The sequence below is a fragment of the Crocuta crocuta genome, unplaced genomic scaffold (genome assembly GCF_008692635.1).
Source record: "Crocuta crocuta isolate KB4526 unplaced genomic scaffold, BGI_CrCroc_1.0 scaffold84, whole genome shotgun sequence".
NCBI lineage: Eukaryota > Metazoa > Chordata > Mammalia > Carnivora > Hyaenidae > Crocuta > Crocuta crocuta.
The window spans coordinates 7,474,243-7,546,331 of record NW_027530213.1 but is presented as its reverse complement, the minus strand read 5'-3'; the positions used below and the strand labels follow the sequence as shown (position 1 = coordinate 7,546,331).

Sequence of the window (72,089 nt, the reverse complement as noted above, 5' to 3'; positions counted from 1 at the left end):
CAGATGCTTAATTGACTGAGCCACCCAGGAGCCCCAGTCCAAGAACTCTTAATGCTTCAAATTTTCAATACAAGATTTAGGTACTGATAAGGGGAAACATTTTAAGGAATGTTTGAATTAGCTCGTAACTGCTGCTTGCAGAATTGCCAAAAAGTCCAATTTTTAAAAACTGTCTTGACAGTGCATGGAAATGTGTGATAACGAATTTACGGAAATATGAAAGAATAACCCCTCATATTGTAAGGGGGTTGGACATCCTGGGGATGAGTCTTAAAATCAAGATGTTAGGTCAAGCTTAAATCTGAAAGAATTCTTAGTCTGTTACCTATCTTTGTTTGTTTCTCCTATAAAGGGATAGAACCATATATTATTCTCATCTACTATTCTGCTATAGTTCTAATAAACCAAAGAGTTTTTAAACCCAACCCAGACTAAAATTTACCACCAAACTGAGGATAAATCACCAGATAAAAATATTCACCTGACCTCCTATGAAGCATTCTCTCTCAAAGATTTTGCAAGAATTTAACTAATTCACCAAACAATTCAAACTGCCATTGAAAACATAAAATGGGTTTTAGCTAATTTACACGTAATTGCCTATGAAAAGATTCAGAAATCTAAATGACCCATTTTAAAAGATCAATGCGGTTAGAAGGAGGGAGGGATTATAAGCAGTTTTAAGCAACAGGTACTAACATGAATAGCAATGAAAAGTTTTTGATCTCCCCCCACTCTCTCTGCTCTATCTTTTAAAATCACACGTCTTAAATTAATTCCCTTAGATTTTCAGCTGCCTTCTGAGAAGCAGGGTGCCCCAGCAGAAGAAAATGTTTTCTGCCAAACAATGGTCCTGCTTAATTTGATGCCTTAAGCAAAAACACCACAATATTCCCTGAGGACCGCTACACATCATTTTACCCATTCCTTTTCTTTCTTTCTTTCTTTCTTTCTTTCTTTCTTTCTTTCTTTCTTTCTTTCTTTCTTTCTTTCTTTCTATGTTTCACTTGCAGAAGCGGGGAGGGGAGGGGAAAAGGCTAAAACAAACTAATTTTTGGTCATTTTATTCCTTTCGCAAACAGTTTGAAGACCAACCAATTTGTACTTACAAATCTGGGGCATTAGCAGGCGGGGACCCTAAATCCACATGCACACAGGCAGTAACTGTTTGTGTGCCAAGCTGTTTGTAAGCCTGATGTGACAGGAGAGAGCTATTCATTCTTTTGTAAACTGTCAAGTCTAAAAACGTTAACCTGCCTGGGTCCCGGGGTATGGGAGCGCTAAATCTTCCGTCCTACGACTGTATAATGAACAGACTGTTTCATTAGTGGGACAATTCACTCGACAAATCCAGCCCAAACAACTTATTTCACAATTTGTGAGCAGAATTAAATTTAGGGGGAGCCGCAAGAGGAGGGGGGGGTAGGTGAGCCGCACACAATATACTGAGGGATCAATGTGTTAGAACAAGTGTTCTAGGCAATTTTGCCGGCGGTTGCGGGCTGCGGCTCTCGAGGCCTCAGCATGCAGATCAGCGGATTAGGGGGGGCCGCAGCATTAGGTCAAGTGTCTCGAGGGGGCTCATAAACACCCCAAACCTGACAACAGATTTTCCTTTCTTCCCGCACCACTTGTTAAGTGTCAGAGCAAATCTTTTGAATGGCAGTCGAGTTTACTTAGAGGCCCTTTCTTCGAGAAGACACTCTATCCATTTTCTGAAGCCCATTCCAGGCTGCCCAGGGAATAAATTTACCCCACATCTCACACACAAAAAAACGTCTTTTTCCTCCACATCTTGACTATGAGCCTTTGTCTCAAGGTGTGTGAACCAGAACAAAAATCCGCATCGAGAGCCTCTAAGGTTTCGGAGCCTCTGGATTTAGCTTTAATACAAATTAAACACTTTGAAGATTACACACTTTTTTTTTTTTTTTGGCCACACACACAAAAAAAAATCTGCCTCTCATTTTTAACATTAGCAATGTATAGAAGCTGCTGAATGGGAAAATTTCAAGCAGCAAATGGTCGGAGAATAACTTGATCTTCGTATTAATCTACATATACATTGCTATTGATCCAAACCAAGTAAATATCCCAGCAGGCTACGTTTCTTATGTTTTAAGACTCCCAAATGGGCAAAACCATGCTTATTGCATTAAGTTGCATCTCTGTGTTAACTCAAAGTGCATGATAGAAAATCTGTGGTGTGACATCAAACATTTTCTAACTAGGTTGGAGCAGAGATGCTTGCTTTTTGCTGAGATGTTCTCAAATGTTTAAATGGACCCAATGTTTGAGGATCCTTTGGTGCAGCTTGTCTTTGCTTTATGGTTTTCCTTTTCATTTCTTTTGACAGTTAACTTTTAAAATGATCAAATAAGAAAAAGCCCTCTGGAAATGAGGATGTCACTTCCTGAGGCATTTAACGTGGAACTCTTTGGGGTCACAATTTTGTAGATATTTTCCTTTAAATAAGCACTTTGCTTCTATTTTTAGACTACCTTTTTTTTTTTAATTTAGGTAATAGAAACCATGTTTCTGAAGTCTTGAAAATTCTTTAAAAAGTGAATGGCTTTGATTTCTGTCTCTAGCTCCACCTGCTTTATAAAGAAGATTCAATCAGGCAAACTAGCAATTGGGCCCCCAAATCTTCTCGTGTACCACCCAGAACATTTTATACTATTAAACCAGTCTAGTTTCTAACAGGTAACTACTCACATCTCTGGTTGACGAGGACTTCAAAGCTGAGTACAATAGTCACAGAGATGGTCAACTCTTTTTTAGGAAAGAACAACTTACCCTATCTCCTAGGGCCAAACACGCCACATTCTAGAGAGTTCTCAGCCTCCCATGGACTATGATGGGTTAGTATGTTGCCTGGAATGATCTCTGTCGCACCTCCAAAGGCTGTGGTATTTCTTGAGAAAGTTGACTTGGTACTTCCTGCCTCTGCACAGCGCCCCCCCCCAGGCTCACTGGGGTAAAAAAAAAAAAAATCCCAGTTAGTCCGGCTGTTCCAAGGGCCCACTGAGTTCTATGATGGCAGGAATTCTATGAATAATAATAGGCCACGCAATCCCGCACAGCCTCCTGGAGAACTCAGTCTAATCACCCGGAAATTCTGCCTCGTCACAGTTCTTTCTCTTGCCCGAAATTGCTTTGGCCGCCTCTTCGCTTCCACATCATTTAAGCCTTTCTGCCACCCTCAGATACATCCGCGGGGCCTCCAATGATCGTTATCCTGCAGTTTCCCAGGACTACCCAGAGGCTCTGTCCCAGAAGCCTCCTTCCAGTACCGCACCTACTCTTCTAGAATGTTCGGGCTACTCGGGACAAAACAAGGAGCAAAGTAAACACCTCCTTAAATTCTCCACCCAGAGACATCTACTGCTAATAGACTGGAGATCATCTTCCAGATGTCTTTCTGTCGTTTATACAATTTATTAAATGAAAACGACTCCCGACCACACACCCCATTTTATAAACTGCTTGTTTTTGCTCAATAATAGATCATGGACATTTTTTTCCCCGCATCACTGACTCTAGGTCTGCACATTCCTTTTTATTTATTTTTTTAAGTTTATTTATTTTGAGGCGGGGGAGGGGCAGAGAGAGAGAGAGACTGAGAGAGAGAATCCCAAGCAGGCTCCAGGTCCAGCACAGAGCCGGAAGTGGTGCTCAGTCGCACAAAGCTTGAGATCATGACCTGAGCCGAAATCAAGAGACGCTTAACCCATTCAGCCACCCAGGTGCCCTCTGCACATTCCTTTTTAAAGGTAGAATAAGAGTGTGGTATCCAGATACTTCTGCATTATCTAACTAAGCCTAACTTAGTTAGGCTTAGTTAGGGAGTGTCCATTTTGTTCATATTTTAAGATAACCAAAATGAGCATCTTCCTACAAACATTTTGTGTACTTCTCTGATTAAAGAGGAATTCTTGGGTCAAAGGAAATACAAGTTTTCATACATGTAGTCAAGGTGTCCCCTGGGAATTTATGACCTAATACAAATCCTGCCGGTTGATTTTTTGTGGGCAGGATGTAGTGGCTGGGATGCTATATTGACCTGTATCAATTCTCTCTAGGTTCTCGTTCTCATTAGTGATTTACAGAATAACTCTACTGCCTTCTCCCTCTCTCTTTTTCTTACCAAAATAGCAGGTGACATTTTGGGGACCAACTTCCTCATGCTTACAAAAGTCTCAAATTATTTGGATGGATTGGTGACATAAGGGAGATACTATATTCCACATATTTCATATGTCTTGTGATTTAGTTGGCCCGTGGATAATCTCTAAAAAAAGATAAATCTGCTTTTTCCAGATTTGTCACCTTCCTTTGTCATTTTATGTGAAAGGGTGTACCTCGGCACATGCCACCCACTCTGGTTGTAGCAGAGATTTGCTCTAAATTTTATTTTTAGTAAACACTTTTTTGAAATTATAAAAACGACATTGTCAAATTCTGTAAAGTCAGAAAAAGAGAAAAAAAACCCTCATCACCATTTCTCCAAGTTGTGGCATAATCTTCATTGATCTGTGTGTCTGTATTTCTGTGCCAGTACCGTACTGTTTTGAGTGTCATAATCTTCAAACTGACCTCTAGAACGTTAAGTAAATATTTGCCCCATTTGTGAGGCCACCACGCTCCTGTGGCTTGAATGTGGTATTTCATCTTAAACCGAAGCACTATGGGGATTTATGAACTCTCGGAACACTGGCTTCTCAAAATAAACCCTGTTTCATTTTTTAATAAAATAAGGTTAATTGAGGGTTACAAGATAACCATTTCTACTGGTGCAGTAAACATGAGATTTGGGCTGAAAAAGAAAAAAATGGGGAACCCTGCCTGAGTTTTCATGATTTCGTCACGGAGTAAATGACACACCTTTTGCAGAATGAAGAAAGGGCAGCAGGCTCTGGGCCCTGGTACATGGATTTCTGAATGCCTGGGACAATTTTCCATGGTGGTGCCTCAGGGTTGAACACAGCTGAGGCTGTAGACACGATATCAAGATTTCTGGGTCTTCTGCGTTGCCCAGCACCTCCCTTCCTGCCTCCCCTCTGGTGCTCCAGCCATCATCCGCTTCCTCGCTGGGTGTCCCCTGGAGCTTTCCTTCTTTGATGTGTGTGCATGGATTCTTGCTTTTGGGTATTTTGACATTCTTCATTTCCAACAGCTGTGGGCTAAACACTTGCAGGCAGTGCGTGGTTTCATTCTGCTAGCCGCTAGGACCCGTGCCAGAAGTTTAATGTCTTCTTATCTCGGGTGCAAGCGCTTTCAAAACGCTTAGTTTTCTTTGCTTTTATTTCCCACAGTCTTGCCTGTGTTTCAGGAGATGTGGCTGGTGAATTGAATGTCATGTGGAGCCTTGTATTTTTATTTTTATGGGGTTTCATTTCTCTCTAAAAAAAAATTGCATGTACACTGCCTCCTCTTTGTAATCAGTAGAGTTGACTCATATTTGTAATTCCTACACTTACCGAGTTGTGTCAGTAGAGAATTTGTCCAGCATCTTTGATTCTAATGAGGTGGTTCCTGAAAGTTGTTAAAATAGCAACCTCTGAATGGGAAATAGAACCAGGAATTTAAATTATATTGATTCCCTGGAATGTGCACTCCGTGAATGTACAGTGTTTTGTCTGTTTGCTCACTGCTCTATCTCCGGCAGTGCCCAGTACGTGTGAGGCACTCAGGAAATATTTGTGGAATGAATGAATGAATGAATGAATGATTGAATGAGGAAATCCAATGAAAACAAATAATATAGTTGGAATAAATCGATGTAGTACTGATTCAAATCCCCTTTCTCACTCTCTTATCCATTTTTTTTAAGTGAATAAAAGCTCTGTGACTTTGTCAAGCACCTTGAACTCTCTGAATCCTGGCTTTCTCGTCTGTAAAATCAACCCTTGGTAACTTCTTAAGTTCTTTGCAGGCCTAAACCTTTATCATGACGTGTGATACATGCATCAATGATGGTCCAGCCTGTGCACCTGCTGCCAAGCAGGACTGGTACGGAAAAAGCAAATAGTTCCAATAGAAATGTCCCCCAAATATTTGGGTAAGGAGGTACTGAAGAATGCATGTATGATTTCAGGGTAAGGCTATTGAAGGATAATATTGACTTGGATGCAAAGTTTCTTTACCCCTGTTTCTGCCTCCTTCTGTCCTTTCTCCCTTCCTGTCTCCGGTCTCATTGCTTACTTAGGTGACTCATTGATGGGTTGATACTCTAATGAAATGAATTTGAAAATGTCTCAAACGAGGGGGCACCTGCATGACTCCATTGGTTAAGCATAGCCCTCGGCTCAGGCCATGATCTCACCATTCATGGGTTTAAGCCCTGTGTCGAGCTCTGTGCTGACAGTTGAGAGCTTGGAACCTGCTTTGAATTCTATGTCTCCTTCTCTCTCTGCCCCTTCCCCTTCTCAAAAATACAGCATTCTCCAGTTTTTCCATACTTGAAGTGCAATCTTTTGTACCTTCAAGCCTGGGGAAACAATACATGGCTTAAAGGGTGTAGCTAGCGTTTTCTTGGCCAAATCATCTTAGTGATAACAATGCAATATTCTGAAAAATAAATTTTAAAACAATAGATTGAGTATAATCATATAATCATATTTTATAAGTAGTTGGACATGTCCTGGAATGAATTTACTTTGTCAATTTTTAAATGAGTTAAAGTGCTAGAAATTCTACTAATAAAATGTTCCCAAGCTCTTCTGTACTTTGGTGGCTCTCATCTTTAAATATTTTCTGTTTTTTGGGGTGCCTGGGTGGCTTAGTGGGTTAAGCGTCCGACTTTCGCTTAGGTCATGATCTCGCGGTTTGTGGGTTCGAGCCCCGCGCCGGGCTCTGTGCTGACTGCCAGCTCAGAGCCTGGAGCCTGTTTCAGTCTGTGACTCCATCTCTCCCTGACCCTCCCCTGCTCACGCTGTCTCTCTCTCCTAGAAAGAAATAAAAATATTTTTAAAAAAATAAAAAATAAAAAATAAATAAATATTTTCTGTTTTCTTGGATATTTTCATGTCATTATATTTTTCTCACTAGCTCTTTCTTAATTCATTAAAGACAAACGAGCAGTAAATCTCTTGACTCCGTCATACAATTTGATATAAATTTATAATTTTTATAGCCACTTAACCCTGTAAGTGAAAAATCCAACTATTTGTCTAGTTGCTTTTCTAAAAGTTATATGCCTAGTTCCAATATATTAGTTTGGTTGGTATTATTGCCTTGAAATATAGAGGAGATTCTAAAGACCCGTCCACTTAATGTAAAGTGATACAGCTTGGAGAAGGGACAGAGACTGTATGAAGGAAAAGACCCACTGCTCTCTGTAAAACAATGGTAAAAATATCCTGTGGGCCAAACACAGATGCTTCACTTGAAAATTTATGGATGATTCAATTTGCAAAGGCTGGTCTTTTACTTTTGTTTTAGGGTTTGTTTTTTTTTTTTTTTAAAGGAAAATAGGTATAGAAAGAGAGGATAGAAGTAAGGAGGGAAGGGAGGAAGTTGTAAGAAGGAAAGAAGGAAGGAAAGAAAGTAGGAAAGGAAGGAGGGAAGGAAGGAAGGAAACAAGCCAGCTATTGCTGAGGCCACAGCCCTCACTTGCCCTGGGAGGGAATGCTAACGTGGGAAAAGCTTTCAAATGCTTGGCAACTCATGGAGCCTCACAATCTCTTCCTTCTTGACAGTAGTCTCTCAATTTCCCCTCCCTTCCTACCAGCTTTCTTCTTTCCTTCTCAACTTCCTTTCTCCCTCCTCTCCCTGAATATTTCCCTACTCTTGCCACAATGTGCCCGCCACTGGGGATACGGTAGAGACAACACAGGCATGATAGACTCATGCAGAGCTGGGCGTCTCCTTGGGGAGGACGGGGATGAAGCAGAAAATCACACAGGCTAATGCAATTATGAATTCTGAGAAGCGGTCCATACAGGTGACCGGGAGGGTACAAGTGTGGGACGAATCAGACTGATGGTCAGCGGAGAGCTCTCTAAGGAAGTAAACTATTTCAATGGACACTTGAAGGATGAGCTGAAGTTCTCCAGGAGTCGGGTGTGTGTGCGCGTGTGTGTGTGCATGCGTCTATCTGTCCAGTCAGGTGTTGAACCCGGGCAGAATGAATAGCAGGTGCAAAAGGCCTGAGACAAAGCAGGCTGAATGTGTTAAACGGTGGCCAGAGGAGCCAGTGAGAGGGAAGTCAGTAGAGTGGGGACCAATACAGGCTCTCTAGAACATCCATGGGGATCCATCGAAGGGCATTGAGTTGGAGGTTAACGTGATCTGAGTTTTAAGGAGATTTTAACAGTTTTAGGGTTTTAACTGCACAGAATGGGTTGCACTTATCTGAACTGAGGAAAGCCGCGTGCACCTAAGCAAGGCATCTCCATAGAGCCTAATGATAGGAGCCAACTCTTCAGGTTCGAATCCAGCCCCTCTGTATTATTAGCTGTGTGACCTTGGGCAAGTGAATGAAGCTTTCTGTGCCTTGGTTTCTTTATCTGTGAAAGGAGGGTGCTAACAGATTCAATCTGAGGAGTAACTGAGCCTAATGTCTGGCACATAAGTGCTTGGTGAGCATCAGCCATTTATGACAACTCGTTCCTGAAGTTTGCTCCTGTAAGACGCAGATCTGTCAAAAGGTATAATTAAAGGAAGCTTTGAGAATGAAGGACATTTTATTTTTTATTTTTTAAAAAATGTTTTTATTTATTTTAGAGAGAGAGACAGCGTGAGCAGGGGAGGGTGAGAAAGAGAGATACAGAATCTGAAGACAGGCTCCAGGCTCTGAGCTAGCTGTCAGCACAGAGCCCAACACAGGGCTCAAACCCACGAACCATGAGATCATGACCTGAGCCAAAGCCGGACGCTCAACCGACTGAGCCAACCAGGCGCCCTGAGAATGAAGGACATTTTGAACGTTCTCTAGGATCCTCCCATGGAGGGTCTGTGAATAAAACAAGCAAGCGAGCACACAAAACAAAAACACCCTATTATCTTTCTCTTGGGAAAAAAACCCATTTCATGAGTGAGGTTGCTTGGCATGGGGACAGATGTCACACTGCCTGAGGAGTCCCCTAAGGGCAGCGAACCAGCCCAGCCTCCCGACTTGAATTTAACCCATCAAACATCAGAACGTCTCCTACCTGCAAGGTACTGGTATCGGGTGAGGCTGTTATGGCAGCAGGAACTGAACACTCCTACTCAATCAGTGGAACCCAGGAAGTGCTCTATTTTCGACCTGGCAAAAGATCCCAAGGTAGAGGGGCTCGGGCTCTGGTTCTACCCTTTTGGATTCCTTTGGGTCTGCCACCTGCTGGTGCTGCCTCAATCAGGCTGCTGTCAAGATGACCAACTTTGCTCCACGTGTCTCACCCAGACAGACAACCTCCCTCATAAACAGAGGAACGATCTCTTCCCATGTCTCTTTTGAAAGGCAAGAACTCCCTCCACACCGCATTGATCATGGAATTGGCTCATTACTACGCTGGAATCAGTCACTGGCGAGGGGAGTGGAGCCATCGCGGTTGATTTAGGCTCCTCGTGGTCCATGCTCTAGCATTGTGGCCTCCTCCGAAGCCGAAGGGCAAAACAGAGAAGGAGAGACCCCTGAACAAGATCAGGATTGGGTCAGGATGGGGGAGACAAGAAGTTCTGAAGCCTAGGCAACCAACATCACCTACTCCATTCCCGTGGGGCAAACCACCACCCTCAGAGCCCCACACCCTAGGGAGGGAGACAGAGATACACATGGAATGTGAACATTGATCAGAATGCAAGAATTGTTGGAATCGAGGGTTTTTTTCTCTAAAGTTTATTTATTTTGAGAGAGAGAGAGAAATGAGTGGGGGGGCAGGGAGAGGGAGAGAGAGAATCCCGAGCATGCTCTGTGCTGTCAGCGCAGAGCGTAATGTTGGGCAAGAACTCACCAACTGTGAGATCGTGTCCTGAGCCGAAATCAAGAGTCAGACGCTCAATCGAGTGAGCCCCCCAGGCACCCCTGGAACAGAGTTTCGATCAACGGGCGTGGGAGCATGGAAAAAAAAGTTGATTTATTCTTTCCTGGCTGGTGTCCAGGCTGGTGAAATCCGACCAGCTCACTGAAGAACTGAGGATGAATCTGCTCAAATATAGATTGCTTTGTAGAAGTAAACCTTTTTCACAGTGTCCCTAAAACCAAGGATGATTTTTTTTTCCAATTTATTAAAACAATTTTAAATTGTGGTAAAATACACATAACATAAATCCTGCCATCTTAACCATCTTTAAGTGGGTAGTTCAGTAGCGTAACGTACATTCACATTGTCATAGAATCAGCCTCCAGAACGTTTTCCTCTTTCTATATCTGTTAAGCAGCTCCCCATCCCCTCTTCCCCCCACTCCTCCCTCCAACATTTTATTTCTGTTTCTGTGCATTTGACTAGGTCACTTCCAAGTGGAATCATACAGTATTTATTCTTTTGTGACTGGCTTCCTTCATGTCACAGGATGTCCTAATCCATGTTGCAGTGTGTGTCAGAATTTCCTTTCTTTTTAAGGCTGAATAACATCCCGTGGTACGTACGAGCCACATTTGTTGTTCCGTTCATCCATGGATGGACACGTGTGTGGCTTCTGCTTCTCGGCTATCGAGAATAACGCTGCTGTAAACATTGATGCATAAATAGATGTTCAAGTCCCTGCTCTCAATTCTTTTGCATATATTCCCAGAAGTGGAATTGTCAAGCTTGATGTTTAAATTTACGATGGAAGGATGTGTTCTTTTTTTTTTTTTAATATATATTTGTTTACTTTTGAGAGAGACAGAGACAGAGAGTGCAAGCAGGGGAGGGGCAGAGAGGGAGGGAGACACAGAATCTGAAGCAGACTCCAGGCTCTGAGCTGTCAGCACAGAGCCCAATGCGGGACTTGAACCCACAGATGGTGAGATCGTGACCTGAGCCAAAGTTGGACGGTTAACCGACTGAGCCACCCAAACGCTCCTGGAAAAGTGTGTTTTTACTGTAAAGCTAATAGTTGAAGGTGGACGTATTCTGTCTGTTTTAGAGTCTTCTTGCGGCCGAGCGTGACACCTGGTATGGCATCAGCTTTTGCAGCACCTGGAAGGTGATCAGACGTGTTCTGTCTCAGCCTCAGCCTTACTTAGTGACCCAGCATCCACATACGTCATAGGGAATCTCCAAGTGACTCACATGCACATTCAAGTTCGAGAAGCCCCGCCCTCCAGTCCCACTGGTTTGTCTTCCAGGAGTTTCCAATCACATGCATATTACTCTCGTGGGTGTTACCCACATTCAGGAATTTGCTCTTCTTTTCCTTTTTGCGCTCCATACAAGTCGTTGGCTTTCAGAGACTCGATATTTAACACGGCAGCTGCAGAGATCATTTTTTCTTTCTTTTTTGCATTTACAGTTTCATCTGCCTTTAAAAGAGGGAGAAATTAGATCAGCAGGAATCAGAAACGAAGGCTGGTCTGGAGGTGACTGCTAATTTAGTCCCATCTTGAAGATTATTAGTTTAATACAGCAGCAACCATGCGAACAGATGAAAAAGAGCGTATTTGAGTTTCAGTCGAGAAGGATAGGACAAGGCAAACAGAAGTATGTGAGAAGAATTGCTAAGTGATTGGTAAATAGGCTTAAGTTATTTCAACTGGCACCGAGCGCAGTTTAAACAGTATGTTCCGCATCATCTAAATTTCCAAATACCTGGAGTATATTTGTAAACATGGCAATCTAACATGTTATTGAACGGCACATTCATATTCAAATTAGCATAAACGAGGATTTAACAGCTGATTGCACAGCGTGAATGATAGTAACTAATTGTCGAGTCAGAAAGTTGCAGAGATAATGGTACTAATGCGATCAGCGCGCAGCCGCGGCGATATGACTTACAGTAGCAAGCCCGTGAATTTTAAGCGCGCTGCCCAAGTCCCCGCACAAAAGGAAGGGTTCTGGATGAGGGCGACATGGGCGACATGGGCACTCAGAAGGGAAAAGGAGGGCGAGAAGGAAGACTCGGAGCTAGGTTGGAGGGGCGGTGTGAGCGTTTTCTTTCCCTCCACACAGCCCTTCACCTCTTTTATAGCTGCCATCAATGGGGCTCCCTGGCCATTCAGTGCTGTCCTTCTTAGAGGAAGCAGTTGTTCAGAGGTGTGGCTCATTCCAGGCATTAATCTCCACTGAATGGCGGCTGTGTTACCCATTTTGTCTTTGCCCCGAGCCTGCAGGCAGCTGGTCAGTGGAAAGTAACAATGACCACAGGAGGAGAATGGGGCAGAGGCTTTGCTGCAGATGCTGCGTCCCCAACATTGACCTTGGTCATTTCCCTCCCAGGGTGGCTCGGCCCCTCACAGCAGGGGCCTGGCTTTCCTAGGCCGCCATTGTGGACCAGGTGGCAGCTACCTGAGGGATTTGTCTCTTCCCAAGAACATTCAGACCCAAAAGGGGAGGGAGGGCTGGTCACCCAGGCCAACGTGGACAAGGCTGCTGGAGGCAAAACACACACACGAACCCCCTAGTTTCCAGGGAGGGGCCTTGGCAGCGGTGATTAGCAGCTACTTTCCCAGCAGGTCTGGTCGGGTGATCTGAAGCCTGGTGGTGGGCGGTGCTTCCCCTGNGCCCCCGGCCGCCAGCCACCAGCCACCAGCAGCCAGCCACCAGCAGCTGGCGACCAGCCACCAGCACCAGGAGCCAGCCGCCAGCCCCCAGCCCAGCCCTCCTAGCCCTGAGCTGCGTCAGGCAGGATTCGAAGACTCAGGGCCCTGAGGCGGTTGCAGAACTTTCGCGGGAGGAGAAATGTTACAGGCGATCCTGTGTCTGCCCACCCCATCCTCCTACACCTCCTACACCCCAGGGGAAAAGATACATGCCCCCCTATCCCTGTCCTGTCCCCACTCCACATCTACGTCATCCCCGCCTCCTTCTCCGTCTCTCCTCACCTCCACCCCCTCTCCCTCACCTCTCCACCTCTCTTTTTACCTATCTCTCGACTTATCTATTTCTATCTATCTATCTATCTATCTATCTATCTATCTATCTATCTATCCATCCATCCATCCTTCTATCTGTCATCTATCTCTATCACCTCTATTTATCTAACACAGAAACACAGATTTGGTCAAATACCACTATCACCTCCCTGATTAAACCATTAATGACACCCCATTGACAACAGGAAGCCCAAACATTTTACTAGAACCCTGTCTTCCATAACTAGGCCCTCCTTGGTTTTTTATCCCTTTCTTCCTCGCTCCTCTCCCTCCTCTGAGGTGACAGAGCATCCTGCCCTCTCACTTCCCCCGACCCCCTTCTTCACCCCCTCTCTGCCCCTCCCCCGGCCATCCCACAAGGGACTGGGCTCAGAGCCACACCAGACATCTTGTCCCCCCACCCCCAAAAGGGCCCCTGCTCTTTCCCCTCTCTCAGCCTCTGTCTTCGAGGTGTACTTTCTGGAACGCCTGTGCCTGTGAACCCACATCCGGTGGCATGAATGACTCCTTTAGTGCTCCCACTCATCAAGACCCAACCTGCCTGCATCTCTCACGGGACTGAGGGGCCCTTTCTCATCGTGTCCCAGTGCTGAGAATGGGTCCAGCTGAATCATTTGTGCATGTGAGGAGGAGGGGAAATAAGCCTGGATTGCCAGTTCTACCCAGATGGAAGTCAAGGCCTCGGGCCCCGGACCACAGCTGCCTGCTCAGTCGCACCTGGGCCGCTTGCTAGCTGTGTGTCCTCGGGCCGGTTTCCTTGTGTCTCTGAGCCTTGTTTCAACAACTGCTCGGAGCAGCACATAACAGTGCCTCACAGGGTTACTCTTATGATTGAAAGAATGAGTGCAGTGAGGGGTTTTGAAGGTGAAGAGCATCCCCTAGAAGGTCAGGAACTAGAATGTGAACTCCCTGAGGGCAGGGATGCTGGGGCCACTTACTGCCAGTCCTCAGCACCTCACGCCCTGACTGGCGCGACAATGAACGGGGGGAGTGACAGCCCCAGCCCCGGGTGCAGAGTGGAGTGGTTGGTGGGCCTGCCTGTGTTTTCATTCTTGGGCTCCTACAAGCCTGGACTACCCAGCAAACCTCTCTTACTGTGCATTTGGAAAGCCAGTGTCCAAGATTGGGGGGGGGGGTGCGCCTGGCCGGCCCTGGGGCCCAGCACTTCCCAGCTGCACTGCATGCTTGTGTGTGCAAGGGCACCCTCCTCCAGCCCCCTTGCACAGCTGGTTGGGCCAGCTCAGGGGAGGTCTTGACTCCTCCCTTGTTTACTTGTGGTATGTCCCTGTCCTGGCTTCACGCAGGGCACAGTAATGCTTCTGTTTGCCCCACTTTAAAAAATTTTTTGGGGGGCGCCTGGGTGGCTGNTCTCTCCTAGAAATAAATAAAACATTTTTAAAAATTAAAAAAAAAATTTTTTTAATAAAAAAAAAAAGTGGGGGCACCTGAGTGGCTCATCGGTTAAACGTCCCACTTCGGCCCAGGTCATGATCTTGTGGTTTGTGGGTTCAAGCCCCACATCGGATTCTGTGCTGGCAGCTCAGAGCTTGGAGCTTGTTTCAGATTCTGTGTCTTCCTCTCTCTCTGCCCCTCCCCCGCTTATGTTCTGTCTCTCTCTGTCTCAAAAATAAATAAAATTTTTTTTTAAAGTTTTTTTTTAAATGTTTATTTATTTTTGAGAGACAGAGACTGAGCACAAGCGGGGCTCGAACTCATGAACCGTGAGATCATGACCTGAGCCGGAGTCGGACACTTGACCCACTGAGCCACCCAGGAACACCCCTCCTTTTTTTGGATAGGATTTATTTTGGGTCTCACTTCTAAAAATTATTATTATTTTTTAATGTTTATTTATTTATTTTAAGAGAGAGCGAGAGAGAACTAGCAGGGGAGGGGCAGAGAGCGAGGGAGAGAGAGAATCCCCAGCAGGCTCTGTGCTGTCAGCGCAGAGCCGGATGTGGGGCTCCATCCAGGAACTGTGGGATCATGACTTGAGCTGAAATCAAGAGTCTGGTGCTCAACTGACTGAGCCACCCAAGTGCCCCTCACTTTTTTATTTCAAATAAATTTTTTTCTGTTTTTGTCATTCGTCTTTTCTTAAAAGTTAACAAGCTTTTTGTTTGCTTGTTTTAATTTACATCCAAGTTAGTTAGCATTCCCTAATGCCCCGCACCCATTTAGCCCCTCCCCCCTCCCACAGCCCCTCCAGCCGCCCTCTGTCTGTTCTCCGTATTTAAGAGTCTCTTATGTTTTGTCCCCCTCCCTGTTTTTATATTATTTTTGCTTTCCTTACATTCATCAGTTTTGTATCTTAAAGTCCTCATATGAGTGACATCATATGATATTTGTGTTTCTCTGACTGATTAATTTCGCTCAGCATAATACCCTCTAGTTCCATCCATGTAGTTGCAAATGGCAAGATTTCATTCTTTTGATTACTGAGTAATGCTCCACTGTGTGTGTGTGTGTGTGTGTGTGTGTGTGTGTGTGTGTGTATATACCACAACATCTTCTCTATCCATTCATCCATCGATGGACATTTGGGCTCTTTCCATGCTTTGGCTATTGTCGATAGTGCTGCTATAAACATTGGGGTGCCTGTGTCCCATCTAAACAGCACACCTGCACCCCTTGGATAAATACCTAGTAGTGCAATTACTGGGCCACAGGGTAGTTTTATTTTTAATTTTTTGAGGAACCTCCCCACTGTTTTCCAGAGTGGCTGCACCAGTCTGCATTCCCACCAGCAGCGCAAAAGAGTTCCTCTTTCTCCGCATCCTCGCCAACATCTGTTGTTGCCTGAGATGTTAATGTTAGCCATTCTGACAGGTGTGAGGTGGTATCTTACTGTGGTTTTGACTTGTATTTCCCTGAAAAGTTAATTAACTTTTTAAAGAGAAGTTTTAGGTTTGCAGACACAGAACTGGTTTTGTGGTAGCTTTCACATGATTCCTATTGCACAGAAAATGTTTACAATCTACATGTCTTTATTTGTGTCATGATTCATTCGACTCAGTTTTACTTTGGTAATTTTCACACAAATGAATAAAAATGAGAGAAAAGTCATGCTACAGATTTGGGAGGAAATATTTAAGGAATATACATCTGAAAAGGACATTCTTGGGGATGCATAAGGAATTTTTATAAATCAGTTTTAAGAATCCATAAAAAAGGACAAAAATCTTTAATCAGCACTTTGCAAAGGAAAGCAAAGGAAACCTGAAAGACCAAGAAATACATGAAGGAGTGTCCTTCATCACTGAGCAGCAGGGAATGCAAATTAAAACCACAGCGAGATACTATAACATGTTCATCAGAACATCTAAAATGATAAGACTGACAATATCAAGTGTTGGCCACCATATATTGTTGGTGACAGGTATAAAATAGTACAGTCTTAATTAAACATGTATTTACTTTATGATCCAGAAAATCTACTTCTGGATATATACCCAACAGAAATGAACACATATCCCACCACAAGATATGTCCAGAAATGTTCATGGTAGGTCTATTTACAATAACGGAAATCACTCACAAGAAAATGGATAAACAAATTATGGTATAATTTTGCAATGCAATTCTACACGGCAATCAAAAGGGAACAAATTATTGATACAGGCCATCACGGATGAATCTGAAAAACATTATGTTGAACACAAGAAGCCAAAACAAAAGAAGACGTATTTGACAATTCTATTAGTACAAAATCGAACAACAGGCAAAAACCAATCTACGGTAGGAGAGATTAGAATCGTGCTGATTGGCTGAAAAAAGGCACAGGGGAATTTTCTGGGTTGATGGAAACGTATCTCTTGTGTCAGGTGATAGTTACACTGGTTCACATTTGTCAAAACTCAGAGAGCAGTAGACTTAACAGGTGGCCATTTTACATTGCAAAGTAGTGCTATCGGCATAGAAGAAAGAGAGAGACAGACAAAGAGAAAGAGTGAGGATTATATTCTAGGAGGATTGGCTTGTGCATGAATCAAGTAACAGAAAATGAAAGTTCTTTTCCCTTCTCAGATTATAAGCATAAACAATAAACTGCGAAGTCTCTATCCTCTGACTTTGGATTCCTGGACGACTTAAATTTTCTTTTCAAAAGTAAATGAGGATATAATGATCCTCACTGGGGTAAAACAACAACAACAAACCCCAAAAAATCCTCTGTCAAACTTGATTCTAAATTCAACTCAGTCCAGGAGTTTCCAGCATTTGGGAGAGTGTCCCCAAGCACCAGGTCCCTGGAGCAGCTCTAATAAGTTGGCTTCTGCAAAGGATTCACTTGGCTACAATCAGCTTCCTTAACTTGAAAGCCCAAATGGCTGGTAGATAATTGTGTCTGCATCCCCTCAGCCTCTCCGCCTTTGATGAGTTTCTCTTCTGTTCCCACTAAGCCACAAGAGACATTTTACCAGATCTTTCCCAGCAAGAAACAAAATTGCAAACATATTGGATACTTCCTTTTGTTTTGTTTCATTTTTAAAGAAGGACCATTGTAAGGCTGAACCCTGCGATAACCATGATTATTAAATTGTAGTTGCTGCCGCTGTGGCTTCCAGGGGAAGCAAGTGGGCTGGGTAATCTCTTCAGAGAAATTGACATCAGATTTGGGGGAAAACGTTGGGTGACTCTAGGCAATGTGTCAATCAATAGCTCTTATTTTTAATCCTGGAAGCCTGGTATTTCTTTAAAAAGAAGGGGGGGGAGCAAAACTGCAATTCTCAGCTGCTCTGTGCCCACCTTGGTAGGGACAAAGTCTTTATTAATCCATGCAAACAAAATCGATGATTCTGAAACATTCCAGGGTTGGGGAGCAGCACACATATACCTGCAGGACGTCTTGTGCCCCAAGGATGGAGGCCACGATAAGGACGTTTGATCAGGATGACAGGAGAGCCGGTCTCCTTGATGACATTGTCTATCTGCCTGCCTTTGGTCTTCTTGTTCATGAGAAAAATGAACATTTTACTTGTTTAAGCCACAGTCAAGATTTCTGTCACGCACTGTCAAACCCATTCCTTATTGAAAAGGATTCTTTCAGTGGAACCCGGGTGGCTCCGTTGGTTAGACGTCCGACTTCGGCTCATGTCATGATCTCACGGTTTGTGAGTTCGAGCCCCGCATCGGACTCTGTGCTGACAGCTCAGAGCCTGGACCCTGCTTTGGATTCGTGTCTCCCTCTCTCTCTGCCCTTTCCTGGCTCACACTCTGTCTCTCAAAAATGAGTAAATGTTGGGGCACGTGGGTGGCTCAGTCATTTAAGCGTCAGACTTCGGCTCAGGTCAGAACTCACGGTTTGTGGGTTGGAGCCCCATGTTAGGCTCTGTGCTGACAGCTCAGAGCCTGGAATCTGCTTCAGATTCTGTGTCTCCCTCTCTCTCTGACCCTCCCCTGCTCACACTGTCTCTCTCTCTCTCTCTCTCAGAAATAAATAAAAACATTTTTAAAAAATGAGTAAATGTTTAAAAAAATTTTTTAAAGAAAAAGATTCTTTTATAAATAGATAAATCAAGAGGTAGGTATTACATATTATTTACTTTTTGAAAGAGCATCAAAGATGGAAGATGGCAATTTTATTTGCAATCTCCCCACCCCCACCCAATGCACCCTCCCCCTTCACCATGCCTGGTGTCCATTCACTAGTGCAGCACCGGGTATTTACCCAACTCACTGATACAGGGCTTGCCTGGGATCTTGCACTGGCCGATGGTATGCTGGTGGATATAAATGAGCGGAGGCTTTAAATCATGGATGAGGCTTGTTTCACTCCATAACGTGCTCCTGGGAACTGCTGTCCTTGAGTAATAAAACACAAAGGGACTCTCAGTTTGCAGCTTAGAGCCCACCCAAGTGCCCCCAGCCTGGAGGAGAGCCACCCAGCAGAGCCCAGACTAGATCTGCCAGACTTCAGACAACCTACACACCATGAGCAAGACAGTTACTGTTCTGCATAAGCCACTGAGCATCAAGAGGTTTTGTTTTGAGGTTCTATTGTGGGTGATCAGGCTAATATTAAACCTACAGTTTTGCAACCTAATCTTTCGAATAGCGATATAGTGTAAACATAAGTATGGTTCTACAACTTGAGTTTTATTTTTTTAGTTTTTTAAAATTTTTATTTATTTCTGAGAGAGAGAGAGACAGCATGAGCAGGGGAGGGTCAGAGAGAGAGGGAGACACAGAATCCGAAGCAGACTCCAGGCTCTGAGCTAACTGCCAGGACAGAGCCTGACGTGGGGCTTGAACCCACTAACCATAAGATCATGACCTGGGCCGAAATCGGAGGCTTAACTGACTGAGCCACCCAGGCGCCCCGAGCAAATCTTTAAAGAAGGAATTCCTAGAAGTGGTCTTGCTAAGTCAGAGCATACGCATACTTTAAGGCTTTTCATACCTATTACCAAATGGCCCTTCACAAAGTTTGGAACAATTCACAGGTCTACAAGCAAGGGATGAAGGTACTCATTCTCCCCAATCTTTCCAGGATTAGAGATTTATCATGCTTCTTATTTTGTGTCAAGTCTTGACGGTTTTTTATTTTTAGTGTTCTTTTTTTTTTTAATATTTTTTATTTATTTCTAGGAGAGAGAGAGAGAGACAGTGTGAGCAGGGGAGGGTCAGAGAGAGAGAGGGAGTCACAGACTGAAACAGGCTCCAGGCTCTGAGCTGGCAGTCAGCACAGAGCCCGACGCGGGGCTCGAACCCACGAACCGCGAGATCATGACCTAAGCGAAAGTCGGACGCTTAACCGACTAAGCCACCCAGGCGCCCCTTTAGTGTTCTTTTTTAATTGTAAAGGAAATGCAGGTTAAATATGGACATGTAGGTATGCTTATAGAATAAAATACAAATCATCTATAAGGCCATTTCCAAATGATATCCAATGCTAAAGTTTTACATAAATCCTTTGAGAATTTATATAATTATACTTAGATATAAAATACATACTCATGATATTTACACGCTATGGCCAGGCCCAAGTTTTATAGGTCACACACTCAGATGTGAATAGAGACATTTAGTTTACTTCTCTATAATGGAAATAAACTTGCTCGTATGCTCTTAATCTAATTTGGTAGAAGAAAACACTTAAAAATTTGCTCACTGTTATGGACTGAAAGCTTGTATTCCCCCAAATTCAAATATTAAAGCCCTAACCCCCAGTATGGCTGTATTTGGAGTAAGAAAATATTACGGTTAAATGAGGTCACAAGGGTGGGACCCTCATCTGACTGGACTGGTGTCCTTGGAAGAAGGGACACCAGAGTTTTTTTTCTCTCTCCTACATGCACAAAGAAGAGGTCACGTGAGCATACTGAGAGGCGGTGGCCTTCTGGAAGCCAAGACAAGAGGCCTCAGGGTGAAATCTACTTTACTGGCACCCTGATCTTGGACTTGCGGCTTCCAGTTTAAGCCGCCCAGTCTGTGCTTATTGTTACTGCAGCCTGCGCTGACTAGTACACAACTTACACTGCCATTTGATTATTTCAGGTTGCAGGTAAAACCTAGTGTTCAAAACCTCAGCAGCATCTCTGTAGGAAAGCTTACCTGTAACACCTTCCTGATCCTCAGTTTAGCCTCTGTCTCCAACTTCCTGGGGCTTCCAGGAAGCTCTTAGGTTAGCCCTTGGGGATCCCATGGTCCGTGTGGCAACATGCCCTCCGATGTGCCCTCTCCTTGCACCTGCTGCTAGGAGACAATAGCTGAGGCATGGATTGAAGTGTTGAATCTACTTGGTTGAAGCATTGTTATATAGTTTCCTAGGGCTGATGTAACAGAGCCCCCCAAATTGGGTGATGTAAATGACAGACATTTATTGTCTCAGTTCGGGAGGCTGGAAGCCTGAGATCTAGAAGTGGGTACAGCTGGTTAGCTCTGATGGCCGTGAGGGAGAGTCTACTCTCTTAGACTTAGCCTTTGGCCATCAATCTTTGGTGTTTCTTGGCTTGGGGATGCATCAGTGGAAACTTCTGCCTTCACATGCCATTCTGCCTACATCTCCTCACATGGTCTTCCCTTTGTGCATGTCTGTCTCTGTGTCCATGTTTTCCTTTTTTATAAGGACACTATTCATTTTGGATTAGAGCCCACCTCGATGACCCCATTTTCACTGGATTACCACTGGAAGGACACTGTTTCTAAATAAGGGCACATTCTGAGGTATTGGGGGCTGGAGTTTCAGCATATATTTTGGGGGGACACATTTCAACCCATGAACAGCTGGTCAACCAAATGGCATGGTTTCATTTTAACACAGCATTCCAGAGATCCACTGTGACCCGGCTAGGAGAATCTGAATCTCCCCTCCTCCCAGCTCAAGATACCTGACCCTCAGTCACCATTGGTGAGGGCTGTTTTCTCTGTGTATCACAGAGTGAGACCAGACCTCAAAGTTTTATTGAAATTTTCCATCTCTGCAGAAACCTCATGGAAACAGTGTGGAATGATTATATTTAAAGAAATACAGCGCTGAAGCAGGTCAAGGATGCTCACAGAAAGGCTTTGGACTTGAAGCCAGTGGCCAGTGGCTATTTTTTTTTCAACCAGAGAAAGAGCTGATGATAAATATTAACAACAGAAAATGTTTTGGAAATCAGGCCAGCAAAACTTAAGCAGGAGTGTCATGTATAGCTTCTCATAAATGCTCCTTGTTGTTGTTAATCCTGGTTTTAATTTCTAGCCTTATTAAAGACTTAAGGCTTTATCTCCATTTCTTCCCCTTGGAAAATCAGATACGTGTAATGATCTTTATTTCTGTAATTTTCTCAGTGGTCACAGTGTCTGTGCTGTTTAATCTTTTTTATTTCCACGTGGATTAATGAACGCTGGGTGGCTCTATCTTTGTCCCCCTGATGAGTCCTAGAGACAAGCATCTGTGGGCTTCAGCATCATTTCTGAGAGTTAGATTTTCACCATGCAGACAAATGCCATGGAGGAGGGGACGAATACTCCAGCTTTGCTGAAATGAGTTGGAACAGAATCCAGCTTCACCACTTTTATGTCTCCCCATGATTGTGCTTATGTTCTGCTCATGCATGCTTTATTACAAGTGCAAGCCCCCTAGATAACACAGAATAACAGGGAGAAGTACAATCATCATAAGAGAGGAGTCTCAGAGCCAAAAATGGCCTTGAAGAGGATTTAATCCAGCCTGCCTTCAACAAAACAGAACAGAACAGAGTGAATCATCAGAGGGGTTGTGTGATTTTCTAAACGGCATATAATGAGCCAGGAAGAGAAGATCTAGTCTTAGTCTAATGTTCCACTGACTGTAGCTTAATGGTCTATTTGCAACCAAGAATGAATATTTGTTTTTCAGCTGCTTTGAGTATGTAAAAGGATGAAATTTGTAGTTATCCACCGTGGGTGTGTTGGATATCCACCATGGGCATGTCCATAGCTATCAATCCTGACAAACACATATTTTGTGGGGGGACAGAAGGCCTAACACCACTGTTATTTTTCTTCTCCATCAAAAAAATGATTTGAGGACATTCCAAGAGCATAAATAGTATATGACCAATTTTTCTAGTAGACTTCAAGCATTTGAAGAGAGAAATAGCAAAAGAACTACAGTTGATCCTTGAACATTACAGGAGCTAGCAGTACCGACCCCACACACAGTTGAAAATCGAGCAAAAGTTGAATAACTTTTGACTTCCCCAAAACCTACCACTGACCGGAAGCCTCACTGATAACATAGTCAATTAACATACATTTTGTGTGTTACATGCATTATATACTGTATTCTTACAATAAAGTAAGCTAGAGAAAGGAAAATGTTATTGAGGAAATACACTTACAATATTGTTCTCTATTTATTGAAAAAGTATGCATATAAGTGGACCCATGCAGTTTAAACCCGTGTTGTTCAAGAGTCTACTGTACTTTATATTTTTTTAGGTTTTATTTATTTCTGAGAGAGAGAGAGGTGGCGTGAACAGGGGAGGGTCAGAGAGAGAGGGAGACACAGAATCTGAAATAGGTTCCAGGCTCTGAGCTGTCAGCACAGCGCCCGACGCGGGGTTCAAACCCACGAACCATGATATCATGACCTGAGCTGAGGTCGAACGCTTAACCAACTGAGCCACCCAGGCACCCCAAGTCTACTGTACTTTTAAAATATGCCATCAGTAAGAGACAGGGTATATTCATGCTTTTGGAATTAAGAGAAATAAGAATGCTTTTAAGAACTCTTTTCTGATTATTCATCATGCACTGGCCACGATTAAAAGTATTAAGAATTTAGAGGAGTCCTCTACCCTGCTTCTTCCCCTGAGCCACTGACGGTTATATTGCCCCTGGGAGTGTGGTCGTGGCCCGGTGGGCACGGTGGAATTTCTAAGAGAAAGGTGGTGTTCACCTGTGCATAGAGCTGATGATATCTACAGGGGATTTCTCTAAGACTAAGGGATGGCAGTGATAAGAAATTCGGGATTTTACAAATGGAAAGAGAGAGTGATAGGCAAAACAGAAATTAGGACATAGAATTACAAATAGAAAGCTTGACACATAGGAAGAGTTTGGTTCAGCAAAGACCACTTAGAGGCCATGCCCTCATTTGTTGGTTGGTCTTTCTTGAGTCCAAGCAAGAAGGCTGAATGCTGGGGTCAAAAAGAAGGGCAGAAGTGAGAGGGCGGGACCTGGCCGTGGAGGGGGTCAGAGCCACGGGCCTGTGTGAATGATTGCCTCCGTCCCTGCCACTTACCTAACCTACCCCCATGCCCCACCCCTTCTGGAAACTCAAACCCCTCTGTGTGAGTTTTCTAGGGCTACCATTGCCAAGGACCACAGGGGCGCCTGGGTGTCTCATCAGTCTCTTGGTTTTGGCTCAGATCATGATCTCGTGGTTGGTGACTTCGAGTCTCGCATCAGGCTCTGTGCTGACAGTGTGGAGCCTGCTTGGAATTCTCTTTCTCTCCTCTCCCTCTGCTCCTACCCTGCTTGTACTCTCTCCCTCTCTCTAAATAAATAAGTAAACGTTTAAAAAAACCCACAAAGTACTACAAACTTGGAGGCTGAAAACAACAGAAATTTCTTGTCTTATAGTTCTGGAGGCCAGAAGTCTGAAATAAGTTGCTGGCAGGGCCATACCCCCTCCACAGGCTCTGGGGAGAATTCTCTCTCTCTTCTTCCAGCTTCTGGTGGCCTCCACATTCCTTAATTGGTGGCCACATAAGTCCATCCTCTGCCTCCCTCTTCACAAGACTGCTTTGTGTCTTCTCTTTTTACAAGGACAACAGTCACTGGATTTAAGGTCCACCCTAAACCCAATGGAGTATCAAGATCCCTCATTAATTATACACACAAAGACCCAATTTCCAAATAAAGTCATGTTCTGAGGTTCTGGATGGGCCTGAATTTTGGGAAGACTCTACTCAACCCACTCCATCCTCCATTTTTGTATTATTTCCCTCTCCCTTTAGTTAGAACCACCTGCTACAGGATGTTGCTGCTCTTTCTTTCCTGGAAATTTGCCCGAAATGTTTTACCAAATGTGAGCAACCTCCTCTACTTGAAAGACTCCCTTTGAATTTGAATCCAATCTCGGGAGACGTCAGAAGGCGGCGGATGTGGATCTTCCTTGAGCTTGCCTCAGGAAGCGGTAGAGCTGCAAGTGGGTCAGAATAAGCTCTTGGTGACAGGCCATATCCGGGTAGTGACTGGGTATACCCTTGAGCCTGCTGCTGGACCTGGGGCCTGGTTGCGCCAGCTTCTTCCGAATGGTGGGGCCTTAGACAGGCTGACAGTCTTGTCGCTTCTTTTCTTTATCAGTGGGAATTTTCACTCAGAGGAAATGCATTTCTTCATTCATTTTATACATACAAATAACTGAGGACTTCCCATGTGTATAGTGGCTGAAGGCAACTTCTTTGGGTTCCCTTTTTCTTGATGTGTTTTTTTTTTCTCTAGAGAATAATAGTTGCATCTAAAACTCCAGATACACAGGTGCTAAAGTTTCTGCAGCAAGGAGTAACATTTCAAAAAATGCTTTCCTCCAGTTTTCTTGAGATCTAATTGACATTCAGGTATATAACGTAATGATCTGATATACATACCAAATGATCACCACAATACATTCAATTGACATCCAACATCACATGTAGTTAAAATTTCTTTCGTCAAATGAAGACTTTTAAAACTACTCTCTCGGGGCATCTGAGTGGCTCAGTTGATTAAGTCACTGACTCTTGGTTTTGGCTCAGGTCATGATCTCACAGTTCATGGGATTGAGCCCTGCTTTGTGTTGGCAGCATGGAGCCTGCTTGGGATTCTCTCTCTCTCTCTCTCTCTCTCTCTCTGTTCCTCCCCTGCACACTCTTTTTCTCTCTCTCATAAATAAACTTAAAAAAAAAAAACTACTTTCTTAGCAGCCTTCAAATAGACAATCCAGTACTGTTAACTGTAGTTACCATGCTGTATGTTACACCCCCAAGACTGACTTATTTTATAACCAGAAGTTTGTACCTTTTGATCCCCTTTACCCACTTCCCTCACCCCCCCCCCTCCCTGCCTCTGGCAACCACCAATTCTCTGTTCTCTGTGTCTCTGAGTTTGGTGTTTTTAGATTCTATTTGTCTCTCTCTGACTTATTTTTCCTTCACGTAATGCCCTTGAGTTCCATCTGTGTTGTTGCAAATGGCAGGATTTCCTTCTTTGTTATAGCTGAATAATATTTTTTTATATGATTTTGTGTGTGTGTGTGTGCTGTCACATTTTCTTTATCCACTCATCTGCCAATGGGCATTTAAGCTGTTTAAATCAGCTATTATGGGTTGTGTGTGCAGATACTTCTTTGAGATGGTTATTTCATTCTTCAGATATGTACCTGGAAGTGGAATTACTAAATCATACAGTAGTTCTATTTTTATTTTTATTTTTTAATTTGAGAGAGAGTGGAGAGGGGCAGTGGGGGGGAGTGAGAGAATCCCAAGTAGGCTCCGTGCTCAGGGCAGAGCCCAAAGCGGGACTTGATCCCATGGTCCTTGGATCATGACCTGAGCCGAAATCAAGAGTCAGAGGCTCAACCAACTGAGCCACTGGGGGCCCCTCTATTTCTAATTATTCAAGGAAACTTCATACTGTTTTGCACCGTAGCTGTACCATGAGTAACATTTTTAAAAGTTGATCTAATTTCATAGCTTCTTAAATCTTTTAAGAAGATTTAAAACTCCATTGTATCTGACTTTAGGATAGGTCTTTTTTTTTCTGTAAAGAACCAAATAGCACCTATTTTATGGTTTGGGGTCTCTGTCACACCTCAATTCTGCCATCATAGCACAAAATCAACCACAGCACGAGTGTGGCTGTATTCCAATAAAATCTTATTTGGATTTCCTAGAAGTTCCACAAAATATTTTATTTTCAACCATTTAAGAAATGTCAATCCTTAGTTTGCAGGTCATACAACAATAGGCAGTGGACTGTGCGAAGACTCACATAACGTAAGGAACGATTGCCCTGTCAAGAGGCAGACAGGAAGGACAGAGCGTGGCTTCAGGAGCAACTGCCTCCAGGGTCTCCATAGGGTCCATGGATCCCCCTCTGCCTCTTATCTCTCTCTGTGCCTTCCTTCTCTCTAGCTGCAAGCTGGAGTTTTCTTCACGTAGGAAACATGATCACTGGTAGTGCAGGAGCCTCATGTCCCCGAGCCACGGCCACGAAGCTTCGCAGAGCTCACTCTACATTTCAGTTCTGCGCATCCTGGAGCAAGGAGGCACTGGTCCACTAGGGTCAAGAGTGAGCCCAGGAATGGACATCGGAGGCAGGCAGCTAGGGGGAGGCAGGAACATGGCGGATCCATTGGGACTCCGAATGGCGTGTAAGGCAATCCCAGAGAAGTAGGAATTCGGGGTGGACCGTGCAATAGCTGCCTCCCTCAGAGGCATATAAAATAGGATGTGTGTGGAAGGAGGGTGCACGTGTGTGTGTGTGTGTGTGTGTTGGGTGAGAAAAGACATCCACGCATTATTACAAATACCCATAGGATCTTTAGAACACGTATGACTGAATAATTGCACACATCACCTTTGAAGGACCCCTAGAAGTGATTAACAACACTGCCGGAAGAAAGCTGTTTGAGGCAAGATGTTGAAGAAGACATGTTAATACTAAGTATTTTTCATTTGCAAATTCTAACGTTCCTCAGGTTTTGATATGCATCTTTTATAGAAGAACTTTTCCATCCCTGTGCCCAATATTTGCTCTCATTTCAGAGAGAAAGTTTTAACGACCCCGGTTTATCTCACAGGGAAGTTGCTGTTCTTTTTTTTTTACAGGAGTTTAACTAATGGCTTCGCAGCAAGATCAGAGCAGACGGGTCACCACAAACACCAAAGGTCTCACTCTCTGAGGGAGCTGAAGAGATGAGAAGACAGCGGAGGCTGAACTGGGGGCAGGCGGCCAGCCGGCCATGTGTCTGCTTCCAGCCTGTTTGCTTGTTAGTCTCTGGAAATATGTGGGATCTTGCAGTCTGAGCCGAGGAACAAACCCATGTGGACCAAATGCCCTGCAACACAAAATCTGCTGGTGGGAGTCTATGCCAACCAGCCTTTCTAAACTTGCACGTTTTCTCTTCCTCCTTAATGCTATGAAGCATGAACAGAATGCTGCTGGAGTCCTCGGTTGACCCGCACCCTGGAAACAAGAATGTAGTCAACACCATACCACCCTGAACGCGCCTGATCTTGTCTGGGAACAAGAATGTAAGGTGCTCATGGACTCGTCACAGTGAGGTGGGTCTACAAATCATCTACATACAGCTCTATAAAAAACATCTGCAGCCACTAGGAGTAGGCATTGTGGGGAAAAAGAAAAATATTACCCAGAATAACCCATTCTGAAGCTAGTAGGAGCCAGGGGAAGCGAGTCAAGCGCCATGTGAGGGGGGAGCAAATCACCCTTATGTCTACGTGGTACAGAGCACGTGCAACACACATCTGGGAACGGAGCAACATTTGTCATCTGGGCTTCCTCCCTTCTTCTCATTGTTAACATCCTCATTCACTCACCAAACATTAACTGGGGACCAAAGACATGCCAGAGACCCTCTTGGTGGGGCTGGGCTGGGTAGAAAGAAGAATGTGATTACGGGGAGCTTACAGTCTAGGGAGATAATCACACGTGTGAGCCAACAATTAGGATATCATTTGATAAGTATTAAAAGAAGGAAAGACAATCAGGGTGGGCTTTAGAGAGGAGGTAACATTTGACAGAGAGAAGGTAACATCTGACAGAGAGGAGGTAACATTTGACAGAGAGGAGGTAGCATCTGACAGAAGTCCTGAGGGATCCCGGGCTTTGCTAGGTGCAGAAAAAGAAAGGCTACTTTTGACAAATTTAGGTAAGAGCAGTGAGTTCTAGTGGGAAGAGAATTGGCTAGTATTCAGTGACCAGAGACCTGAGGGCATGTGGCTGGTGACCAGAGGAAAGGCTGCATGGTTGGATTGGAGTCAGGCTCTACAAGGTCCTTGGCGTATATTAGGTGCTCAATTAACATTTGCTCAAAGGAGAACAATAAGAACATAATAGTAAAAATGACAATGGTAGTAACAGGAACAGCTGTTTACTGATGGCTTCCCTATTGTTTCACAGATTTGCAAGGTATTGAGAGAAGAATAAAGACTCACGAATTCAGTCATTACTATGCACTACATGCTATCCGTCTATCTATCCACCATTTATTATCTATCATCATCAATCATCGACCAATCATCTATCTATCATCTATCTATAAAAGAGACAGTAAAGATCAAAAACTAGTAAAAGGGAACTTTGGGTTTCTCAGATCTTGAGTCCTTCTGTGGCGGGATGACCATGGGGAAGGGGAAGGGGCAAGGTCAGACCATCTGCCCTTCCCGTCCCAGCATCTGTTTTGGGGAGTGGCCACTCTGGAGATGGGACCAGGCTCCTGTGCGATGCTGAGGGCAGCATCCCAGGGGGAAGTTTCCTCCCGGGGGTCCAGATGATGCCCATTCATGGAAGGCTTCCTGTACTGGAAGGGCATGACCTCAGACAGAGTTCACCGAGCTGGCCAGGTCTGAGCCTTGACCTGGGTGTGAAAAGGGCATCAGGTTACCTGGCAAAGCACAGTGCCTTTTTCAGAACAAGGGGGGAGTTCAGAGTGCATATGTTAACACGGAGATCCTTAAAGATTTTGGGGGATGGACAGCAGCAGGGGGACGTCTATATGGATTTTCTAAGATGATCTTTTCACCTGTTCTGAGGGTCAGGTCACTGCCCAAGGCGATGTCATCTGGCAAGCCAGTGGGAAGGGGCTCCTTTTGACACTGCAGTGAGAGCGTGTAACAGATCCTCTGTGTTTCAGAAGCTCTATCTCTGGAGTAAATGGAAAGAAGAGAGAGGGACTCGGCAAGAAGGAAGGAGCACTCACGTGCTTCGGGTAGGAGGTGGTTAGCACACACACCAAACAGCACACTTGTCCTGCTCAACAAACTTTCTGGTCCGTGGTCATCCCAGGAAGCTCCACATGCACTCCTCCCTCCACCCCTCGCCCCTGCCCCAGCACTGCCTCCGTGCAAACATGTTTTGGCTCTCCCCAAACTACCTTCAGGGCCATAAAAGTCAATTTGTCTCATTATAGTCATGTCTCATTTGGGACCCAAAATAACATAGCTCAGATTGGTCCCTCAGAGAGAGCACACACAAGTTGGGGAGGGGCAGACAGAAGGAGGACAGAGGATCAGAAGTGGACTCTACACTGACACCAGAAAGCCCCATACGGGGCTCGAACTCACAAACCCTGAGATCATGATCGAACTCACAAACCCTGAGATCATGACTGAGCCGAGGTCAGACGCTTAATGGACTGAGCCACCTGGCACCCTTCCCTATGATCCCTTGGACAAGCAGCTTTTCTCCTTAAGCTAGCTAGAGTCAGTTCTGCAGGAGTCGGCATTGAGAACCCCTCCCAGATCTCTGGGATCCAACCTCCCTGCCAACCTTGATTTCCTCACGTGCAAAATGGGGATTGAAGTAACGCTCCCTTCACCACATTGTCACAAGAGTTTTTATGAGATTCTTTAAGGAGAGATCACTTTGCAAACTCTAAGTGATTGCATAAACATCGGTTGTTTGAATGTAAGTTATCGGAAGCAATACGATGTAGCCACTGTGGAAAATCGTCTAGCACTTTCTCAAAAAATTAAACATAGATTACCACGCGATCCAGGAATTCCACTTCAAAAGAGTCGGAAACAGAGACTTGAGCAGGTATTTGTACGTTTATAGCAGTGTTATTCACAATAGCCAAAAGGTGTTTGGGGATAACCTAAGTGTCCATGACAGGTGAGTGGACAGACCAAATGTCTTACATCCATACAACGGAATATTGCTTAGGTTTAATAAGGAATGAAATTCTGACACCTGCGACAATGCTACTGAGCCTTAAAAAATGTGCCAAGTGAAAGAGCCAGACACAAACACACAAATGGACAAATACTGTAGGATTCTACTTACATAAAGTACCTAAAATAGGTGAAGTCATAGAAACAGAAAGTAGACTAGTGGTCACAAAGGGTGGGGGGAGGAGGGTGCGGAGTTAATGCTTAATGACTAATGGTTCAGTTTGGGAAGGTGGAAAGGTTCCGGAGATGGATGGTGGTGACGGTGACAAGCAATATGAATGCACTTACCACCACTGAATCTTACACTTAAAAATAATTAAAACGGGAACTTTCATGTTATGCATATTTTATCACAGTGAAAAAAGTACAAGAAAAGAGAAGAAGAAATATCCCGTTGATACACTAGATTTTCATAAACTTTGGTATCGACTATTTTTTATTTAGCAGATTGAAAAAAAAATCCATAAATTTGGTAGCACATTCTGCCTCGCAGGCTGGGAGAAAACAAAGCATTCTTAGGTAAGACTGGGAGAAAGGCCAATGGGTATAATTCCGAGAGGGCAGTTGGGCAATAGCTTTCAAAATAGCAAGCATAGGGCACCTGGGTGGCTCAGTCAGTTCAGCATCTAACTCTTGATTTCGACTCAGGTCATGATCTCATGGTTTGTGAGTTCAAGCCCTGTGTCAGGCTCTGTGCTGACAGCACGAAGCCTACTTGGCATTCTCTCTTTCCCTCTTTCTTTGCCCTTTCCCTTCTCTCTCCCTCCCTCAAATTACATACATAAAATAAAGATAAAATAAAATAGCAAGTGTATATACCTCTTGACCCAGCAGCTTGTCTAACTGAACCTGACTAATGCACCTGTTACTGCCCCCACTTGGCTCATGTGTGGTTCCTCCATTCTCAACACTGGTCTGGATTTTGGTGGGAAAGAGATCTCAAAGAGTGGGAATGGCCATGTGTGTGAAAGCTGATATTTCTTTTTCTTTATAGCTGGACATTGCTGAGATCATGTTTATTTAGAAAAGTTTTCACAAGTCCTTTGTCATGAGGATTTCTGGACAAGATAATGGTGATCTTGTGACGATAACTTTCTATACACCAATTAAATGTCCTTATTCAAGGGTTGCAAGCCATGAAGAGAACTGACAAACAACCTTGGGTGTTCTGATCTGAGCAACTCATCAGTGCTTTGCTACACGGGGTCACACATGACCAAGGGTATGCTTTTTTACCCTCCCTAGCCGAGATTTTCTTTCCCTGAGGAAATATGAATGCTTCACCGGCCACTGCCTTTCCATCCTATATGTTATGTTCTGGAAGTGGGAAACACCGTCAGAGAGAAAAGCAATTTTTCCTGTTGCTAATAAGCTACGTACGTGCAAAATGTTGGTTTCTGAATTTCTTTCAAAGATTTTGTGATTCAAAGTAAGGGATTTGGTCAACAATAATGGATGGTTGTAAGAAATGAGAAATTAAAGGGGCTTGGAGTCCTTTATATATTTTGAGCTTAAAAACAATTTGGTCTCTGCATCATTAAAACTAAACTTTCACCTGCTACAAATTTTCTTCTTTGTTCCAAAAGCTATTGTTTGTTTGAACAGAGAGGAAAGGAAGCTGTCGGAGGCCCTTCATGCAGCACAAATGAGAGCAAAAAACAGCGGGGCCACAGAAATTTTTAACGAGAGAATAGCTGCTGATCAGAGAGCGGACTTGGGCACAGACACTTTATCTTGAATTTTAAAAGTTTTTCAGTTGGTCATCGGTGGTCACAGTGAAATGAATTCCTTTTAGAAAATAGATATTGTCGGGGCGCCTGGGTGGCTTAGTCGGTTAAGCGTCTGACTTTAGCTTGGGTCGTGATCTCACTGTTCGTGGGTTCGAGCCCCGCGTCAGGCTCTGTGCTGACTGCCAGCTCAGAGCCTGGAGCCTGTTTCAGTCTGTGACTCCCTCTCTCTCTCTGACCCTCCCCTGCTCACGCTGTCTCTCTCTCTCTCCTAAAAATAAATAAAACATTTCAAAAAAATAAAAATAGAAAATAGATATTGAGCGATTGAAGATGTTTTGAATAATTAGGGCCACACTTGGCCCATCTTGTGTTATGATTTAAACTTCACATTTATGCAGTCAACCTGTACTTAGAATTTCTAGATCTTAATGTGTGTACCTGTACATATACTTGAAAAATATATACAGAAATCTGGCATTTATATCTGCACATCTAAAAATAGACTTCTTTTGGTGGCTCAGTTGGTTGAGCATCTGACTCTTGATCTTGGCTCAGGTCACGATCTCATGGTTTGTGAGTTCAAGCCCCGAGTCAGGCTCTGCACTGACAGGGTGGAGTCTGCTTGGATTCTCTGTCTCTCCCTCTCTCTCTGCCTATCCCCTGCTCTCTCTCTCTCTCTCTCTCTGTCTCAAAATAAATAAATAAGCTTTAAAAAAAATCTTTAAAAATAAAAAATAATTAAAAAAACAGACTTATGTCAAATAACAGGCAAATACCACAGTTCCTTCACCAACCAACTCACTGAATTAATGCTTACTCCATTTTACCAGGATCTAATATGTCATAATCCAATGTGCCGGTGGTGTTTCCATCCAATACTGTCTCATTTTATCTTCAGAGCAACTCTGTGGGTCAGGGATTATTATTCCTATTTCACAGATTTGGAAACTGAGGTTCAGAGGGCAATATTGACTAACTACTGAGACAAGTGTTTGGTACAGGGAGATGCATAGGAAAATGATAAGTCTCTGAGGAGGGTAAATAAATTAAAGGAAAAGGGTGAATACTGTGAATTTATTTGGAAAGATGAAAAGTGTTATCTCCTCCTGGAGTGCAATGGGGGGGTGGGGCAGTATCAGTGTAAGACAGTGAAATGCAGAAAGGTATTTAATATAGCGAATTGTGCTTACATTAGTGTTAGAGAGGCTGGAGAAGTGGAAGGCAGAGGGCATTCACTAGGCATCAAGGTCATATAACAGCAGCTGTGTCCAGAAGAGAGGAAATCTCCATCATCACCAGAACACTCTGATCCACAAAGCCAAAGCCAGAGTGGAACAGGAAATCTGGCTGGTGCAATGCTTGAGTCTGGCAGACCCTACCCATTGGCCACCTTCTGCATAGCAAGAACAGCTCTGCCTCACCTCCTACTTACGAATCACGCACAAGTATGCCTGATTGGAAGAACCTAATTACATCTAGCTCCCTTGTGAGACAGAGTCTGGGAAATGCAGTTTAAGGCTCCCAGTTTCTGAATACGGGAGGGGGCACTGAAAGAGGATGGGAAGTCTGAACCATGGCAGCAAATAAATTCTCCACATTCAGTGCCTTTAACAATAAATAGTTTAGGAGCACTTGAGGGGCTCAGTTGGTTAAGCATCTGACTCTTGATTTTGGCTCAGGTCATGATCTCAAGGTTCATGGGATACAGCCCCAAGCTGGGCTCAGTGTTGACAGCACAGGGCCTGCTTGAGATTCTCTCCCTCCCTCTCTCTCTGTCCCTCCCCTCATCTCTCCCTCTCTCTCAAAATAAATACATGAACTTTTAAAAAAAGAATTAAAAGTTTATTATTCAGGTGATAGTGAGGGCAGGGTCAGGCCAGTGGTAGCCCTGCTCCATCTAGTCACGAGGGGACTCAGGCTATTGATGGCTGCCTTCAATGTGGGGCGTCTGAGGTTGCCCTGATGTCCACATCTTGGTCAGCTAGGAGAAGGACATGGCATGTGGGAAGATGTGTACTAAGATTTTATGGGTGGGCCTAGAAGTGGCAGCATATATTCTGTTTGTGTCCCATTAGAAAAAAATGTGGTCATCAGATCACAATTAATTGCACGAGAGGCTGGAAAATGTTATGGAGCTGGGTAAAGATGTGCCTGGTGCCTTTTTTTTTCTTTTCTTTTCTTTTCTTTTTTAAATGTTTTATTTATTTCTAGGAGAGAGAGAGAGAGAGACAGTGTGAGCAGGGGAGGGTCAGAGAGAGAGGGAGTCACAGACTGAAACAGGCTCCAGGTTCTGAGCTGGCAGTCAGCACAGAGCCCAACACGGGGCTCGAACCCATGAACCGCGAGATCATGACCTAAGCGAAAGTCGGACGCTTAACCGACTAAGCCACCCAGGCGCCCCATCTGGTGCCTTTTCTAACGGGAACAATAAAAATATGGATGTTGGGACAACTGGCTGTCTCTTTTAATGGATGGAAAGGATGCCAATTTGCAATAGGTGATATCCAGCAAGGGGATAGACGGTCTCTCTTGCTGGTTTTTATTTTCATTACCTGCAAGTGTGATTTGAGTGAAATCAGCCCAGAACGAGCTACATGTTTCATTATTCAGGGACATGTGCATTTTCCCCCTTGCTCCTCACAAAGTTAAAATGCACGTTCTGTAGTCAAGAATTAATACATCCCGCTCCCGTTGTTTCCCCTTATGGTCAGTCGTGAAGGCATTGCAATTTTAATTTCCCTTGTCAAAATAAAAATCCTCCTTGTTACACACACACACACACACACACACACACGCACAGGATTTTGCCTGCAATTAGAGGTGCTACCAACAGGTGGTAGTAGTGTACTGCTCAGACAACTGCTCTGCCCTGAGGGCACATGGTCTTAGAAATAAAACAAATTTTAAACTGATATTTAGAAAACAGTGTGATTTTTACAAAATGGCCATCCATAGAGAATATTACTAAACCCTATATTTAAAAACCTACCCTCCTCATTATGAACACTGGATGTTGTGTGTAAGTGATGAATCACTGAATTCTACTCCAGAAACCAATATTGCACTCACTGTATGTTAGCTAACTATAATTTAAATAAAAATTTGAAAAGAAAAAAAACCCTACAGGTACGGACCTACCTGTACACAGTCTCAGAAGTCAGATTCATTTACGAAAGCACGGGTAAGATCCGTGATCCTAGATCTCTTAGGACCCTATTGAATTCATGTTCTCTTTTCTAGTTTGATCCCTAGTTACTCTTAACTCACTTACTGTGTCCTTTGGTCAAATCCCAAAAATACACTCAAGTTCCTAACTCCCAGCTTTTGTTCAAGACATGAGAACCTTCCTGCTTGAGAATCTTTCCCCTTCTCATTTTTCAAGGACCAGTTTTAACACTGGTTCTTCCATGATACTTCCCATGATACTGTGGTATAAGGGAGCTCTCTTTCTATAAACTTTCTACCTCTCATATATAGAGATCGTTACTCTCTCCCTTGTGGTCATTGGTCAAGGTCTCATATTTTCCAATAGATGTAAGTCCCAGGAGGGCAAGAGCCGTGTCTTACTTATCTTTGTACCACTGGACAACCCAGGTGGCCTTTCTGTGTTTCTGACAACTAAAATCTTCATTGATCAACTAAATCACTGACCAATGAAGACATACGTGCACGAGTAAAACAAAACGGTGCCTATGGTACAAATTTGATATGTTTACCTTTGGAACTCCTTTTTTATTAGCCGTGGCTTAATCTAGCCCTTGTTCCCAGATCTAGTTTGCAATGATTCTGATTGCCCCTATTAGCGACTGACTTTGGACTGAGAAATACTGGCGATCTTTAATTTTTAGCTTGTCTTATTTCTACATTTGTTTGCTGTGGTAAGCTGTGTATAACAAAAGTTTTCCATTTTATCCATTTTTAAATGCACAATTAAGTGACATTAATTACATTCACGTTGTTGTGCAGCCAACACCACCATCTATCTCCAGAATTTTTCATCTTCTTAAAGCGAAACTCTGTACCCATTAAAGAATAGCTCTCCATTCCCACCTCTCCCAAGCCTCTGGTAACCTCTGTTGTACTCTGTCTCTATGAATTTGACTATTCTAGATACTTCACATAAGTCGAATCTTACAGTATTTGTCCTTTTGTGTTTTTTTTTTTTTTTGTCCTTTTGTGTTTCACTTACTTTGTTTAACATGATGTCTTCAAGGTACATCCAATGTTATGACATGTCAGAATTTCCTTCCTTTTAAGGCTGTATAGTATTCTACGATATGTACACACTACATTTTCTTTATCCATTTATCCATTGATGGGCATTTGAGTTGTTTCAATCTTTTTGCTACTATGAAAAATACTGCTATGAACGTTGGTGTATCAATATTTGTTTGAGTCTCTGATTCCAATTCTTTGTGGTGGATATCTAGAAAGTGAATTACTGGATCATGTGGTAATTCTATGTTTAATTTTTTTTGAGAACCACCATATTGTTTTCCACCATTTTACATTCTTACCAACAGTGCACAAGGCTCCCAATTTCTCCACATTCTCACCAACACTGATTATTTTCTATTTTCTGATAATAGCTATCCGAATGGCTATGAGGTTGTATCTCATTGTGGCCGTTTCTATATTTTAAGTAATGAGAACACACTAGTTTATTCATTTTTTTTATATTGACGATGAACTATTTCTATTTCTCTCTCATCATCGATTCATTTGCAGGCAGACACATCTCAGGGCTGGGGAAAGGCTCTGTGGTCATGCTGAGTCAGCAGCTCACACCTGACTCTCATCACATATGCATTCTTACTCTGTGAAATGAGGTGATGTGATTAATGGGTAGAGTTTCACCTCAAACTGTTGGATCTATCAAGGGGCATGAAAGCATGAGCAGGAATTACTTCAAGGCAGCCTTCCTGAGGGCCCACATGGGCTATGATAACCTATAATGGCTGCACTGCATTTGCAAGTGACTTAGAAGCTGTGTGTGTGTGTGTTATTTTTTTTTTATTTTTTTAAACAATTTTTTTTTTATTTATTTCTAGGAGACAGAGAGAGAGAGGCAGGTGAGCAGGGGAGGGTCAGAGAGAGAGAGAGAGATAGACTCTGAAAGAGGCTCCAGGCTCTGAGCTGGCAGTCAGCACAGAGCCTGACGCGGGGCTCGAACCCACGAACCGCGAGATCATGACCTAAGCGAAAGTCAGACACTTAACCGACTAAGCCACCCAGGCGCCCCTGTGTGTGTGTGTTTTAAACAGCTTTATGGAGATAACTCACATACCATACAATTCACCAATTTGATGTGTATACTACAATGGATGACACAGGCTTCCAGTTATGGAATGAATAAGTCATTGGAATAAAAGGCACAGTATAAAGAACATGGTCAGTGACACTTTAACAGCATTGCATGGGACAGACGGTAGCTATATTGTGAACACAGCATAACGCATAGCCTAGTTGAATCATTTTGTTGTATACCTGCAACCAATGTAACATTGTGTGTCAGCTATACTCAAATTTTTAGAAATGTAAAAAAGTGTATGCTACAATAGTTTTGGTATATTACATTATTAATTTTAAAAACTTATATATCATAAAATTTGCCATTTTAACCATTTGTAAGTGCACAATTCAAGGGCACCAATTACATTCACAGTGTTGTGCAACCATCACCACTACTTATTTCCAAAACTTTTCCATTATCCCAAACAAAAACTATTCACCCACCATTAAATTCCCATTTCTCCTCATTCCAGCCCCTGGTAACCCCCTAATTTACTTTCCATCTCTAGGAACTTGCCTATTCTGGATACTTCATATAAGTGAAATCATACAATTGGACAGTATTTGTCCTTTTGTGTCTGGCTTGTTTCACGTTGCATAATGTCTGAAAGTTTCATCCATGTTGTAGCATGTATCAGGACGCCATTCCTTTTCGTGGCTGGGTAATTAGTCCATGTATGGATAGACCACATTTGGTTTGTCCATTCCTCTGCTGACGGACACTGGGGTTGTTTCCACGTGATGATCATTTGATGTGACCTGTGCCTCCCTCAGCCCCAGCTCTCCCGCCCCAGCCCCCCTACAAAAGCTGCTCAACCAGAAGCTGGGGCAACACCAGGGCTCGTCCAACTTGTCCGAGGCTGTCCTGGCCTCTGTTCAGATGGGGGACACTGTTCAGAGTCAATGTATAGAAAATCCATGATCGGGGCGCCTGGGTGGCTTAGTAGGTTAAGCGTCCGACTTTCGCTTAGGTCATGATCTCGCGGTTCGTGGGTTCGAGCCCCGCGTCGGGCTCTGTGCTGACTGCCAGCTCAGAGCCTGGAGCCTGTTTCAGTCTGTGACTCCCTCTCTCTCTGACCCTCCCCTGTTCATGCTGTCTCTCTCTCTCCTAGAAATAAAGGAAACATTTAAAAAAAAAATCCATGATCATTTTAAGAGACCATTTTCTCACCCAGGGCACCCCTGCAAATGCACGTGCGCTGTATCTTTTTGATCGATGCCATCACTTTAAACGTGGAGGTGTGCCAGTTAGTGTTGTCCTTCAGTTCCGGCTCACCCTCCCAAACCTGCCATGTGCTGTTGGACTGGGCTGGGGCTTTGCAAACCACATTTCTACTTTCCCTGCAGGCTCCACCTCAGGCTCTGCCAGTCACTTGAACTGGAGAGTCTAAGAGGCTGGAGTGGGGGAAAAAAAAAAAAAGGGACCAGCTCCTTCTTTTTTTTTTTTAATTTTTTAATGTTTTTATTTATTTCTAGGAGAGAGAGAGAAAGAGACAGTGTGAGCAGGGGAGGGTCAGAGACTCTGAGCTGGCTGTCAGCACAGAGCCCGACGCGGGGCTCGAACCCACGAACCGCAAGATCATGACCTAAGCCAAAGTCGGACGCTCAACCCACTGAGCCACCCAGGCGCCCCAACCAGCTCCTTCTTGATTGCTTCCTGTCCCTTGGAGCCCCCATCCAAGCATACTTCCTCATCCCAGAAGCGGTTCCTTCCTGAAGCAGGGGGTGCAGCCAGGGGGCAGTGTTTTCAGTGGTTAGAGAATCAACTTCGTGGAACCCCTGTTCCACTTGGAGAACCAGCACCCATTGGTGGGATTGCCCTCTACCCAGATCTGCATCCTGGCCCCACGAGGTCTCTCTTACCAGCCCAGACACACCAGTGCCAGTGGAGGAGGATACTTCCTCTCAGATGAGTTTCTGCTCCTCAGGTTATCCCAATTCTGGGATATCCTGAATTTGAAAATATCTCTTCCTTTTTTTCCCACCAGCCCTAGGACTGGTAGGCGCTTCTTCAGTTACTGTTTAAATAATTTTATACCCCTTTAACACCTATTNCCCCGTCCTCTCCCAGCCCCCACACAACACCTGGACACCACATACCGACTGTGAGCACATAATGGGTTGGGGATATCATGATCCAGTCAAGACAGTGACTATGTCGTGGTGAGCTCTAGAGTGGGTCAGACCAGTGAATTGGGGGATCTCCTCTGAAAGGAATGGAAGCTCCACTGTGGGTCACTGAAAAACAGCCACGTACCCTTTGTGAGTATTGGGACTGTAGGAGTTCTTCCAGGTCAGGAAACTTTTCTTTCTCTTATGCATGGAATATAGAGGGTCTTGGTAGGGTGATCCAGGCACAGCAGTCTCAGGTGATGGGGAAAAGGTAGCTCCTGGTAAATTCATCAAACATTCATCTCTCTTTACTTCTGTGATCTCCCCAAGCAAAAATTGGTTTAAACATCTTAGTTCTGCTAGGGAGGATTAGGGGGGTGAGTCTAGTATCCATACAGGAATCAAATTCTAAGAAGGAGCAGTGACTTCCTGCCTCAGGTGTGAGTCACAGCTCTAATTCATAAGAACTCCTCAGTGGAGAAGGTGAGCCAACCCCCCTCCCCCGCCACCCCCAACCAGACTGATTTGACAATAGATCCGGGGCTTGAGACAAGAGTCATTGATGAATGCTAAAACTATTGAGTGAAAGTTGAAAAGGAACAAGGTATTAATTAAAGAGCCTGAAAGTATCTCCTCACAGGCTATTTATTAGTTACAAAGGGAATCAGTAACAGTGGAGAAACCTGGCAGACACCACCCTGTCTGAGTGACCTATGTTGACATCACTCATTACGGGACCAACTGATGTCATGTGTCCTGAGTATGGTGCATGAGCAGGACAAACATAACTTATCTAGTGCTTGTGCCCAAAATGCAGAATCTGACCCTATTTAGGTCAAACTCAAATTGTGGCATCGCTTGCAAGGCAACTGACTCATGCTCCTCAAAAATGTCAGTGTCATGAAAGCTACACAAAGACTGAGGAATATTCCAGATTAACGGACACTAAGGGCACGTGGCAACTACTTACCATACATGGTTAGGATTGGAGTTTGGGCCAGGGGAAATTTTCCCATAAAGAGCATTTTAGGATGACTGGCAAAATTTCAGTATGGACTATATATTTGATAATAGTATTATATCGATGTGAGCTTTAAAAAAATTTGACAGTTACTGTGTTTGTGTCAGAGAATGTCCATGTTCTTGGGAAATACACAGGGAAGTGTTTGTGGGTGAAGGGATTAATGTCTGCAACTAACTCTGTTTAGAAAAAGTGTGGGGAAGGTGAATTTTAGGTAATAGACATGGGGAGAAAGAGAAGAGGGAGAGAGAGAGAAATGGTAAAGGAAATGAGGCTAAATGTTAACAGTTGGTCAATCTTGGTAAGAAGTTATTTCAACTGTGGAAGTTTTCGTACTATCCTTGCCACTTGCTTGTAAATTTGGAATGACTGCAAAGCAGATGACACACAAAAACCAAGAATTGGCTGAAATACGAAGCAGCCTCCAGCGTATAAGACATTTGCTATCCCCTTGTGGGCTCCTCCCTACCATGCTGTTCCCACTCTGGACATGACAGAGACTGGGTAACAAGGAGATGGAGATGGGGGCACTTAACAGTGTAAGGGGGAGAAGAAGAAAAGACATGAACCCAGTTCACCTGCCTGGGGTGGCTTCCAGCCTGAAGCAGGTCGGGGCTGCGGTTGGTGGTTGAGGAGAAGGCTTAACAGCACATCGTGGCTGGAATTGTGAGCAAGGTAGGACGTGGACGTTGTAATATCTGAAAGGAGACAATGTGTGTCACCTAAAGGGACGCTCCAGCTCCTGAGGCTGCAGGAACTTCTACCCAAGGGCAGAGGAAGATGATTATCACTAAATATGCAAAGGAATGGCGAGACGCCAGAGATCTTCGTGTCCCCTCGGCGATTCCCCACTGCTGGCCCAGGAGAAAGAGGTTGTTCTGGTTGAGAGAACAACTGTTGCTTCTCCGTACTCTCACCACATACTTACTTCTGGAAGCCCACACTGAGGAGAGTTCTCTCACTTGCTGTAAACTGCTTGGATGATGTGCTAGAAAAATCCGTTAACTCCTCAGTTACCAGGTGACGCTTACCAGGGGTTCCTACTGTAAGGTCACAAGTCTAAACGTCTAAACCAAACTGACTCCATGACAGGCTTTAAGATTCCCCTCTGAACTAGAAGGCTTGAGTTTCAGCTTTCCCGAAACTACCATGTAGTCACACATTGCCCGAGGCAGGAGAAACCACCCTTGCAACACCCAATCAGGAAAGGCCAGCGACCACCCTCCTCATTACTAAGGGAGAGGCCTGGAGATAGAAACTATAGATAGGACCCTGTTACCTAATGTTAAAGTTAACCCGTTAGTCGCCGAACAAGACCCTAGGCTCGCTCTGTGATTGGTTGAATTTAAAGGTACTCTAAATGTTGTAATTGGATCCCGCCAAAAGTAACGAATACTCTAGACAATGTGTATGGTCAAACCCGCTGTCAATGATGTTGAATTATTATGATTGGATCACTGTTCCCATGTCACAACTTCTGTAACTCCCCCGTCTCAAACCCCATAAAAACCCTACTCTGCCCTTGTTCGAGGCTCTCAGCACGGACCCATACGCTGGTGAAGTCTGTGAGCCCGAGCTTAAGCCCGTAATAAAGCCCTTTGCCTTTGCATGCGTGACTCGGTCTCCCTGGTGGTCTCTGGTCGGTGAGGATACTGCGATCTGGGTATAACACTACAGGCAGTTGAGTGGCAGCTGCTGGGGACAGAGGAAGGAGGGGACAAAGAGGAGGAATGAAGTGGGGATGGTCGGTAGACAAGCTGGCCCCTCACGCTCAGGGCGGAGCCCCGAAAGCTACCTCACGCTGACGTGGGCTGCTGATTTTTGCTTATATAGAGTTATTCCCTGTGTGGTGTGAAGGTTTTCAGAAAGCAAACATTTCGTCCCAGTCTTTCATCTTGTTGGATTTCATCTTGGGGGTTATCTTCTTCACCTCAGAAAACTTACAAAGGGCTCCTAATACCCAGGATAGCCCGAGGGTCACTCACAGAGACAGAGGCAGAAGGAAGGAGGGGCCAGATCGGGATGGGGCTCTGTCCTGCCTCTTGGCCAAGTGACCTTGGATTTATCACTTCACCGCTATTGGCCTCAGTTTGTCCCATCTGTGAAAGGAAAGTGGTCTCAGGCCTTTCCAGTCTGTGAGTCTTTGATCATCTTTGGAGAAATCTTCGGAGAGCTTTAAGTAGTCCTATATGAATCAGGGTGCAAGCAAAAAACAGACAGTATACACACGCGGTGGTATTTGGGGCAAGTTCAGTGGAGACAACTTACAGGGTATGGGCTGGGGGAAGCACACCACAGGGTGAGTACCGCCTCCGTGGGCTGGCAGTATTAGTGGACACCACTATCACCCTCAGGCCTAAGGGCACAACGTGCAGACAGGGGGCTCGGTGGAGGCGACATCTGACCCTGGCCGATCTAAAAGGACGCCAGCCTGCAGCTACCTCCAGAGAGGGATCAGGAGAACACAGATCTGACCTCCCACCCTTACCTCCTTCTCGCCTCTGGCCCCATTGACCGAGGACCACGGGAACACGGTGAGCATGGGAGCCCCTTTGTGCATCCTGGGTGCAGAGCAGGTAGATGGGGGCGGGGGGTAGAGTGGGAGGTGCGAACAGAAGATACCCAGCATGGGCCACCCTTCTGACCTCTAGTTTGTGCTCTTGTCCTGTGTCCAGTTGAAAAATGTGCGTCCCGGGGCGCGTGGGTGGCTCAGTCGGTTAAGCGTTCGACTTCAGCTCAGGTCATGATCTCACAGTTGGTGGGTTCGAGCCCCGTCAGGCTCTGTGCTGACAGCTAGCTCAGACCTTGGAGCCTGTTTTGGATTCTGTGTCTCCCTCTCTCTCTGACCCTCCCCGGTTCATGCTGTCTCTCTCTCTCTCAGAAATAAAAAAAAGAAAAAAGAAAAAAAAAGAAAAATGTGCGTCCCCAGCATAAGACCTCACACACTGCCCACCAGTTACTGTACCATTGTGGGGTGATATCAGTTCAGCCGGAGTCCCACCTGAAATCTAAACCATTAGCCACTGCCAGTGCCCTTCATGTTAGGTAACAAGGAAAAGAAGAGCAGGGAATGGTTAATTTCTGTAACTGACATGGTTCTTGACTGTAGCAGGTCGCAAATCCAGGATGAGAACCATAGCTGTCTTCTGCCTTCTGCCTTCTGTGTTCCCCTCTCTTATGCCAGCTTCAGGTAGGTTGATCACCTGAGCCTTCATTCTGGAGGGATCTGAGTCCTTAGTGATTCTCTGTCCACTGTCTAGGACTACCGGACAAGGAAGTACTTGGAAGTATCCTAGCGAATTTTCTGGGACCTGCAAATGAACTGCAACAGCACCTAATTCCCCATTAGGTGATTTGCCACGTGGTGATGGGAATCAATAACCCAGGCCAACATCGTGATACCCTTCCTTCTCTGTCGATTGGGCAACATGAGAATCCCTAAGAAACAGCTATGTCTTGGCTCCCTGGGTGAACCATTTCCTCCTTGGATGCTGTATCAGTCAGAATCCGCCAGAAAAACAGAACAAGGGGCACCTGTGTGGCTCACCGGTTAAGCGTCCAACTTCCGCTCAGGTCATAATCTCACTGTTCGTGAGTCTGAGCCCCTGCATCAGGGTCTGTGCTGACAGCTCAGAGCCTGGAGCCTGCTTTGGATTCTGTGTCTCCCGCTCTCTCTGTCCTGCCCCACTCACACTTTGTCTCTCTCTCTCTCTCAAAAATAAATAAACATTAAAAAAATTTTTTTAAAGAAAAACAGAACAAGTAGGTTATAACATTAAGAGATTTATTGCAAGGAATTGGTGACATGAGTATGGAGGCCAGTGAGGTGAGCCTGAGCCCCCCAGTGCAGGCCAGCAGGAAGGGTGGGCTACAACTTTGGACAAGAGCTAATGTCTCAGTTCACAGGGGAGTTTCCTTTTCTGCAGGAAACCTCAGCTGGGCTCTCAAGGCCTTTCAACTGGTTGGGTCAGGCCCACCCAGATGACTGAAGATAATCTCCATTACTTGAAAGGAACTGATTGTACATGTCAATCACCTCTACAGAATACACAGCAACACCTAGGCTTGTTTTTTGATTAAATCATGGGACTAGAGCCTGGCCAAGCTGACACATTAAATTGACCATCACAGGCACTGACAAATTCCAGTCTTCAATTCCAAGATGAGAGGGATGGGAAGCAAACTCCCCTTCAGCAGGTTACATAGTTATAATAGTGGGAGGGGTAATCTTATCTCCACCCCCTGGCTTCCCAGCCCAGTGCATTCTGGTAAGAGGAAGATGGCCCCATATAGTGGCTCTCCTTAAAGGCATGTGGGACAGGTGCAAACAACACTGTGACATCCAGCCTGTCATCTCTCAGCTAGCACTGTCGCTGAGTCTTCAGCAGGCCATCCACTCTGTATTAAGCTGGAAACTTTGAGTGATGTGGCATTTGGGGACTAGCCCATTGCCACACTTTTTTCCCCCAAATGTAGGATACAAAAGGGGAAATTTCTTTTAATGTTTATTTATTTATTTTGAGACACACAGAGAGAGAGAGAGAGAGAGCAGGCATGAGCAGGAGAGGGGCAGAGAGAGGAGATCCCAAGCAGGCTCCACACTACCAACGTAGAGCCCGACGCAGGAGCAGAAATTCACGAACCGTGATATCATGACCTGAGCCCAAATCAAGAATGGGACGCTCAACCAACTGAACCACTCAGGAGCTCCACTCCACAAAAGGGGAAATTTTGATAAGAGATATGTTGGTCCCTTACGGGGTAGAGTTGATTTTTTTTTTCATATCTTACCAACAGTCATGCTTTCCACAGGATGTCAAAGGATGCACCAAACCTTAGCAAACCAGGAAAACATTTTCCCTACTTCGTAGGTACTTATATTTCAAACTTAGAGTTTCAGATCTTCTTGAATTCCATGAAGTGTTTTATGAAGCTACAGAAAATATAAACTGTTGATACCTTGTCCGAATAAACCTAGACTTTGTTAATCTAGCTGCACATTTGGATGCAAATGTAAATTTCAGCAAATCTCTTTCACTCTAGAAACTTCTTCCCAAAGGAAATGAAAAGATCTTTCCTGCTCATTGTCCTGCATTTGAGGCATGTGATTTTCCTCTTGGGGACAGTGATGCTTTTGTAATGGAAGTTCCTGGTCAACTTTCAGTTTCCTCAAAACATGTGGATGCACTTCATGAGACTTGTGACTTGAGAGAAATAGGAGACAGCCCCTTAGTCCTGTGCCTGGACCATGGCTGTCATTCTTCCTTGCCACGGAATAAGATGCTGGCCTGTTGCAAAATCCTATTTTCAAAGTCTGGGACAAGAAGAATGTGCTTCCTTGATTTGGAAAGACATTAAGGATGAGGATGGAGGAAAGGACTGTAGCAAAAACAGAATGAATATGCTTATGGTCAAAACCTGTTTGATGATCTTTGAAGGGGCCGCAAGGAGCCTAGCACAGGATGAACTGCACCTGGGCTGTTCTATGTTTATGTTTTTTAGTAAGACTGTTTGAGAACTTTAAAAAAAATCACTAGAAAAGGGCAACAGGATTTTCTCAAAAAAATTTTTTTTTCAAAATCTGTAACTTACTTGTACCATAACTTAGTTTCCCAAGTTAAAGGTATCTCTGGCTTTAAAACCATTATCCCCGAGAAAAAGCGGTTTATCCTGTGCCATCTAAGGGGCTTCTGAGTGCATAAAATGGTGGGCCTTTTGGATATGGGTACCCGCATAATGAGTTTATAATGAGCAATAGCTGATTTACCAAAACAAGCCAGTGGGTAGAAAGGGGATGGGCATTTCTGGAGATCTGGAAACAAATTCCTGCAAGTCTAAAAACTTGCTGCTGATAGGGCTCCCTACAGAAACGGAAGAGAGACAGAGACATACAGAAAGACCGAGACAGAGATTTTAAGAAATCTGAGCCTGTGCTCTTAGGGCCTTCAACTGTTTGGACGAGGCCCACCTAGATTATAAGGGTCATCTACTTTACTCAAAGCCGACTGATAATAACTGTTAATCACATCTAGGGGCCCTTGGGTGGCTCAGTCGGTTGAGCATCTTACTCTTGATCATGTTCTCACAGTTCATAAGATTGAGCCCCTTGTCCGGCTCTGCACTGGGCATGGAGCCTGCTTAAGATTCTCTCTCTCTCTCTCTCTCTGTCCCAACCCCTCCAAAAAATGTTAAGCACATCTAAAACATAGCTTCAAGGCGACATCTAGACTTGTGTTTGACCAGGCAACCGGGCCTCCCAGCCCAGCCAAGATACATATAAAATTAACCTCCACAATAGGGAAACATTCCATGTTCAAATGCTTTTGTTGAGAAGATACTCAGCTCAGTGTCATCACCTTGGACTGATGTCCGGCATCAGGGTAACGTGGGCCTCATAAGAGAAGAGCTGTGGTTTCGAAGTGAATTTTCTTTTGACTACGTTCAGTTTTATCACTACATATAAGAAAAAGCAGGATGTCCTAAAGGCTGTGGGTAGTTCAGAGAAGTATTAGCAAAGGAGGAAACAAGAAGAGTAAAACTATCCCACGGTATCACTGGATAGAAAGACACATACGATTGTCACACAGTATAAATATAAATACTTACGTAGTCGCATAGAGTTTCTGTTTTCCCTCTAAAAATCTTACATTTATGGGAGCACCTGGGTGGTTCAGTCGGATAAGCATCTGATTTCGGCCCAGGTCATGATCTCATGGTCCATGAGTTCAAGCCCCACGTCAGGTTTTGTGTTAACAACTCAGAGCCTGGATTCTGTGTCTTCCTCTCTCTCTACCCCTCCCCTGCTCACGCTCTGTCTCTGTCTCTCAAAATGATACATAAACATTAAAATAATTTTAAAAAAAGTCTTACATTTATGTATCTTAATATAGCCTAGAAAATTTAAATACCCAATGGAATTAAAATAAATTGCTGTATCAGAGGCCAGAAACATGATCAAAGTATTGTTATATTTTCTTGNTTTATGTATCTTAATATAGCCTAGAAAATTTAAATACCCAATGGAATTAAAATAAATTGCTGTATCAGAGGCCAGAAAGAAACATGATCAAAGTATTATTATATTTTCTCACATATATTATTGTTTACTTAGTTCTGCTACTAATTACTATTAATTCACTAGTCTTATTGTCGTTTTGTTTCAATAATAACATTATGTAACAGGAAAGTGAGTAACGTAGAATAATACATAATTTCAGGTACTTATTTTGTATATCTCCCCTCCTCTTCTCTCTCTCTTTTTTTTTAAATTGAAGTCTGGTGGACACACAACGTTACATTAGTTTTCAGTGTACAACACAGTGACGGAACAAGTCTCTATGATGTGCTCTCCACAAGTGTAGCTGTCATCCATTACCACACAACACTATTACAATATCATTGATTATATTCCCTTTCACGTACCTTTTTATTTTTCATGTCTTCGTGTTAAAGGAATAACACACATGGATCTGAATATTTGTTATATATTGTGTTACTACAGGTGGTGATTGTGTTTCAGTGTTTACTTGTGATTCTTTATTTCTGACATGGTTCTGTCCCAGGTTGACTTTCTCAAAGGCTGGTCACCCTTCCTGCTGGCCAAACCCAGCCAGGAGCCAGAGACTAGGGGAGCCTGCGGATGTAACCCATGTGGAGGCAGAGGCCAGAGCAGAGTAGAGGTGACGTGAGATGGATGTGGAGAAAGAAACAGACACCCTCTCAGTTTCCCAGCATCAAAGATGGAGAACGGATGCTGGTGTGATCCCAGATGTTCGGGGGCCACCGACGGCAACATTGATGGATCTGGGAAATTCTTAGAGCGGCTTCCTAATCTCTTTCCAAGAAATGAAGGTGCTTTTGGCGTCCCCAAGAGTGTCAGCTGAGTGTGACTTTTCATTCATGAGCCGACTATTCATCAAAAGTGTGCAGTAGTAATAATTTTTAAAAAGTGTGTAGTGATCCTGTGATTCAATTTCCTCATCTGTAAAATGGGAAACACAAAGCACAGATTTATTGTGGGACCATGGATAACACATATAAAAGATCCTTATAAAACTTAGCAGTTAAATAGTTTCTTGGCATTTCTCTCTTCTCCCTTCCAGGCCATCGGAATCTTTCAAAAAAATCCCAATTCTCTGAAGTTGGATATTTGATTCCAACCAAGCAGGGATACCCACCATAAAAACAGCAGACATTTATTGAGGGTTGACCATGTGCCAGATCTTCGGGAAGTGCTTTTACATGGATTATTTTATTTAATCCTCATAACCACGTTAGGAAGTTATATGACATATTTCATGATGAGGAAAATAAGGCTTTAAAGCATTAGACAACTTGGCTCAAGTTTCCATAACTGGTAAGTAGTAGACCCTAGATTTAGTCTCAAGCAAGCTGACGGAGCCCACACTTTTGAGCACTTTGTAAGCCAAGATAACAAGCAGGCAACTAGTCCCTGTAGGGAGATTTTCGATATGATATTGTAGAATGGCGGGAAGACATGTATACAGCAGGGAATATTAAACTCCATCAAGATTCATGCTTTGAGCCTTCCATTGGCACCAACACAGACTAATGATAGATTTTTTTTTTAAATTGCCACACTCAAAACAAATAACATCTCTGCGATTCAGAGCCACAAAACAGAAATGGGACCGAAGCTGCCAGCCTGCTGAGGAGGCAAGAGCTTACTGGCTGAAACTCCAAATGGCTCATGCAAAGCAGGGATGGAGTCAGGGATGGGGTGCAGCTCTCCTGGTAAAGAGGATGAAACATGTTTCTATGCACCGCTGCTTAAATCACAGAGGCACACCTATTAAAATGAGGAAAAGCAAAGCCTTGCAGCCACGATCTGGGCATTTTACCAAATGGCTCAGTGACTATGACTACAATGTCCCCAGTTTATCTCCTTAAGATGGACACTCTGAAAACCCACCAGAAGATGCAGTTCTGAACAGAAGACCACAGGGGGCAGGTGAAAACAACCTCCTCCCCCAACCCAACCCCTGCCCAAAAGAGAACGGTGAGTATAAAGCCACTCCAACTACAATAAAATGAAACAAAACAGAAATAAACTCAGTCTTGATGAGCTCACACCTTACCAACAAAATCAATGGTCAGGAGATGAAATCACTTTAGGGAAAATAAAAATAATAGCGTCATCTGAAAAAGAGTTTTAAAACTACCATGCTGAATATCTTCTAAGAGTTAAAGGAAGAGGCAGTAAAGATGAAGAAGATACAGAATTAAGGATTTAAGCCAGGCAGAAACAGAAAATGAACAGATGGGTATGAAAAAGAGTCATTCAGAAATCCTGGACATAAAGCAGCTTATCACTGAAATTTAGAAAGCTTAATAGGGCAGGAGAAACTCTGCATTGGATGGCTAAAGAGAGAATTGATGAACTGAAAGATCACAATGGAGGAGTTCACCCAGAAAGAAGCTCAGAGGGATAAGTTGTCTGAAACTGCCAACCTTATGTGATGTTTGACATCATTAGTCTCGGACTGTATTTTTAAAAAATAGCTAGAGGGGCCCCTTTGTGGCTCAGTCGCTTAAGCATCTGACTACAACTCAGGTCATGATCTCACAGCTCGTGTGAGTTCAAGCCCTGCGTTGGGCTCTGTGCTGACAGCTCAGAGCCTGGGGCCTGCTTCAGAGTTTGCATCTCTGTCTCTCTCTCTGCCCCTCCCCCACTCACACACACACACTCTCTCTCTCTCTCTCAAAAATAAATAAACATAAAAAAAAACTAAAAAACAGCTAGATACTGGTTACAAGCCAGTCNTCTCTCTCTGCCCCTCCCCCACTCACACACACACACTCTCTCTCTCAAAAATAAATAAACATAAAAAAACTAAAAAACAGCTAGATACTGGTTACAAGCCAGTTCTAAAACAAAATGAGACAAATGTTAAACATATGGGATATGAAAAGTTACCATGTATAAAAACCGTGACGAAAATGCTGTATTAGTCAGGGTTCTTCTGAGATACGTAACCAACAAGATGTATATGTGTGTATATGTGTACATGTATATGAATATGCATATAGGTATGTGAGTGTGTATATGTATGTAAAGAGATTTATTATAAGGAATTAGCTGGGGTGCCTGGGTGGCTCAGTCAGTTAAGCGTCTGACTTCGGCTCAGGTCATGATCTCATGGCTTGTGGGTTCGAGCCCCACTCCGGGGTCTGTGCTGACTGTCAGCTCAGAGCCTGGAGCCTATTTCAGATTCTGTGTCTCCTTCTCTCTCTGACCTTCCCCTGCTCACACTGTCTCTCTCTCTCTCTCTCAGTAATAAATAAAACATTTAAAAAATTAAAAAAAAAAAAGGAATTAGCTCACATGATTATGGAAGCTGACAACGGTCAAGAGCTGCAGGGGGAATCGACAAGCTGGGGACCCAAGAGCACCAATGCTGTAGTTCTAGGCTGAAGGCCAGCTGGCTCTACACCCGGGGAGATTAGATGTTTTAGTTCAAGTCCAAAGGCTGGAAAAAGCCGATGTCTCAGTTCGAAGCCCATCAGGCAGGAGGAAGGCCCTCTTACTTGGAGGAGGCTCAGCATTTTGTTCTATTCAGATCCTCAACCGATTGGATGTAACCCACATCAGGAACTGCTTTGCACAGTCTATTGACTCAAATGTTAAGCTCATCCTGAAATACCCTCGCAGACATACCAAGAATAATTCTGATCAAATATCTAGTTACCCCGGGGCCAGTCAAGTTAACAAATGAAATGAACCATCACACATGTCTTTGGGTAATATACCAGGCACAGCACGCCAGTCAGTCAGGGAAATAAAGGAGGAAAGGCCCTTTCTTTGTGGCAACATAGGAGAGTGGATCACAGGAAAAGGGTCTCTAGTGCAGATGGCTGAGATTCTGGATGCTACCACAGAAAACACGTGTTCGTAGAAGCTAGAGAGAGTCTGGATGAGACTCTCGCCCCTACCAACTGTGCGACCTTGGACATATTACTCAATTCCTCTGTGCCTCAGTTTTCTAATCTTTCAAAATAGAATAGTAACAGTACCTACCTCAGAGGGATATTGAGAAGACTTTAAAAGATGATACGTAAAAGCCTTAGCAAAATAGCCAAATTATAATAGCTCTCCAATGGTCAGCACTGGGGAAGCAGACAGCTGACCCATTCTCTGGTCACAACTAGATCCACCCTCTTTATGCCCAGCAAAGATTGTGCAGAGGAAGGATCCCGGATACAAGATCCAACAGACTTGGGTCTAACACCTTCTCTGCCGCCTGCATATTAGCTATGAGTATCGGAGTCCCATCAGCCCCCATTTATACTCCAATCGTCTGCTTCCCATCTACCAGCTGAGGACGGCACGCCTGCCTCTGGAGAAGTGTTTCTAAACAGGGGGCAACTTTCCCCCCGGTGACATTTGGCAATGTCCAAAGACATCTTTGATGGGCATGGTGAGGCTGGGCTTTGCTCCTGGCATCCAGTGGGTGGAGTTTAGTGGGGCACCTCAACATTCCACAAAGCACAGGACAGTCCCCCACAACAAAGAACCATGTGGCTTAAAGTGTCCATCGTGCTCAAGTAGAGAAGCTCTGGGATAGAAAACTTAAATGAAATCGTGTTTATAAAAGGCTTGGCTTGAGAGATAAAAATTAAGGCTCTCATCATCATCAATCATCATCACCATCATAGGAAAGTGAACAGATAGACAGTATGTGGGTTTCTGCCTCCCTCCCCTCCTCCCTCCCTGCCTTCCTCCTCCTCCCTGCAGGCTGGGTGCTAGCAAGGCCAGAGAATGCTCCTGGCATTCTTGTGCTCAGAACCCAGGAGGAGGGAGCCACTCACGATCTCCCATAAAGGTCTGCTGGCTGCAGGTTGCCCATGCCAAGTTCTGGAATGCTGCTTCCAGCCAGCCACACCCAGAGCACCTTCTGGCCCGCTCCGCGGATCCAGCCTTCCAAAGCTCCTGCGCTGACTTGGCCGGAACCTGGGGCCTGGGGACACTGTGGCCAACCTCAGCCCCCACACGGGCTATGCCACACAGGCTCCAAGCCCACCGCCTCCAAGCTCAGCCCTTCGCCATGACCCCTTCCTGAAACCTTAAAGGAGGTTCTTCTTTGCAACCACATATATGCTTGTTCTCGGCGCAGACACTGACGGAGGAGTGGGTGGCCAAGGAGAAGAGCTAAGGGGGCAGAAGAGCGATGTCTGGCCCCTACGGGAGGGCTGTCCCACGCTCTAGACTGACTCCCCTGCAATGTCCCGGGACACAAGTCTTCCTCCCACCTCTGCAAGGGAGGCGGTTGGGGGGAGGGGGTGGTAATAGCCGACCACACAGAAGAGAAACACGACAGAAGTGTTCTTGGCCAACATATGTGCAAGCTGCGGCCTTCTCTCCAAGTCCTCCTCCCCGGAGCCGGGTGTTCACGATCCTGTCCTCGGCGGGATTCAAAAGGCAGGGGCGGCAGAGACCCCACTCACACCCCTTGGATGGGGCATTGCTGCTTTTCATTTGTTCAGCCCCAGCGGAGAAAAGTCTAGGCGCAAAACTTTCCCCAGGGGCTGTAGACCTCCCCTTTGAAGTAATTCCTGGACAATAATACTGTAACTTAAACAAAGCCCGCTCTTCTCTGGCGAGCATATTTTCTCCTGGAGAACCGCAGCTGGGGCCAGGCTTCCTCCCCAGAACACGCTTTCCTGGCCTGCAATGGGTTGAACTCCCCCCCACCCCCGTAAGAGAGCCATAAACACAGAGATACCAAAGAGTTAATTTGCGTTTTTTAAACCTCCTTCCCAATGCCCGCTCTCATTCCTGCATAAAATCCTCATGTCCAGACATCAAATCAGTAAGCCCTGTTGCCTGTCAGAGAATACAATGTCAGGCCATTAGTATGTTAATAAGTCCGGAGGGCGACAGGTGGCCTACTAGACAGCTCAATTAAGCTGCTCATTAAACACACGCTAACGAACAGCCCAGGCAGGGCCTGAACAGCACCATTCTGTAATGACATGATGTCAGAGTGAACAAATGAGGAAAAATAACAAAAACATTACAGCAAAGACAGACGCCACTAATAAGGACCCCTCACACTACATCAGCCCGCAAATCAATGAGCCACAGGGATCAAAAAACTCGACCCAACATTCTCAGGAGACTGAATGCAGCAAGATTTTTTTGGTCAGTACTTAACAAAAAAAAAAAAAAGAAAGAAAGAAAAAGAAAAAAATCCAATCCCCAATCCTAAAATGATCGCAGAATATCATAAATTAATGGTTAAAAAATTAAGAGCAAAAGTTTGACACAGGGCCAATTGCAAAGTCTGAGAAATTCATCTTGTTGAGTTCGAAGGAAAATCATTATTTAATGGGATCATCATTTACATTTGATTCGAAGCTTTTTTTTTTTTTTTTTTAGGCCCACAGTTCAAACCATTTACCTGCTCTGCTCCTCAGCCAGCTGAAGGGCACAGAGAGCATGGAGCCAAGTTGCTTAGGTGAAGATTCTTCTTCTTATTTTAAAAGAAGGTATTTCCAGCAGTTGCTAGAGGCTTCTCTCATTTTCAAGTAAGGGGCTTCCTGAATAATAAAAAATCAAATCTCCACCAGGCCCGGCTCTGTGTTGGAGACACATATGCTAAACTAATAGGCTGGTTTGCCATTAGAAGGTTATGACCTTGGCTCTTATCTTTCGTCAGAGTTAGCAGCTGACACCTCCTCTGTATGTAGACTTCCTTCAAGCCTCATCCTCATGGGCCCGGGTGGCAAGCTGAAGACAGAGGGGAAACACATAACCTTGACTTTCAGCTGCTTTTATGGAGCTGGAGCAGAGCTCCTAGGATGCATGGTCCTTCCTACATCGGTTGAGGACGCTTGGTTGAGTTATCTCGGTCCAAATCTGTGGTCCCATCTATGACCAGGGCAGGCTTTCACCTGTGTGTGTCTCCAAGCGGGTCGCTTGACCTCTCTGACTCTGTGTCCTTATTTATAAAACGCGACTGGGCTGGGTGTTCTCTCCACCTTTCCATCCTAAGAGGGTCTCCAGGAAAAATACGTGTGAGGTTGCTCATGAAACTTGCCATTTGGTTAGAAAAACAAAGCCAGTCACTGAAAACAATCCAAAGAATTCAAAGAACAAGTACAGAGTCCTACTGGGAGGTGTGATAAGAATTTAAACACAGAGGACAACAGGGCTTGGTAAGGGCTCTATGTCAGTTCTCCCCAAATCTGCGCGGCAGAGTAGACTGGAGCGTGAGGGAAGGAGGAGCCTCCTGCTGGCCCTCGAAATACAAGACTGCGAGGAAGGGCACGCCAGTTGCCTTTTTGCACACGCACTCTTATCAATAAAAAGAAGTTAGATCATACTCCAGATATGTGTATTTAGTTTATTAAAAAGCATATATTAGTACAATAATATATTATTGACACATTAAACTCGATGGCAGAGTATGGCAATTTTAAATGGCAAGATTTAAAAAAAAAAAAAAGCCAGAGGGGCGCCTTGGGTGGCTCAGTTGGTTAAGGGTCTGTTTTCAGCTCAGGTCATGATCTCATGCTTTGTGAGTTTGAGCCCCACGTTAGGCTATCTGCTGTCAGCACAGAGCCTGCTTTGTATCTTCTGTCCCCCTTTCTCTCTGCCCCTCACTTTTGCTCTCTCTCAAAACTAAATATTTAAAAAATAAATAAAATGAAATAAAAACCCGGAAGTGCAAACATTTTTCCTCTACTCTCCAGAGGATCGATCACACTGGACAACTCCTGAGGATACACACACCGCAGTCTGGAAACCACTCATCTGGGTGTGAGGAGGGAGGAGAATGGAGGTCAAAGGACAAGCATGAAATGCACGTGTTTGCACAAGTGTGTGTGTGTGTGTGTGTGCGTGCACGTGCACACGTGCACAAGAGTGGGGCATTATGTGATCAAACCTGCCTCATGGATGCAAGATGGAGGCTACGAGACAGGGAGACATCGGGTGGGATGTGGCAAAGCCCCAGTAGACAATAAAGTGCAAGGACACAGGTGAGGGGAAGCTTGGTGAGTTTGGGGGCTTGGGGGACACAGCAATCTGGCTTAGCGATGCTAAGGTACATCCTAGGGCTGGCAGGCGGGACAGCATGCCACAATCCAACAGACATTTTCTGAGGTTCCCTCTTGGCTCAAGAAATTGTGGCCAATACAAAACTGGGATTTCATTCCGGGACTGAGGGAGTTTACAGTTCAGTCAGTCAACTCAGCGCATTTATTCAGGAAATTCTGTTTGTCAGTCTCTGGCCCTAGGTGCTGGGAATAATGGCAAATGACACAAGCTTGGTCCCAGCCCTCATGAGCTTATGGTCAAGTGGGAGAGACAGGCCTATTATTTAACTAGCTGCATTTCAAGCCAGACTGTGATAAATGTGGTGGCAGGGGAGGGAACAAAGGCTTGTAGGAACATAGATGAGGCTGTGATTAATTCAGTCGGTAAGAATCAAAGAAAGTTTCTGGCACCATTAGGAGCTCTAGACCAGCGCCATCCAATAGAACTCTCTGCAGTGATGGAAATGGTGTCTATCTGTGCTGTGCGATATGAGAGCCACATGTGGCTGCTAAGCACTTGAAATGTGGCTAGAGTGACCGAGAAACTGAGTTTTTAATTTTAATCAGCTGAAATGTGAACAGTCCCATGTGGCTAGTGGCTACCATATGGGAATAACACAGCTGTAGAAGTTAGTGGGTGAAATGACTGGTGGCAACTTTTACGTGGCATGACATGTCTCCTTTCTTAAAACCTGTACTTACCTTCTTCCCAGGGTTATGACATCCTAGACATGGGGAAAATAATAAGCTGTTCCCTCGGTAATACTAACCCGCCAGTGATAGTTATGAGGCCACACACAGTGGGTGTACTGATTGATGCTGGCGTAGACGTACTAATTGATGGGAAATGAAAAATAACTTTAAATTTAGAACATCTTTCCACCTCTTCTCCCTGGGGTCTGAGTTCAAATTTCACCTCTGGCAATAGTATTTGGACTTCCCTTCGGACATCGCCATCTTGGAAATCTTGCAGAGAACCCTAAAAGCAGTACTGGCTGGCCCACCAGGGGGCAGCACGAGTGCCTCAAGATGGCTTGCACACCTCAGGATCTCTTGGACATGGAGGGGGGGGGCAGCTGTTGTTTTCCTGGAAATGGGGAGAACCACTTAAGTCCTTCTTCAGAGTTTTCCCCACCTTCTTCCTTCATTGCTGTGTTAGATCATCTAAAACAGGTGGAGAAGTGGAGAAGCAAATTTTTCTTTGTATGTTAAAGAGAAGTTAATTAAATGACAATGGATATTGGAATGGGCTTTAGTTTTATTGTTGTTTCCTAATTTTTTTAAGTTTCCTTATTTATTTTGAGAGTGAGAGAGCACACATGCATGCACATACACACATGCTTGAGGGACGGGCAGAGAGAGGGAGAGAGAGAGAATCCCAAGCAAGCTCCTTATTATCAGTGCAGAGCCCAACACAGGGCTTAAACCCACCAACTGTGAGATCATGACTTGAGTTGAAATCAAGAGTCTGACACTTAACCCCAGGAGCTCCATTGTTTGCTTATTTGATTGTTGTTATGATGAGGACAGGAAGAGAAAAGTTCTAAAGCCAAGGCCACTGAGTGGAGAAAGGGGGGGAAGAGGAAACTTCTATTCAAAGATGGCAAGTGGAACATAGGAGTTAGTCTCCAGTCCTTCCTGAAAACCCCCTAAAACAGCAGCAGAGGAAGTATTTTGGAGAAGACACAAACCTACAGGATGGAGGAAACAAGAATGGTGATAATAACAAGAAGGTTGGACGCTGGAAAGCAAATGCATGTTTGGTAACTGATGAGCTGAGAAAGCTGAGTCATAAGTCCCCAATGCGGACAGTAGAAAGCAACCCAGTGGCTCAGGAACTGGTGACATCAGGGACCTATGTATGTGGGAATAAAAGTGCATCTACAAGCAGAATGACTGACCAAAATCCTTTTAAGAAGTAGTTAGATCTCCAGTCTTCTCTACTGTTCTCTAAAGTCAGGCCAGACAAATGTTCTTATTCTGAATGTTGAGATCTCCAGCTATTTTCCCAATCCTGTTTCCAGGACAATGGTAGCAAGGGCTATAGCTTCCACATGAGAGGTCGTAAGAGGCTTCACTGCAGCTCTTCCAACAATGCAAAAGAAAAGACTTAAAGATATTGAAACCAAAGGTCCCCAGGAAAATGGCCCAGGACAATCACTGTACCGAAGCCCATAGTTGTAACGCCCTATGCATGTGCACAGAGCTTACCATTAGCTTTTAGTGCCCCACTTGTAAACATGAAGAGACAAGTAAGGACCGTTTGACATATGGGAACAGAAAAGGCAGAACCAGAGAGGAAGGGAAAGTAACTTGGAAGCAACAGAAGCTATGGAAATTATACAGAGAGAAGATGTGTAAAAATTGTTACTAATATTCTCAGAGATTAAGAGAAAATATTGCATCCATGAAATAAGAGTATTATGTTATACACCTTAAACTTACACAGTGATGTATGCCATTTATATCTCAATAAAACTAGAAAAAAAAAGAATAAGATTCTGATTTGTAAAAAAAAAAAAAATCCAGAGAACAAACAAAAGTGCTTGGAAATGTAAAAAATGTTAAGGACATCACTGAGAATGTATAGCAAAAAAACAGAAAGAAAATAAGAGAGAAGTGATGAAATGATAGGACCATACCAGACATTGAGGTCCAAATATGGAAAGAAGATCCAGGGGCAATGGGAGGAAACCCCCCAAAGAAATAATTCATGAAAACTTCCCAGATATTAAGTTCCTGAATTTCCCAATTATATCCAGCACGATGGATGAAAATTGATTCACCAAGATACATCATCGTGCAATTTCATCATACAGGGAATAAAGGGAAGGAAGATATTAAGTGTTTCTCAGGAGAAAAAAAGATTTATATGAAGTATCAGGAATCAGAATGGCATTGAACTTTTTAAGAACAATATGAGAGAAGACAATTGGGAAATGTTTCAAAATCCTAAAAAAAATATTTCCAAAGTAGAATTCTATACCTAGCAAAACTAGTCCCCCAATGTGAGGGTGTGATAAATATGTTTTCAGATATGTAGGGCCTGAAAGGAGGCTACCAGAGGTATTGTTTTTTTATTATTAAAAAAGGAATAGAATTTTTACAAAGAGGACGATTCAGGGTCTGGGAAACAGGAGTTCCATCACAAAAGAGAGGTGAAGTTATGTCTAATACAACATTTGCATCGTAGACATGGGAGGTAACAAATCAGGAGGTTCTGGAAGGCCTTCTCCAAAAAGATGAAATTCTTGTGTGAACACATTGGGAAGAGGGCAGAGTTTAGGGATAAATTAATAAAACAGACCAAATAAAGAAATAAAGTCATTGTTAACTTCAGCAGGAGCATAAGTTGTTCAGGGATGGAAAGATAAATACAGAATTCAGGGCTCAGCCCTTCATAACTGGGAATTATAATAATGTAAAAATTTTAATATTAATCTCTAAAACTTCTTTTTCTTTCAGTATAGTTGACATACAATGTTACACTAGTTTTAGGTGTGCAACATAGTGAGTCAACATCTCTATACATTATGCTATGTTCACTGCACTATTACACTATCATTGAATATATTCCCTATGCTGTATTTTATTCCTGTGGCTTTTTCCATAGGTGGAAGCCTATACTTCCCATTCCAGTTATCTCCAACATTTCAATTAAACTATAGAGAATAGAGAAAATGCGTGTGTGTATGCATGTGTGTGTATGTATGTATGCACATGTGTATGTGAGCATGTGTGTATACATGCTGTGTGTTATGTGAAAGTAAAAATCCTTTCTTCTGTAGAGGAAGTCAATAGTCAATGCCAAAGGCCAAACATCGAGAAACAGCAATAAGATCAGTTCCTACAGATTCATGGGTGTAAATACCGAGAGAATCTGTGAAACAAGCCATTGTCTCAGGACTAGGTAATGGCAGAAGGGATTGGAGAGTTTAGGAACTGTCGTCCGTGGTGAGCTTTTCTTTTCTTTTTTTTTTTTTTAATTTTTTTTTTTTATTTATTTCTAGGAAAGAGAGAGAGAGACAGCGTGAGCAGGGGAGGGTCAGAGAGAGAGGGAGTCACAGACCGAAACAGGCTCCAGGCTCTGAGCTGGCAGTCAGCACAGAGCCCGACGCGGGGCTCGAACCCACGAACCGCGAGATCATGACCTAAGCGAAAGTCGGATGCTTAACCGACTAAGCCACCCTGGCACCCCCGTGGTGAGCTTTTCAATCCTGTTTGACTCTCTAAATTCTGTAGATTTATAACTTTGATTTAAGAAAAACCTAAATTAAAACAATTTTGAAATGGAAGAGCTAAATGGCCCTGAGGTATAGAGTAGGTGTAGGAGAACGATACTGTCTTAAAAATTTCCAGGGACCAGCAGGCCGCAGCTTAACAAAGAGCCGGTTCAAAGATTGGGACACTCTCAGTGCTCCAGTCTGCCCCTTTCTTAGATCTGTCCTTAATAGGGGACACTTTGCTTCATTAACTACATAAAGAGTATTGAGATTCATCACATGATGTAAGCTTCATGGCTCCACGCTCTGTCAGTGTTTATTCAAGACGTATTGAGTGCTTATTTCTCAATGAGTCCCTCCAACTCTGTGTCTCCCTGCACTATGCCATCTCCCCCCAAATGACACACACAGAGTCTCAGAGCACTATGCAGATCTCAGTAGAAGTGCGACAAGTAGAGAGATAAGAGATGTGTACAACTTCTAGCTGATGCAGGTCTGCAGGCCTCACAGAAATGGGCTTGTGAAGTCACATGAGTTGAGTATTTCCCTTCACTTTTCCCTACGGGCTTCTTGCATCCTCCTAAATTCAAACCCCGGGTTATGCCTCATCTTCTCCAGGAAGTCTTTCTGAACAAGGACAGGCTTCCCAAAGATGGGCTTCGTTGTTCTGTCCCACCGTCTTCTTGGCAAGGTGTCTGGAGCCCTTCCTAGCAATGTGCTGGGCACTTGCTGCTCTGAATTGTTTATTTAATTTTTTCAAGCTCAACTGAGGACAAGGAACCAGACCAGACCTTACATCTAGCCCCTGACTGCATAGGAAAAGCTCAATTGGAACTTGTAGATTTTGTCCCTGGAAACACACGAAATAAAACAAAGTCCTGAAGACTCCTACACAAATACACATTCAGTTGCACTGACTGGTTATATTTGATGAAAATGGAAGTTTTTCTTTGTTTATTTCAGGAGTGATAATCATCTTCTTTAAATAAAGAGCTCTTATCTTTGGGGGGCGCCTGGCTGGCTCAGTCAATAGAGCATGTGACTCTTGACCTTGGGGTCATGAGTTCAAGCCCCACACTGGGCATAGAGCTTACTTTAAAAAAAAAAAGAGAGTCTTTATCTTTTAGAGGTTTACACTAATATTTACATATGGAACTGTACAATGTTTGGGATTTGCTTCAAATTAACCTGGTGCTTGAAGGTGGTGGTATAAAAAAAATCAGAAGTCCAGAAATTGACACTTCTTGATGCTGAATGATGAGTTGAGATTATTTGTATCATTTCCTCTACTTTTAGTTTGTTTGAAAATTTTACAATAAGATGTTAAATAAATAAATATTACATATATACATATGATTTATATGAAATGTAATGGAGAAGTGTTGGACATGGGTGATTTATTGTTTCCCAGCTCAATCTGCTTTACCTTACAGAGAAATGCTGGGGGAGTTAGTGACCTTCCCAAGGTCACAACATGGCTGATTAGTGGCAATGCTGGGCCCAGATCTCAGGTCTAATAACTCTAAGTGTAGTAAACTCAGGGATAGCTCAGATAGAGGACAGGGAGGGGGAGGAATGGATGCTGCTTCTTTTTCCATTGATCTGAAAGTCTTAAGTCTTCTTTTTTTAAAAAAGTTTTAACGTTTATTTATTTTTGAGAGACAGAGAGAGATAGAGCATGAGCAGGGGAGAGGCAGAGAGAGAGGGAGACACAGAGTCTGAAGCAGGCTTCAGGCTCTGAGCTGTCAGCACAGAGCCCGATGCGGAGCTCGAACTCGTGGAGCACGAGATCATGACCTAAGCTGAAGTTGGATGCTTAACTGACTGAGCCACCCAGGCACCTCAAGTCTTCTTAAAAGTATAAATTGCCTAGTTAAGGCAATAGTTTCCACTGTTATTATTCAATTATACCTCAGTGTGAATGAGTATGATAGCCTTTTCTGAGAAAGAACCCACAGAGACTCCAGAGGAAAAGGAGTAGAGACTGAGGGAAAGTCTCAGACTTGAACGACAAGGGCTCTGACCACAAAATGTGTCTACTCAGAATATTTGAGGCCAGAAAATATCAGCAGTGGTCTTCTCTAGGTGCTGGGATTAAAGTTGGGTTTTTAAAAAATACTCTGTCATATTTTCCAATGTTTCTGCAAAGATTACATATTACTATTATTATTCATGCACTCAGTTATCTAAGAAATATTTTTTGAGTGCATTCTCTGAGTCAGACTCTCTCCTGGGTGCTGGAATGCAATGGTGAATGACAAGTCTGGTCCTTCCTTTTGGGGACTTGTGGCACAAGTGACCTTGGGAACACACCAGGTCCTTCTGGAGACCCCTGAATCTGGATCAACAGGCTGGTGCTGGGGGTATCACCTCCCCCTCCATGCTGTGAGGCCCCTGGAGTGGAGGATGAGAGAACAACTCTGGTGCTGGGCTCCCTGAGTTTAAATCCCTGCTCTGTAACATGCCAGCTGTGTAACCTTAGGCAAGTCAGTTAACCTCTCTGTGCCTTGGTTTCCTCATTCATAAAATAGGGATAATAACAATAATCATACTTAGTTCCCAGGGCAATATTGGAGGCACACTAACTAAACATTCAGTGTCCAAAATTCATATTTTATCACACTTCCTGTATTTACTTGGCATCGCTATTTCCCCGATGTCCTCAGTACAGAAGGTAAATCTTCAGAGGGTCCCAGCTCAGGGACCTCTGTCTATGCTTGCCTGCACCAGATTTGTCTGGGTTGGTTCATTTCACATTGCGGTTCTCTCCAGACTTGGCTCTGAGGCAATATCTACGGGCTTTCGGCAGCCCGGGACACGCTTGCCTTGACCATCATGGTGCCCAAGCACTCTGCATGGAGGAGCGCATAGACTAGGTGCTCTCTGAAGAGCCGATGAATACATGATTAATGAATCTATCTGGGTTCCTAGAAAAATAAAACAGAAAGAAAAAAATCAAATATTTTCTAGGGCATATCCTTTCTTAAAGGGCATTTTCCTAACATAGTATTTTAGAAATTGTCACAGAACAACTAATTTCACCCAGAAATGATCGTAAGTGGTTTGCTTTGTCAAGAACTTAATTGTAAGAGGAAACATGGAGACTTTGATTTAATCAAACAAGGCCCTCCCACCCCCAAGGAGGCAGTGAGGGCCTGGCACACGGTTTCTGCAACAGTAGAGGCTGGAGTCAGCTCAAAGCAGAACCAAGCCCAGGAATCATATCACCACGGGTCCCGCCGCCCATCCTGCTGAGATTTGGAGCATTATGAAAATATAGATTCTGTGGGTCCCTGGACCATCATCTTGTGAGGTTCTGTTCATGGAAAAATCTAGACAAAGGCTAGTTTGGTCCACCTTGCAAGGGTGGTAATAATTTTACTCAGATCAGGGTGCTCGAGATCTGGAACAAGGCAAGACAGAGGTCAGACCAGCGGCAGATTGTCTAAAGCCACAACCTTCACACTGTGATGAGCTTTTGAATTACTTGGTGTGTGAAAAATATAGATGCTTGGCCCTTACCTGAAACCTATCTAATCACACAGGACGGGTCCCAAGAATCTGTCCTGGGCTATTCCCCTGAGGGAGTTGAGACAGCTTGTAGATATTCATAATTTTGGACAAGAGTTATGGGTCTTCAAGCTTGGTTTCCTGGGACACCATGTTGTTTTCTGTCCCTGTCTTTCTTCTTTCAAAAGTGAATGTCACCTTTCACACCCAGTGCTTGATTGCTAACTGGGCTGAACCAGACGGCCAAACCTAGTTAGTCTGGGCATAGATGGAATTGTCGAACCATAACACACGAGAGCTGGAAAAGAGTGAATAGTCAAGGTCATTGATCCGACCAGATGAAGACCCAGATAGGGAGTGTTTCTTGCCCACCTCTCCAAACTCAGGTCCAGGTTCTGCCCCACCTACCCAGGAGACCCTGGGCCCCAAAGCACAGAGTGTGGATAAGAGGGTTCTGTTCTTCACCCCCCCTCCCGCGCCCCACACTCCCCCCGAGGTGATGGAGCCACCTGGAGACGGTTGAATTTTGTGGTTGTACCTTTTACATCTGCCTGCCTTGGGGGCTCCAAGAATCTGCCCCCCTCCCTTCCACCTTAACACCCTAATCAGTAGACAGGAAGTAAAGGGACCCACCCTTCACCCTGCCTTTGCGACAGTGGGTACTGGGAATGCTAGGTCCCCTCACACAGTGTGGGGCGGCGACTTCACCATGCAGTGGCTTCTCCCAGCAGGTGGCACCTCAGGAATAGGAACCAGGCCCACGGCGGGGGTGCTCCCACGGGCTGTGTGGGGCCCTGGCCTCTCTTCTTTGCCTCATCATGTGCTCCAGGTGGGTGGGGGGTTGCTGGCTTTGCTTCCGGTATAGGCCTCACTTCAGGCACCAACCTCGCTTCTGGTACCAGCCTCGCAGCAAGGCAGGTGACAACGAGGGTACAAATCTACCTACCAGAACCCTCCGCAAACCCACAGTGGGGGCTTTGTAGATGCATTGAAGTACCTCCCCTCCCTCTGAAAAAGGATTAAGTGCAACAAGTGTTTGAGCCTCCAGCTCTTTTGAAAAGAAACTCCGTCTTAAGTGCTAAGCTCAGATTCCGGGAAGCCGGCTTCGCCACTGCAGCTGCTCGGATTTCAGGGCCACCATCCCTTAGCGGGTGGATTGGCCGGGCTGTCAGGGTGGGGGTGGGGCAGGGGCAGACCAGGTGTTCTAAGGGAATTATCGCCTAAAGGACAAGACCAAGTTTTTCTGTGTGTCACCCACGTCGTAAAGGCAATTTTCCCACATAGTGCCACCCAAATTGGAGGGGATGGAAAATAAGAGTTTTCATCTTCTGATTGCATACAACTCCCCTGAGGCCTCAAGTGCCTAATTTTATTTAATACCCATGATAAGGAATCGACAAGGGCTGAATGGTGTCTTTTCCAAAATTCCTGTGTTGAAGTCCTAACCCCTAGGACCTCAGAAGGTGACTGTATTTGGAGATGGGGTCTTTAAAGAGGTAATTAAATTAAACTCATTAGGGTGGGCCCCAAACCAATCTGACTGGTGTCCTTAAAAGAAGAGGAAATTAGAACCCAAACATGCACAGAGGGAAGTCTGGGTGAGGACAGGGAGAGAAGAAGGTCATCTACAAGCTGAGGGCTGAGGCCTCAGAAGAAACCAGCCCCACTGACACCTTGATCTTGAACTTCCGTCCTCCGGCAGAACTATGAGAAAATAAGCTGACGTTGTTTAAACCACCCAGCTGTAATATTTGATTATAGCAGCTCTAGCAAGCTAATACAACAGATGGGAAACCAAGGCTTAGCCAGGTTAGATAAGATGCCCAAAGGTAGAGAGAGAGCTCATGTAGCCCGTCTTGGGTCCAGGCTTGTTCCCAAACCTGTTTGCAAATTAAAATCATGGGAGCAATTTGGAAAAGTAAGAACTGTCTTTTGGGATCCAGCTAAGATCTACCTGAGGTGGGTCCTGAAAGCTGCATTTTTGACGGATTCCCCGAATGATGCTATTGTATCATCAGTGTTGAGAACCAATTCACCGGATAAAGCATTCCCAGGGCCAAGTTCACGCATGGAAGGTACACTTTTGCATGTGAAGGACCATTTGTTAAAAAGACAAATTCAGAGTCAAGCATCTCTTTCTGTCCCCCACAAGGCTGGTATGACCTATGGGATGTGGAGGGACATGAAGAGCTGAAGGCAGCCCCTGCCAGCATTGAGTCCACCCCACCCCAGGGGCAGGTCAGTCCCAGACCCCATAATGGGATCCATGCTTCCCACCTTCCAGGCAGCAAGCCAGTCCTTCCAGAAAGGTCTCTCGCTGCAGTTTCCTACTGTCCTCCTTGGAGAACTTCAGCGGAGATATAACACACAGCTCCCCACAGGGGCTCAGGAACAGCTTCTATAGCTGAGAGGTTGCACTTGGCCACTTACATGCTAGAATTTGGAGACCTGGCTTGTTTGCTTGGGGCACCGACAAACTAAACCCCACAGCCGTGTGGTGAAGGGCTTCTGTTCCGTTGAGGTCTGTAGATGGAACACACCACTTACAGACACAACGGGTGTTTCCTCAATAGTGAACTCTGTCCTGCCTGCCTAACTGGGTTGTGCGGAAGACCCACCATATCAGGTACCCATTGCCATGTAAACAAAACCCCTTGAAAACTTGGCAGCTTGAAACTACAGTTTTTTTCCCCACAGTTCCAGTGGGTCAGGAATTTAGGAGCAGCCCGACTAGGTGGCTGTGTCTGGATGGCTCAGGGTTTTCCACACGGTGGCAGTCAAGAGGTCAACTGAGGCAGGAGCCATCGAGCGGCATTGGATCTGCCTCCCATCCATGGTGGCTCCCTCACATGCCTGGCAAGTTGGTGCTGGTTGTTGCAGGAGGGGGCCTCAGTTTCCCCCTCCTGGGGTCCTCACAGCATGGTGGCAGACTTCCCCCAAAGGTGGTGGGGACCCAGGAGGGAGCAGGGCCAGAACTTTTATGATCCAGCTTCAGAAATCACACACCATCATTCCTGAAATACCTACCGGTGACACGGGTCACCCGCTCCTGTGGGAAGCCACCACCGTGAGCGTGAAGAGGAGGAGGCGAGAATCGCTGGGGGCCATCCTGGAGGCTGGGGGCCACTCTGCTGAGATAAGGTGGGTGAAAGTTTTGCCTTAAGCCAGTACCAACGGTGAAGTGATGATCGTGGGGGCAGCCGCCGACGACCGCCAGAGACGTGCCGGGTGACGAACTGTCCTCGCCCAGCTGTGAGGGGCCTTCCTCCATTTTGCAAACGCCATTTGTGACTGGGTCCTGTTTGCATCTCTTCAGACGCTTGAGAATCTAGGACAGCAGCTGTTGCCTTGTGTCTCTGACAAAAGCAGCCAGATATCTCAAGAGGGACACAGCACGTTTATCTGTACCCAGATCCTGGTGGTGGTGGGAATACATATATATATATATATCTCCCCATGTTGATCAAATCTCCCAGACTCATGGGCACAAGAAAGTGTATCGTGGACTCCCCCCTCATCATGTGCATTTACTGTAACAATCATGCCAGTTTTCTCACCAAGCAAACCTGTCTCCCCATTCTGCTCCCCCAGAGAGACAGAGAACAAGGGACGTTTCTGTTCACTTCTCCTTGTTTCCCTCTTGAATGTTTATAGGACTAGATCAATTTCAGATGTATCCCAACTCCCAGTAATCATCCCAAAACAATGCCAAACACTGCATAAACCTCCATCATAATCTGTCAGATTTAGGAGTGAGCCTTCGTATGACTGCTATGGGGGAATTGTGTCCCCCGCCACAAAAGATGTGCTGAAGTCCTAACCCCCAGGACCTCAGAACATGACCTTATTTGGAAGCTGAGTCGTTGCCGATGGTGGTTAGGAAGAGCTTGTTCTGGAATGGGGTGGGCCCTTCGTCCTACGTGCCTGGTGCCCTTCACACAGACACGGGGAGAAGCCACACTGAGACAGAGGAAGATATGGGGGCAGCGGGACCTCAAGCAAGGAATGAGGGTGCCACCAGAAGCTGAATCATTCTGTAGACATTTGGAAGGAACTATGGCCAAGCCGGCACCTTACTTTCAGACTTGTGGCCTCTAGAGCTCTAAGGTAATCATTGTGCATTGCTTGAAACCCCTAGTATGTGGCACTTGGTTAGGACAGCCATATGAATCTATCGCTCTGCCAGTACAGTGAAACTGCTTCTCTCCATTCCAAGCATTTCCAATGAAATGAACTTGAGCCTCCTGAAGGTTAATTGTCCCACGCTGCTGTTCCCTGCGATTACTACCAGTTATTACTACAATACAAGCCTTATCATTCAGGGAAAGAAAATTATCTTGGCCCCCAAACTGGGTTTTCACACTGAATGATGCAACATGATGGCCTAAGAGAAACTATGCAACATGTATATGGATTAGACTAGAATCATTTTTTGGTATTTGAAGGCACCAAAGCAAAATGTGGAAACTGAGGCTCTTCGAAGGATATGTGGCTATTAGCGAGGGAACTGGGCGTTTGCGTCTGCCTGCGAAGAGTCAGGAAAGCAGAGCCCCCTTCCCTGGGAGATGAGCTAGGGGACCCGGGTCAGGGGGGAGGACGGTTTCCTGCCACAGCCAGTCGGTGACCTGGGTGGGTTGTTAGAAGTTTGCACCTGCATCTCCTAAGCTGTAAATGGTGATGGTTCCTGCCTCGTGATGCTGTTGAAAGGGCATGAGACAGGGCTTAGCCCTGTGCCTAGTGCAGAGTAAACACTCAAATAACATCGGCTGCTACTTCTGCATACTAACACCAATAATTATTGCTTGTATTACTTTTATGTTTTTAATTCCAGTTAGCAAACAGTGTTATATTCATTCCATGTGTACGATATAGGGATTCAACAGTTCCATACGTCACCCGGTGCTCATCATGATTCATCCCACCACCTGGCTCCCCCATCCCCCACCCACCTCCCCTCTGGGAACATTTGCTCTCTATAGTTAAGAGTCTGTTTCTTGGGGCGCCTGGGTAGCTCAGTCGGTTAAGCGTCTGACTTCAGCTTGGGTCACAATCTCGCCATCTGTGAGTTCAAACCCCATGTCAGGCTCTGCGCTAACAGCTCAGAGCCTGGAGCCTGCTTCAGATTCTGTGCCCTCTGTCTCTGCCCCTCCCCGCTCACACTCTTTCTCAGTCTCTCAAAACTGAATGAATGTTAAAAATTAAAAAAAAAAGAGAGTCTGTCTCTTGGTTTGCCTCTCTTTTTCCCCCTTTGCTGATTTGTTTTCTTTCTTAAATTCCACATATGAGCAAAATCATATGGTATTTGTCTTTCTCTGACTGACTTATTTCACTTAGCATCATACACCCTAATTCCATCCATGTTGTTGCAAATGGCAAGATTTCTTTTTCATGGCCGAGTAATATTCCTTTATAAATAATATACAGCCTCTTCTTTATTCATTCATCAGTTGATGGACACTTGGGCTGAAATACAACTAATTATTAATCCTAACAGTCTACATGGTCATCCCAGGCGGTCGCTGTGTCACAGAGGAGGACAGCAGGCCACAGGGCTGTTTCCCAAGCTCGGGGAGGCAGTCAGTGAAGTGTCACAAACATGGCTCTGAATTGTGGAAACAGACTCCATCACCAACAAGGGGACTTCACTCAGGTGATTTAGTCCCTGTACAATTGAAATACAGAGGAGAATAAACCTAGCCTACAGGGTTATTTCAAGAATTTAATATGAAAACATTTCAAAGAGTATTCTGAATAAAGTAAAAGCCCTGCAAATAATTTTTGGATAGGAATAGTGATTTTGTAGCATTAAATATATGTATATCAAATAACTAACATGTACATAAAATACTATGCTATGATAGAATATATTTAATATACATATTAAATGTATATATGTGTTAATATATGTGCTTGACACATATCTTGGTCGCTTATGTTCCAGCCGTAGATTAGAATATTGTGTTGTGTTGATTGGCCCAGTGGTATCACAGGTAAGGAGGTATCAGATTAACTAAAAATAAAAACATAGATTCTTTATGACATAAAGCACAGAGAGCTTTATGAATGGTGGCTCCAATTTCCTGGAGTGAAAGATACTTTTTTTCTCCCTTCCTTCCTCCCTTCCTCCCTTCCTTCCTTCCTTCCTTCCTTCCTTCCTTCCTTCTTTCTTTCTTTCTTTCCTTCCTTCCTTCCTTCTTTTTATTTTTTAGCTTAAGGAGCATTGGTTCTGCCGAGGGGGCATTTTACTCCCTAAGGGATGTGTGATGATATTCGGAAATATCTTTCTTGTCACAGTCAGGAAGAAAGCGCTACTGGCATCTAGTGGGCGGAGACCAAGGGCGATGCTATACATCCCACAAGGCAAAGGACACCCCCCCCCCAACACACAGAGAATGAATGATCAGGCCCAAATGTCAGTCATGCCAAGGTTGAGAAACAGCTTTAAAGACTATCCCAACTCTCCAGATGGGCCCAGAGGAGTGGGATTGGATTCTCATTCCTTTTCCTCGGAATGGGTTGATGTGAGGGTGTGGGAAGAGTTAGTGGACCTCGGACAGAGGACGTATGTACAGTAATAACATCTAAGGTTGAAAAGAGCCCTGGGAACAGTGAGGAAGTGATCTAAAACCTGAGCTCAAAATTGCAACCTCTGCTGTCCTTGAATGGTTGCTTAGATACTAAACTCAGCAAGTGAGTTACCCCAAAGATCTCCTCCCGCTTTCTAAATGAAGAAGCTTCTAGTAACTTCAGGAATCTTTCAGCCTGTAGAACAAACTACTGCTGTCATTACTCGAGAACACCAGAGGGCGCTCAAGACACCACCAGGTGACACCGAAGGTGTTCTGCTGGCCTTTGGATGCTGCATCCCAGGGGCTGGGGCATGAAGCTGGAAAGTCAACATTTTCTCTTCCATCTCAGCCCCTCATGAACCAACATGGCTTCCTTCTTTTCTTCTGCTCAGAGCAGCTCGGCAAGGCTTCCTGACATCATAGCTAAATGAAACTCTGCCCCAGGGAGCCCGGCTGGCAGAGGGGCTGAATCGTGGGCGCCCTCATATCCTCAGCCCCTTGGCATCTGACAGAGAGATTTCGATTTAAAAACAAGCCTTAGAGAGTGGTGCTGCAGTGGCCTCTCAAGGCAAGGCCTACGATTACTTCCTTTGGCAGTAAGATTAGCACAGTAAAGGAGAGACGGTGGGGTGGAGGTCAGGTTCCAAGAAGATGCAGGTTTAGCCTAACTACCTAGCTATATGGGACTTTTGGGATTCAGATTCCTGTGTTGCCTTGGGTGGAGTGGGGGGGGGTGGGTGTATGAATTTCCTCGGGCCACTGGAACAAGGTGCGGAAGACTGGGGGCTTACACAACACAAATTAATTATCTCCCACTTCCGGAAGCTGGAGGTCCAGGATCACGGTGTCGGCAGAGCTGGTGGTTGCCGAGGGCCATGCAGGAGAATGTGCTCCATGCCCCCCCTTTCCCCCTCCCAGTTTCTGCTGGTCCCTGGCAGTCTTTGACTTGTAGGTGCATCACCCCAATTCCTGCCTTCATCTTCACGAGGTGCTCCCTCTGTGTGCATGCCTGTCTCTGTGTGCACACTTTGCCTTTTCATAAGAACAATCCATCCTACCAGATCAGGACCTAGCCCCATCTTAACTTGGTCATCTGGAAAGACGCCATTTCCAGATAAGGAAATTACCTGGAAATTCGCAGGTACTGGTGGTTCGAATGCCAACACCTTTTGGAGGGACACACAGTTCAACCCATAACAGATGCCTTCTAAAGTCTCTTTGGGGCTTTTGACATCACGGCTTTGGAGTCTTGAAAACAAGACTACTCCATGCACTGTGCTAATGGTGCATCCAGCGAACGCTTCCCAGGAGGGAGGGGTGTACTTTTTCAGCCACGGAAAACCAATTCCAGCTCAACAGCTGGAATGTTAAAGTTCATCGGTGACGATTCTTCCCAAGGGGCTGTTATCGCTGCTTATTGCCACCCTCAGTGTTTCAGAATCACTTCGATGCCAGTTGGAATAAATGGAAACCGTGTTTTACTTTAAAAGCGAAACATACAATGCTATCATGTTGCACAAGCGAGTGTGCAGTGGGACGGGGCAACTACAGTTTCAAGATGATTTAGGAATTTGATCCAATGTCTGGCTGCACCACCACGTGCTTTGAAAGGCACCTCGCAGATGGGTTTCATAATTGAGAAATGCATTTGTTCTTTGTTGGTGTATAAAAATAACATGATTCAAAGCTTAGGGTCGGAATGTCTTTCTGAAAGTGATTTCCCTCCATCATGGACATATAAACTAATATGTTTTCACAGAAATGACATGTCGGAGTGGGGGAAGGTGGGATTATGACTGCACTCTTTTGGAAAGAGAGCCTCCATGGGGGAAAAAACAGTCAAAGGAGTTTGCAAATGGACACCACACTGCCGAAGGAAAATGATAACATAATTAAGTATCTTAGAAGCCTTGCTTTGTGCTTAGAAAAATAACCAAAGAGGGTGCCTGGGTGGCTCAGTTGGTTAAACATCCAGACCTTGATTTCAGCTCAGGTCACGATCTCATGATTTCTGGTATCGAGCCCCGTGTCTGGCTCTGCACTGACTTCATGGAGCCTGCTTGAGATTCTCTCTCTCCCTTTCTCTCTGTCCCTCCCCAGCTTGCATTAACGTGCTCTCTCTCTCTCAAAATAAATAAACATTAGAAAAAAGAAAAGAACCAAAGAGAATTAAAGACATGACATACTCTTGGAC

At 44.6% G+C, this 72,089-nt stretch overlaps 1 long non-coding RNA gene across 1 annotated transcript; it reads left to right on the top strand.

Annotated features, from left to right (window-relative positions):
* The first annotated feature begins 39,574 nt into the window (after positions 1–39,574).
* On the top strand, positions 39,575–48,403 carry LOC144232590 (uncharacterized). Its single transcript, XR_013335466.1, has 2 exons — positions 39,575–39,662; positions 48,096–48,403. It is a non-coding gene; the product is annotated as an uncharacterized LOC144232590 (long non-coding RNA).
* Positions 48,404–72,089: the final 23,686 nt, after the last annotated feature.